Raw genomic sequence first — 69,978 nt, forward strand, 5'->3', positions numbered from 1 at the left:
ATTAAAGTAACGGAGAAACTAATGTTATCATGCTTGTATTGTTCGTGACCTATGGTTTTTTAATAGTTTATGACAGCGGTTGCTCTGATTCGGCCAGAGCGGATCAGCTCGTCAGAATTAAGCATGGAGCATTTGACAGATCTGCTACTATTTATCGTTCAATACCGTCTAAGCAAATTATATAGTGATCTTTAAAAACGATATGAATAAAAGATACAAAAAAATCGAGTGAGTTAGAAAATGTTAATTCCGCTTAAGTGTGGGCTTTTATTTTTTTACGTTCTGAAACTATAGTTGCCTGGCAAGCGAGACGGTAAAGGGCTCACGAAAATCGATAACAAACCCAAGCATCAATAAAGATTACTGGAAATTACCCAGCAATCCTGCAACGTCAAGGGCAGTTGTAAAGAAGTGAAACCAAATCATACACGGAAGACCAACGGAAGATCAGACTAATACAATAAAGATATGGCTTTTTTTAATGTCATCATAATGTTTTTAGAGCGGGTTAATTTCACATAATCATAAACGCTACCGACAATATTATTGTATATGTCCTAAAAAGTTAAGCGAACTTTTGAAACCGAGAGTAGGTCGCAGTGTGCAAGACTCCGGTATTCAGTAGAATTATCACAGCAGGACGCACAATTACAGACGTATTGACAATGTGTGTTACAAGTGTTTGGGTAATCTTTCGAGCTAGCGTTAACGTCGGTTACATCTTTTGAATTCTTAATGCATATCTACCGCCAGTTAACCGATCGGAAATGGTGGTAATATAGAATTGAACCTAAAGGATCTGTAGACGTGATGACAGTCGCACTCTATTCATTTAGGGAAACAACGTCCGTCTCGTAAACACAAAGAGGTCTCTCTCCATAGCTGACGACTCTCAGCTGTTCTTGTTATGGAAGTCCTTGGTGCAGCCTCTTTAGGATTGCCTTAAGGTCGTACCACGATTGGGAGCCCTATATAAGCAATCAGGAAGGACCGAGGAGAAAAAGAAGCCGTATCCAAAAACCAAATGGACCAATGCGATCACCTTACGCGATAATCTGCCCAATTTTAGGATTCAATCTCGTACTTGCCTAGTTCGTGCGAATTGATCATTCATCATTATTCAGGTACTATCTCTATAAGATAAACTTGATTTGGCGTCATGTTAAATTGATCGACGCTATATAGCCAACGTTTAAATTAATGTATGAGAAGAATCAGTGCAAGCTCGCATAGACCCGTACGTTTTGTATCTTTTCACTTAATTGTGCATCTGTATTCATGGGCAAACGATAATCTTAAAAGCGCACAGAATAGATACTTGAATCCAGACCCTTAAATATATATATGTATACTAGTGATAGCAAAACAGTTTACTGTCGTAGTCCGACATTTAGTCTATCGCACACAAAACGTATTGCACTTTGTTCCAGCCTAGATCACGACCTACACCTAGAAAGGTCGATAGATCCAGAGCAAACTGTGAACCTCCTACCGGTTTCTTGCGACGTATCAGTTTGGCTGCGACGCCTAAAGTGTCACTGCCATCGGGATGTCGCATGACACGCGCCAAAAACAATTGCCGCCAATAACCCGAAAATAGAGAGAGGGGCTAGTCAGCAGCTTCAAAAATTAGAAACATCCTTGTTCTTCCGTCATTGTCCTGGATAAGACTTTCCCGAAATGGTAAGATTTTCAAAAAAAAAAACGGTCCGAGTGGTTCTTGTGTTAAAGATCAATTAACTGGTAACTTAAGGTTTCAATTCTGCTAAAATATGTTTTCGAAACGATAAGAACTGTACTTTCGCATTAAATCGAACTCAAGCAACTGACCAGTATGTAACACGACTTAGTCCGTATCGCCGTGTTTCCTGAATTTGTACATAAAAACTATTCCTATTATTATCACACATATTTAGAACAGCCTAAAATATCACTGAGAGATATGAAACGAGAGAAGGCTATTAGTAAGGCAATGAGTAAAAGCAGCCGCATGTATGTACTTCAGTTTTCCCCTGGCCGTCCTTTGCTTGGGCCTAGTGGAGGCCGGTGTCCTTGCTTATAAGCAACCCTTCGAAACTCTAGAGAGCTGGTCACGGCCATTAGTTACGGCGCGGTACCGCTATATAGCTTGTAACCCAACAACACGCTTGGAGTAGACGGAACAATAAAGTACTAGCAATCGTAGTATAGAGAACAGCATGCGACCGAAGTAAGCCATTACTTGCTTTTACTAGCATAGAACGTTACTTCAAGAAGTGGTAGTTATTCGGTGGGGTGTTGTGGAGGTTGGCTTTAATCGATCATCACATTGGTTGGAAGGTATACAAAACGTATTCTGCACGATATACATCAAAACTAGTTCGCAACGTAATCGATCGGACAGACCTGCTCTCGTGAGCAGGCCAAGTACGTGCATCGACTAACACATAAAGAAAATCATTAGGAGACAAGTTGTTTTATTCTAGGACAACCAAAGAGGCATCGTCGGATATGGCGTGGTGCCAACGTTACCACTCCTTAGTACGGTAAACCATCATTAAAGTCATAGAGCATAGAACTCTGAACTTAAAAAATAGGTTAGTAACAAAGATAGGAAAATGAAAAACACATAAATATATGAAATAAGTTGCTTATTTCAGTTAATAAATAAATTGCCGAAACTGAGCCCGAGGCCGAACTTTTCATGTTCTGGAATTTTCTTCTACAGGTTAGAAGTTAGAGGTTTTTATCTATTTTTAATCACATATACTTCGCACGAACGCAGAGGGCTAAAAGCAAGTTATATTTAAAGGAACATACTCAACTAAATTCAAATAATATTGAGTATATATCTTTTCATTACTTAACAAGTGAATCTTTTAATAGAAATTCTACTTAATTTTGGTTTTTCATTTTTAGAAACACGTATATTTCAATTCATATTATACATACTGCTATATAAAGATTAATGTTTGGACAAATAGGCCATACATAATCTCTCTTATCACTTACCTATTACGATAAGAAATACAACATATTCAACTGATGACGTGAAAACTAACGAGGTACTCATAAATTAAACGAACTTAATTTGTTTCTGGTAGAATAGAACGAATATTGATTGCTACATTGTGGAAATATAGACGCTAATCAATGCGGTAAGTCAATCGGACGCTTCGCGATTGATCGCCACATGTAGATGTGGCACATGTAGATGATAGGTCTTCCGTGCGGTGCTGCTTGATCTGTTTCTTCTTTGCAGGACCTGAACTATTTCAGAGCCTATTTGTGGTTCTACATAAACACTTCCTTTCAGATTATTTGACAACAGTAAATGAATCCATCAACTTGGTTGTGTAAAGCCAGTCGTCTCTCTTTAGCTTCAGATGACTATATGTTACCTTCGTAAATACTGTACAGGTATTTAATTTTCTTTTAGATGTAGTGCTAGCGAGGGTCTTTTACTTGAAAAAAGATAATTGTTTTTAGCCTTAAATCAAATATCGGGCAAAACCCAGATGCATGTCCTGATAGATCTTGTTTTTGAACAAGGTAATGGCCTTCTTTTAAGAAAAGATCTAACTGCAACGTTATCCAAATAAAAATACTGCCAGTTTTTTCTTAGTATGTGTCTACATACAAGTCCGAAGCCATTGTTTACTTCACTCGTGTCTCGTCAGAAGGACTGTTCGTTCCTTTTAGAATCATTTGTTCTAAAGCTTAGCTAAAATACACACTTCCGTATTTAGTTGATATTCATACACATGATGCGCCTTATGCCTTTATGTCTAAATACACAGTGACGGCTTCATTTAGTTGACGATTGAGATCGTTGGCTTCCTTTATAAACAAAAACTTTCTTACTTTATACATGAAATGAAGCATATAGACCACGCCAAAGAAGTTTACAATGCTGACAACATAATCCACGCACCTACGCTGTGTCGGCACCCCAGTTACGCCTTTATGACTGCATCGAAGTAAATGTCATATGTATTCTTTCCTACGTCTGTCTCCTTTTCTGCCGCGCCTTGTTCATTCCTGTAGTAATAACAATAACATCGTTTGTAGCTAGAATGACCTTCGAAGAGTGTCAACCTTTTTTTAGCTATGAGGTGGTTTATCTCTCTTCTTCCATAACAACCACAATAGACGATCACTTCGAACTGATAAACTGATAATCTTGGATCTGTGTGTGGCAGAATCCTCTAACGCTTAGCGAACGCGCTAGACAGATAACTTATTCGTGCATGTCGACGTTCTGGCTTGTCCATCCACGGCACTGCCATCGTAACTGCAGTCGTCGCCGAAGCCCCGTCTTGTTCTATGGCAATGAGTCAAATGATGAGGACGAGAAACAGCTGTTTACAAACAAAGTACAGCGTCCCCGTCGGTTCACGACGCTATGACGCATCGTTCCATAAATGGATAAATAACGTTCAGAGCAAGGCGGACCAGTACGCGCAGTATTGAAAGTGTGCTACTAAGGCAGCACCAACACCGACGCTGCCAGAGGCAGACGACTCCGGATGCTTAGAAAGCACTTATTATGAGGCTTATTTTCACTGAGGGAAATTTCGATAGCAAATAGGGACAATCGATGAATTTATATGTTCCGAGCTCCAGGTCTGCTGCTATCGTTATAATTAGGCATTGCTTCGGACGACGATCCCAACACGAAGTAACGTGTGTCGACGCGCAGACGATCTCGTCTCAGGTTGATGAGTTTAGTTTTAATTAAACGGTTAATGCTGTTCCATACTGATAGGGACGGGACAATTTGATAGGGTTGAGGTAGTGACCTACTAATTTAAGGTAGCGATAAACTCCTCTTTATGGCCATTCAGTTTGTGAAATAGATCTATTAATGAAGGTTACTAGGCGAAGAAATGTAAAAATGCTCAAGAATACAAGGGCACGTAATAACAAGATAAATTAAACTTCAACGTTACTTTGAATAGGCTCTTTAACATGTAAAGGAAGTTCTTAATATTCTAACCGCAAACTGAGATTAGGGTACCGTGTTATTTTTAGGGACAAAATTGAATCGTAAGCTTTCAGTTGAAGTTTTCCTTCAATACTACTATTGTATACTAAAGTTGACAAAAAAAAAGCCCACACAAACACTTTTGATTTACCTAGTAATCATAGGAACTTCGTTCTAAGAAAACGGGTGTAATGTAGAGAGATTTATAGAACTTAGTAGCAGCAGCTAGCAATGTTTTGTCACATCCTGCCTTGTATCACCGTAGCCACATAAGACAACTTTGATTTCAGTGAATACGCAACGAACATAAACTCACCCAATTGCATTTTATTATTATTTAAGACATATTATATAATGTCATCACAATTGAAATATGAAGTAAATTTTGCCAATGTCGTACAGTGAAGTGTAGAGGTTTGAGGCGTCCTATGTAACATCCAAAAATGAGGGTATTGTAATACCATGGCTAGTGAGTCCTATTCTCCTAATAGTGCTAGTGTCACCGATATCTTTATAGGAAAAATGATCTATTTTTAGGTAGAGTTGACTGGTACTGCTCCGTGAAAATGATGTCCAACTCGGCCACTTCAATGGAACTCCTAGTAGGTTACCTTTATCGTCTGGAAATATAGGCTTCTCAGCAGAGAGGGCCTAATTGTGAAGAAAACAACACAGCTTATTATTATAGCATACGCATTTCTCGATGAGAGGCCCAAATTACAACAACTAAATACTGCGATAGACAAAGTTTTGAACGATATCAATTCGAATAAAGGTTTTGATGGCAATAAAAGGAATATGCTTCCATCCAAAACGTTACTCCATACCTGAGTCTGAGAATAATGATAATCGGCAAATTCTGTTAGACGCGATGCCCCGTTGATTGTTGGGTACTTCTTTTAGTATAAATCTTGAAAAAAATCATTCAGATAAAAAATACATTCGAAATTAACCTAAAAATGTTCCTTTTCCTTTTTGGTACCTTTTCGCCTTAATCGTATCAGTCTAAAATACGAAAACAAGCAACTGCAGTGTATGTATAAAGTGGTAACTATCCTTTCATCTCATCTGTTCTCCAAGCGAGGCCCCTCATAGAACCTACAGCAGCAAATACATCGAAACCGTACGCAACTGACGACATTCCGCCGCTTAACCATTGATATTTGCTTCGTACTCCTAGATGCGCCCCACCTAAGTCCCTTTGCTTTTGTAGCAGCTTAGGCAACAGAGCAGAGATCTGCGGGTCTGCATCATCAGCCCAGTCACTGTGACAGTTTGTGCCCACATTTACGGTGCAAGCTATCATGTTTGACAGTTCTCCCCCAATTCTACCGTAATGTAACCAGTTTACATCCTTCGAAAGAGAAGGCATGAAAATTGATTGTGCTAATTAGGCAGAACTTTGATGATGTGCCCGCTCACTGGATGACTTTGTTTCTATTTTCGAGCGTAACAGCAGGCTGCACATGTATAACTGTATGTAGCGGACAACACTGGCTCCGTAGTTTAAACATAGTCGTCATCATCATAGTTTATTTCTCTAAGCGAGGAACAGTCCAATAAGCGTCTTTTTTCTAATTTTGTGCAATACAGTCCAAAGCAAAGGCATTAAACCCATAAACAGTGTGTTTGGGCTAAAACCAACAGTTAATTCTGTTAAACAGATCGGTGTCGACCATGACTACGAGCGCTGGCAACATCCATTGAAAGTTGAGAGAGAGAGAGAGAGAGAGTAGAAAAACGTTGGCCACCTTATCGGTCCTACATTCGATGCAGCAATACGAAGAAATCACCTTTGACATGAGATATTGCACATGTAATCGTTGACTACCCTACCGAATCGTATCCATCAAGACGCGTTTCAATCAAGCATCAAGAAGGCATTTACTACAGCGGACGACACGCATTACAGTAGCATCTGTGTTTCGTGCGGTATCGCCGTTAGGTGTTCCATCAAACGGCTGATTCCCTGTGTGACAGGAATCGTGTATCTATGCCCGGGTTCGAACCCAGATGTTACGGTAGCTTGCGTGCCTTCAACTATACTTTTGACTCCGACGAAAAAACCTTGCTACATTGTACCTTCGTCTGATCACAAACGGCGTCTGATTTGATAAATAAAGTTTCGGCAAATTTTTAAATCTGATTAGTTATTATATTGCAGACGCTATTAGTTTTCTAATCGGAGACAAGAAAACCGTATCGCTTTACTGTTGCCCATGTATGAACTAACTATACGATACAATTTAAATCATGGCTTAGGGTCGTGGCGCTCTGAACTGTATCCGATACAATCGCGAAAAAATAATTATCGCTTAAGAAATTTTGCCTTTGCGGTGAAGAATAAATAGACGAATAGAAATTGAAGTAAATTTAATCTTCACTTCTAATAAAACAATAACATTTTTTTTGTGTCCAACAGGAACACAAATAATTTAATTTTTAGGTTTTTTTTTTTTAAAAATAAAATCAGCGATTTTTTTCTGAATGCAGATACGAATCAGTTTAGATAAGCCATATTTACAATATGGCTAGTTTATAGGCAATATTTTTAGTTTCGCTTTAGAATAAACGTGAAATATAGCTGAATATCAAGTGCCTTATAATCGAATGAGAAAACTAAACTTTTAAGTTCTAGTAGTAGATGCAAAAACATTTAATTGAACTCGCTACTTCTCAGAAATAGTACGCCAGGATGGTTACTATTTATAGAGATGCTTCGAGCAAATTTACGGATACGAAGAATTTACGAACCTTTGTGATAATTGATAGCAAAGGCTCCCTTCAATTTTAGCGAATTTTTGTGCCCAGTTAGGCACCGATCTTCGAGTATTAGGACTAAAAAGCTGATGACCTTTATCATCATAACAGTCACAGTGGCAAAACATTTATTTTAAAACAAATCTCTCTAGATTCTACTACTACCCCCCCCCCCCCCATGAGCGGCCGCTTATTTTATATACGAATGAAAAAGAAAATGTTGACCATTGAATCATTTTTCGTGCGTCCGGCCTTGAATATCATGATGGCCCCGACAAAAAATTTTGGAATGACCGGGTTCGCGCGTTTACGTAAATTAATCTCATATGTAGCCATATTAAAATCTTAATAAGGTTCAAACTTTTCTCTGTGATTTTTAGATGGCTCTAAAACATGCTATATTTCTACACATAGTCACCTGTCAGCGTTGAAAAAGCTAAAATACCATGTTCCACCTGAAAGGCCCAATGTTATCAGCTTTATCCATATATTAGTTTGGTAAAATGAAAGCGGTTCTTAATGAACTAGTCTCTTTCATAGTACCTCCGGCCTCTCTCTATTACCAGACTTCACTTAAATCGATCACGTTTTATGCACAACAGCTCACAGAACGATGGCCTTTGCTATGATATTCACAGGTCGTTCTTACTTTGCGATACTACTTACAGCGCCTCCTGGGCGGCCGTTAGTGTAGCAACCTTGCTTTACAAACTCATCAGAAGTCGGATCTCTTGATCGAAGGCAAATAACATTGAACCTGAACAGTACGACAAGCTATCGGCCATGAAAGAAAACGTTTTTTTCTTTTCGCCAGAGGTTTTGTCCAGCTGCTGGCCAGAGAACCCTACCACACCTGGGCCGGCTAGGAATGTAAAGGCTGCGGACGGTTACAATTGTTATTATTAGTGGTACTAGAAGTACTACTCATTCACTAGGCTTTCCCTATAATAAATATATTAGATAATAGCAATCAGTTTATTTTATGAGCGGAACTCGGTCGTCCGTATGTGTGTATACACGCGTGGTCTGGGCTTCGGCGATCCGTCACTCCGGACAAGTCAAATTGAATACTAGATCATAACCGCGATAATCATTGACGGGTTTTTACCCCTTGAAGCAACGAAAGAAAGTGACATATAGTAAAATTTCAGTTTTAATATTACCAAAAAGAACTTGGACCATTATATTCATATAGCATCATAAGTTCCTAATTTCTTAAAGACGTCACCGTATTTTATGTCTGTTACGCTATTTGAAGTGCACGAAAATGGTCATCTTAACAAAGATGTTAAGAGAAACTCATTAAAGATCATCAATTGAAGTTCGCGATTTGCTGGAAATTACTGGATGATCATTTTACTAAACGGTCAAACTATAATATAAATACGTCAAAAGAACTATATTTTTTAACGTTACTACGGCTAGTAAATATTTGCGTGAGAACTTTAAAAAAAAAACTCAAATAGATAAAATGGCGTCCCGACGGATTCACAGAGGCATCAAGCCACTTTTAGGACATGACTATTCCTCTGTGTGCAGATCCCATTGCGGCGAATTAGCTGTTACAGGGACTGATTTCAAATAAACCCGAGTGACCGTCATCCGTACACATCCGATGCATGGATAAAAGTGTTGTTAATTATTATAGGTTTTTTCATCTATCGGCAAGGTCGTCCGAACAACCTGTAAAAGTAACCTAAAATTGCCAATGTATCTAATAGTCTTATGCAGTGCTGCAGGACACCATATACTACGTGGGATTTTTGCGGTTGAAATTGTTGTTGATTTTTAATGTTCGATTTGGAATACCGATCTGTATTTTTTCAGATTATGTATTTTTGATACACCCTCGAGAAGATTCCTAGAGTATTTCTTCGAGTCTTGCTTGAATCGAAAGTAAGATGTCAAAATAAACGTTTAGGTACACATGACAAAATTTATTAATCTAATTAAAGTATAGGCACCGACATGGAACCGTTACCATGCAGAAAATCGTGTGTTATATTCTAATGCAGAACGATACAGTTAAGAACAACAGTCTTTTTTGCGTTTACATTACAATCTATATACTATATTACATTACGCAATCAAGCTGCTGCAACGCTCTGAGCTTTAATGATAAAATCGTGACTGTCTTTATACGACTCTGCCTGTGCACTGGCTTTCAACGGGACAAGCTAATCTAGAATTCTCCGTGACGGTTTTTATCTGCCGCAGTATTTTAGCTAACCGTTGCGATGATCCTGACGATAGGGTCCGTTTTTGATTCTTGGCCTGCTCGGATATCTTTTCGCCAATTCCTTCAAATTACCGGTGAAAAAGCGATAAGAGACATTCTGGTGAATTTTTTTTGAAGTAGTTTCGTCAAGCCTGACAGCTTCAGGCCGATCACTGATACTAAAAAGATCATTGCGTTACATTGTAGAACTATTTAGCAATAAAGAATAGGTCCAATTCGAAAGACGAGGCTGTTTCTGGTTTGCCACATGCTTACGCCTGTTGGACGTCATTTCGGTCAATTGGTGATTTGAACTACGTCGCCGAAACGTAGGCCGAGGGCCGATTCCATGCTGGCGAAGGAAAGAGCGGCTCGTTTGTTCAGAAGCAACACCTTATTATTAAATCAAACAGTCTATCAGACACACCGATTAGCCTATGCTGTGATTCAGCTATTTATAGTGTTACGCGTCTTTTCTGCAATCTGTTTTGCTTACAAAGCGCTTCGAAAACCTGTGTTGATTCATAAGTGTCCTGCACTAAATATTTCAGTAGAACATTGAAACGGTACGCTGGCAGGGAACTTGAAAATACTTTCTTATAATAAAAATATATGTTCGACAGCAATCAAGGACTCCTCATACTGTAGCTAAGATAAGCAATGATGTAAAGGAAATGTCCATCCGAAAATTGACTAGGAAGATTATCATTAACCTGTTAGGAGTCTGCTGAAGTATAGCCATGGTTTTGCCGGCCTTGTATTAGGAATATGTAGCTTGAACACATCTTTTTTCTTCGGCACCTTGACTAGCTGCGTCGGTTTATGACGGCACAACGATGCCTGCTCTCGACATAAGCCTAAAAAATATTGTATAGACATGCTATTCAATAGCAAATGCTGCTAAACATAGAATCTTGATTTTTAACTGAGTCAAATGTTAACCATCTGTGAGCGATGGGGTGTCTTTTTGAAGCTAACAAAGCTATTCTTAGTTGCGAATGTGGGCGACGCACGCGTTGTAAATACATTTTTGGCCACCTGCACACGCGAGCCAAATTAAAAAGATGCCATCACAAGAATCCAAATGACCAACTATATAAAAGTGTTTATGCCTAGGTTTTAGCTTTTGTTCAATAAGTTGAAGGTAATGAAAGGAAAGAATGTTAACTACGAACCTCCAAGATTTTATCGATTCTCTACGGTGGCTATACTTATAAATGAAGCTGAGACTATTTTCGCTTAGTTTACAAAAAGCATCAGCGTCTCTCCCTTCATTTTTCACCATTTACTGTTCTATTAGAGGCCTGTACATTATCTATCGGCGTCTATGTTTCATCGGCCCGCCGACAAGCTGCGACCTTGAAACTTCGTAGACCGAGGACCTAACCTACCAGTGGCTAAAGCCCTGGGTGTTTCCCTAGTGACGTTTGGCTAACGTAGCATAACCAATCACGGTAACTCGATATAGTGGTTGTTATTATGATTACTGTTATTAGCGTTTATATATACATGGCCAGGGGCGAATCGTCTGCGAAGAAGCTTAATTATAGGTATAGTACAATATTATAGTAATAAAATGTTTGGTTGTTCAACATAACTGTAATAAAATTAACAAAAAAAAAAAAAAAAAAAAGAACTAATTGATTGATTACATAATTTAGTAATTGACGGCATAATAACGTTAGCCTCTTATTGTCAATGAAAGAATGTGCCTGTAACACACTTCGATAGAGTATCACTTCAGAAAGGATATTCGGTCGAAGACTATGTATCTTACTAAAGAAAAAATCATTTCCAAGCGAATTAACCTTTGCTTTGAGTAAAACGCTATTATAGAAAAATATAAAACGACCTTACTTATTGAATACTATTACGAATCCTGTTTCTCTAGTTTAGTTAGTTTGCGGATTCAGCAACCCTTCCGATAACATTTTCCTTTTCAAGTAATAGCTCGTTAACAATAACACACACACTCTGACAAGGTTAAGCTAACACAATTCGCTCACTTATGTGTTTGGGAGAACCTGGCCGCAGTAACCTTTCTCTGTTTCGGCCTGAACCGACATAATTAAAACCTCTACGCAGGCTATCAACGTTGCTATTGGCCAGTGTCGAAAGTATCGAGCGGCCAGAATCAATTATTTGACGCTCGGAAAAGCGTAACCCCGGGTACGTAAATCACGTTATGTTCAGTTCAGGATGCTGCCAGCCAAGAATGAAGAGAACCTACAAATCTGAAGCGGTTACAGAATGCAAGGCAGATTCAACGTACACCTCAATCGTGCCTTGTGAATAATGAGGCCTCGAGATTCGACAAGACGTGTTACCGCTGCCTGAAATAAACACATGAGCCTGAACAAGCGCATGTCCTGATGTGTACTTCTAGGCCTATAATATTCTGCTCACCGAATAGTAACGAACAATTAATCAATAAACTAATATAAAATCAGAGAAAGAAAAATGTATAATGTTAGCTACTTTTGGAAAGTATAAGCCGAACTGTTTTTGCAATTATCTTGTCTAAACATTTGCATGCGTCGGCAAAATGTGTAGAACTACCAAATTAGGAGCATTTCATGCTCTTACCTACCCATTAAATCAGCAATTAATACGAAAGGCTTTCTCCGGAAATCGTAGGGAATAAGTTACCTAGGCATCGTCCCCCCGACAGTAAAAAAATTTTCCTATTATATAAATGATACCAAATGATATTGTTCTGTCGTACGTACGTTAAGCCCGTTTCGATCAATGATGAGACAGGCAGCCGGTCGCCCGATTTCATCAAAACTTACCATTTCGGCACATATATACGGATATAAAATTATCACTGGTCTAATTTCTAAAGTTGGTTTTAATTTTCCTCTTGCTGGACAGATTCGCATTGCTACGGTCGAGTTAGCGAATGTTTGCACTTTCTAGCTTGTTATTATTGTCAGGCCAGCTGTTGTCCTGTTGCTGCGTATAATTTGACGATTGCCCCTATTTTGTTTTTAGTTTTTTGTTGTTCGAGACAAGAAAGCGAATGTGCTGCCAAATAGTCTGGTGTCGCTGTGATTCTAGGGGCAACAGTTTAGCTCTCTGATGACTTTTTTTTTTCGGAGATAACTCTGTTGCGACACTGAAGGCAGTTCCCATTCGTGGACGTTATGCATTTATTTTCTCACATTTCCGATCTTTAGAACAATATAAATCGCTCAGCAAACACGCATCAGGCCAATGGGTTGTTATAAGAGATAAAAAGTATTTTCAGATAAGGATAAATAGGCGACACGTGCTCAGAAAAAAGAGCGCCATCAGTAACCTGCTGAGGTGGTTGACCGACACTTACAACGAGCAGCGGCATATAGGCTACATGTGAAGTTGCGGTAGGGCGTTTAGTCACCCATTCCACGTAGCAGAAGAAGGGAGACAACAGTTTATCGAAAATTTCGAAATTTAGTTAAGCTCAGAACTATGATTTACCAAGAGCTAATAGTATTGGTAGTACCAGGGTAGCATATTTGTTGCGCTCATGTGTGCCATTATCTTATTATAATTATCAACCTAATTGAAGGTTTGAATAAAAATGTATTTTACTACTATTTACTGTCTCGGAGCATTCTACAATTTTACTTGATAATGGGACCATTGTGCGACAGAGCGTGGTAGCCATGATTTTTGATCAGAGCTATCTTCGGTTTTGGAAAAAAGAGCCATTATGAAATAAATGTGTATTGTTCAAGATGACATGTGACTGCGGCCCTCTAGTCGTATATATGTAATGCAATCAGTACCAATCACAATGTTAGTCATTGATATTATAGAATACAACCAATTTTTGGGTACCACAATTGTTTATTGTCCAATACGCGAACTTATAACGTTCCTGAACACACGAGGACAGCTAAAAAGTTCCGAGCTTGATGAGAAAAATGAGTCATTTACTAAAAATATGGAATTTCTTTACTTAATTTATTATTTAATGACGTTCTTCTTACTTTTGAAAACATCTGATATATATGTAGGTTTGAACAAACTTCTGGAAAAAAATCGGGTTGCAGAGTAAAAATGACTTCACTACAACTCATAGAAACGTTAACTTTGTATTAGAATGATGCCGATCCCGACTGTTCAGGACGGGGAACTAACGCTTCCTGTTTGTATTTTACAATCTTCAACCAAATTTAGCGTTAAAACATTAGAATATATGTGAATCTTTAGCCCATTACATTTCAAAGAATATTAAATTTGCTCAGCAAGATATCTTTAGCTGACATCTATTTGCATCTTGAGCTGTTCCTTTAACTCAATCATTTTGAAATAAACGCTGAGCTTTGTAGGATCTTCGGTTCGTAAAACCATTCTGTCACCGGCGGACGGCTCGGAACCATTGCTTTCTTTGACAGAGGCGCAAAAAATTTGATCTCGATCAAATCAAGTGCTTATACCAAGCGTCTTATCGATCAGCGCGCCCTCGTGGAACATTAAAAGACATTTAATGTTGGTCGAAAATCTATTTTTCTGCCATAGACCACCGAAGAGAACTGTTTATATCGCAATGAACGAGGTGGGGACAAAGAATCATACGACCTATCGAAAAAATCGAATTTGTTCCGCGTCTTCGTGTAAGCCTTGTATTATAACAGAACTGCAGGGTTTCGAAAGTTCTTCATCAGATTAGCTATGTGATAACACTGTGTGATACTTCAATGAGAAAGACAATCATATCCAAAGCTTATACCATACTCTTTGCTATTGCCACACAAATCTACAACATACAGCTGTGGAAATTAGAACAATGTTTAATGTTTTGAATCTAAACCTTTGGCTTCGCCTGCTTACTATTCAGTGACCGTCTTTATACATAAATAAATCAAGCTCATGTAAGAATGCTTCAAGAAATATTTATAATGATTTCTATAATTAGACACGGGCCGAACTCTAAATAGAACGCACAAAAAGAAGTGTAAAAGGTGAGTAGCATATTGTCAGAACTACGGTTTTTAATAACCTATCCGGCTGTTAGCAACAATGGCAGAGGAACAACAGCCTGAACATATCTAGATTGGACCTTACGCTTTTATGAAAAACGTTTATTGGTGGTAGGAGTTTCTTCGTTTTGAAATAACTTCCAATGTGCCATTTTCTGTGGCAAAATTTATAGTTGTAACTAACACGAGATGACCAATTCGCATATTGACTTGGTCAATTGACGCTTGATTTTCTTCCAAGGATCTTCAGCGCCAGTCTCTACTAGATTGTCTCGTTCAAAGGTAAAAATGGCACAAGAGCCAAGAGAACTTGAAAATAGGCGATTTGGGCTTCATATCAGAATATTCTCGAGCTTACTTATGCTTAGGACCCAAAGCTAGGAGATCTAAGTCCAAGCAGTATGGAACCCAGAAAGATTTAATTGGCATTCAGTTAACACTGGTAGCTTTCGACTGCTGAGACTTCGACGCACTTCAGAACCTGCCGGGCCTATCAGTCTGACAGTTAAAATCAACCCAGACAATCGAACGTAAGGAATCTCTTCATCGTCTTTCCGTGTATCGACCAGACGCGTAAAGACGTTTTTGAACATCGGTCCGTTTTGGGGTAGAATACTGTCGAGGGAAGTCGGAAACTGCCCACAGTCATGACAACGACGGTCACTTACTGATATTTCAATCGAATCAGATATTCCGTATGAGCTCAATCAAAGCCCCTTAGAAAATTGATAACTGATGAAGAGTACACTGAATCTACAATTCAAGAAGCCTTTCTAAATGAATTTATGAATGCCTGAGTAACTTGTGAGGCCTTAAACAGGAATATGATTGTGACTCGGCGCGAACTAGCATCAGCTGTTTCGCTAACGTGTTTAAACAACTGTTGCAATTTTATGGCAAATAAGTCATATTTTATGCTTCCGAGCTTATTCTTTGCCTATTTGTAAACTACTGGACGCGTGGCAATACGGCAATGTGGATATGCCTAGCAGAGATTCAGCTAAGTTTGTCGGTCTCTAAGGTTATTCCTTAAGGATCTTCTCACTTTTTTTTTTGATTTATAATGGTTACGTCTATGGACATACAGGGCGTTTTAAAACTCGAGCTCAGTCCACACTAATGGCTGATGTATGGTAGAAAGCAAAACATATCTTAATGTGTAGCTTATATATTATGGTGCCGAAGATTGTAGTTCGTAAAAATCCCTGCTCAGTCATATCACTTAGGGAAGTAAACGACAATTATATGAGGAATACTACCTTGATGGAGCACGTAAAGATTTGCCCCTGTAAATTAGAATCTGCATACCGTTCAATGTCAATTTTAATCACTCATCTGCCTAAAAATAACTAGTTCTATTTTTTTTTTTTTTTGTAATTCTTCAACTTTAAAGTTGAATTACTTAGGAACTGTATCTGCGTAAAGCTGAGTGTTGTTCTGTCATTTGCTACCACGCAAATGTGAAATTAACGAAAACCTGGAACAAGTTTCGAGTGTAGAAGGCTGCAATGAACAATTTTATCGATACGACCAAGTGTTTTGGCAGACTTAAAGGAAAAGGCGAAATTTTTAACTAGTTCAATTTTCGGTAGGATAAGAAATGCTCGACATTATGACCGCTAATTATAATGCGCGTTTGCTATGGACAGGAAAAGATGTGTGCTTTCAAAAGTGCTGGGTATTTTCGGGAGTAATACCTCTATTGAATCTGCTATATTGAGCCCAAGCCCTAGGAAACCAACACGTTGCTGTACGTGCCCATATGAGCGCGATGATGATTGGGTTAGCCTAGAGTGGCCCATTTTTTGGTCACTGCGATTATCCGATCCAGAAAATGTGAATTTTTTTCATAAGGAAAAACGTAAAGACTTGCTACCCATGAAGCTCTTGGTTACTTTTTGTAAACCTCCGTTTGTAAATATGCCTATCATTGAGATGGTCTTCATCGATTGAGAATATCCGATACCCCCGAAAGTCGCTTACTTTTCGCCAGTGTCAGTGTCGAGCATTTGTGGTTATGGTCAATGGTTGCTGTTTCAACAACTTCTTGTAATGCTATCAGGAGTTAACAGCCTAATCAAACATCTTGGCGCCATTAAATGCAAGAATCTCTATTTAAGGCACACACTCTGTGGCCTATAGCCATTTGGAGAAACTGATTTTGTCGGGGAAATCGTGCTGAATTCAAGGTCTTCTTTATTTGATTCGTTGCTCTCACTTATTTTGCTTAAATGACTCAATACCTTGGACAGACGGCCCACTCTCTTTTGCGTACGCGTATCATAACGTTCTCACACATTTCCACATATACTGTCTAAGTAATACTTGCTAGATAACTTTTGTTTCATAAATTTTAATTTCTAACAATAAAATCATGCGTCATTGAAGCTTCAACGTGTCCAAAAGATTTCTTCTTCTTCTCGAAGAAATTATTTTTTTCTTTTCTATGTCGGCAGAGATATGCTGGAATAAAGAGAACAAAAGAGTCTTCCGTAAGGTGATATAGTTTATTGGACAGTCTCTATGTAACGAAAGCGAACTCAACGAACGTTCTATCGGCGATTGAGTACTGCTCGATTACTCCGTTATTTCATGTTTCATGTTTACAATTTAGTAACAAAAACCTGTGTCTTAATTGACGAATCCCGCACAGAAGGAAATGACCGCGTCAGTAGAGCATGCCACCGACGTCGCGCCCCGATGCGGGCGTGCTTCTATCAGATAGATGTTTTCTGACCATTCGTGAAAGCGTTCAGCGTTGCTGAAAGGCAAATCGTACCGAATATCTGACCTTCATGTTATTGGTTAGCCTCTGATCGATTCACACCAGCCTTGTCGCTAATTATAAATACAATAATATTATATAAATATACAATAATAACCATAACAAAAAAAGTTTTGAAGAGAATGCACGTACAAGATAAAACACCGAATATTTTTTTTGCATAAAAATGCCGACTTGAAAAATAATGGCGTTAAAAATGTCAACATATGAATGTCTAACGTTATATGATGAGCAAAAAAGCGTCAGCCGTTTTAGCTGTGACTTTTATTAAACAATTACATATAGATGACAACATACAATCTTTGTATTAGCATCGGTTCTTATCGATTTCGTAAACGATCAACCCAGGCTCGATTTCTATCAGGGCATCCAACCCTCGTCAACAAAATTTCGTTTGTAACGTTGCAGATTTCCTTTAAGCTTTCCTTTTTTTGTTTTCCTAGCTCGCTTGCATTCCTAGATATTTTTGTGTTAATTTCTATCAGACAGGTTTGAAAAAACGTTCGCGTCTAAGGTATGCCTTCCTTATCCCTTTCTTCCTTTTGAAATAAGATAGATCATTCCATAATTAATAATAATAATATTCATCATTAACATGGGGCATAGTAATTGCATCTAATCGTTCTCTCTTTTTATACACAAACTATTTACAATGTAAACAGGAGGGGGTGCGAGGGGCTATTGAGGGTTCAAGTGTAGAATGCAGTCTCTAAAAACTCGAGCTTCGTCGGCAATAAATGACGCCTTCAGATTAACGCACTCACGAGAAGTCACAATGCTGTGCATATCCGATACAGGTTGGAAAGGAGTAAGCTTGATGAAGAACCTCCATAAATGGCCGCTGATCAATTTGATGAATGCATCCGTTACGCTCGTCATCGCTATCAACTCATTCGTGCCACGAAAAATATTTTATAGCAGTATTACGTCTACTAGAAGGACATTCATGAGTTGTTTACGGATCTCCGGATCTACGTGTGTCTGTATATTTGTATCGTTTATATATATATATATGTATATGTATACGTGTGTGTATACGCCTACCTATATATATATATGCTATGCTAACATGTCTGATTTGTAAAAATCAGCGAGAGCTTCTGAACCTTCACCGTTCATAGTTCTCATTTGCTACGGAAAATAATCTTTATTTATAATATTTACTTATCAACTATATTCCAAATTAGTACTGTTCCATCCGCGATCAAGCGCAATAATAGATATATATATATATATATATATATATATATATATATACATATATGTGTATATATATACGTATATATACTCGTTAATTTTGGCAGCGCAATGTGGTGGCGGGGTGGTAACGGGAGACAGAAAATAATACAATGTTTCTAGTAAATTTCCAAATACGTTTTAGAAAGAAAAACGTCGGAAACAGGATACGCGCACAGAAATTCGTGCCGTCACCTTCCGTAAAGAAGGTTATTTCGACGAGACCTTTAGGTGGTTAGCCCTGGATGGAAAAAGGTCCCTGAAGACAACATCCTTTTCAAAGCGGTTTGGACACGAATACGGAGCTTTCATGGACCGGTGTGTAGATCCGCTTAGGCCAGCTGTATCGCCTCTATTACTACTAAATAATACTAATATTTTGAAGCTATGCACAAATGTCGTAGTTGTAGGAAATTTTTCACGTATTACGTATAGCTATGCAATGTTTCGAGTGTTACGTTCGGTACCGTCCTAGTTAAGCATGGCTTCAGACGATTGCCTCTTACTGCGAAACCAACTAGTCGTTTCGAATTGACTAAACCTACGGACACGAACCACGTGTCCGTAGGTTTAGTCATTAAACATGTCACTGTTGTGCCATCACAGGAATACAAAGCGGCAGGGAACAAACTCCGCCGCCGTATCCGTTAACTTACGTAAAACTACAACAGATAGTCGTTGCATATATGATTCATAAATGGCCATAGCAAATAGAAGTATCAGTAAACTTACTGATTTTTTGTTACACATGTAAAAAGTATATTAATATACTGACCATTTAAGGAGTACACAACTATTACACATTATTAGGTTGTGTTGGTGCGCACATTAAATACGAACGTCGTTGTTCTTCTTTAGCCTATTGTATAGGTTTATACCTCTGTTTATATATAAATTATGACAAAATGTATATTATCGTAGAGAGGTAAACGCCACGGATTGTTCGTTAGCATGATTTATCGTTTGATTAGTCAAACTTTAGATTTATCATTGTCATTACGAAGAATCGTCTGTCGTCGATACCTGCCAACGAAATCCACGCTCTGACTTGACAGTTACGTGACACGTCACATTCTGTGGATATCAACAGGTTCCCAAACTAGTACAATAGTAGCTTGCTGTTTCTCCATTTATCTCCACACATATGTCTTTCAGTCCCATTTACTCGTCCGTTTATTCCCTCTTGATTCCTGACTGGATCTTTCATCGTATACGGCACGCCTCTGCATAGAGTTTACATATGCTGTACGTTATTGTATTTTTCTAGCCAGGCTTGTGTACGCTTGTTTTGGTTGACCTGGCCAAGGGAAACAATAAATAGTCCGGACCGGGAGTCGTCCTTTGTCCTGGTCAGGGAGATCACAGGTGAAGTAATTGGCACTATGGGCATCATCATTAAACTGTTCTGTGCAAAAAGACGATTTCGGGGCGGCTAAGGTTGGTACTGACAATGCAAACTGTGAAAAGTCCTGCTTCACTTGTTTTTTTCTATTGCCCGTTTTCGCCTACGATATACGCGAATGTATTGTTTTGTTGGTTGTCGCTTTGTTGGGATCCTCGTGAAGATTTTGATTATCGAGCACTGAAAAGGGAAACGTATCGTTCGTGCAATCTGCCCACTTTGATCTGCTCATCCATATAAGCGTAGATGTAACGATATGAGACTGCGCTAAGATATGGGATCAAATATTGATACAACATAAACAAGACGACTCAACTGACTCTCGTTTCGTCCCGCTTTTGCTAGCGTCGTACTTGCTAAAAGCTAGGTTAGCATAGCTTTTTCGAAAAAACCAGCGGCACTGTTTTCAACAAGCAAAGCTCAATAGGCTGTTAAGGGGGGCTGTCACAGCTGAGGAACTCTAATGAGAAACTTTTTTTCTGAAGTAATGCTGAGGGCTCCGTTCTTTTCGTTCACAACTCATATCCGCTCCCTGTCACGAGACAGTCCCCGTGGACGGGATCGCACTTCGGGCAGCTGCATTTGAATCCACACGATGCACCAAAAAATCCATCCTCACAGGCTCGTTCACAATATTTGCCTTGAAAACCAGCGGGGCATTCGCAATACCCTGTTACTGGGTCGCATGTACCGGCATTTTTGCATTGACATAGCAATCCGCAATACGGACCAGCAGTTAGGGGTGGGCATTGATTCTCGCACCGTGGCCCGGTAAAACCTGCTAAACATCTACAGCCACCTGTAAATGCATCACATGGAGCATCATTCATGCAGCCGCATCGAAAGTTGCAGTTAGGCCCATAATAACCATTGCGGCAAGGGGTATCACAACGAGAGCCCTCGAAGCCAGTTGGACACTGACATCTTCCGCTGACATGATCGCACGCGCCTATAAGATAACAAAACAGCACACGATGCTTTAGATAATATATAGTTGGCCTATAAAAAAAATGATGTATCTTTATAGTGCAACCCATTTATGCTGTAAACGGCCTAGTAAATCTGTTGGTAACCAAATCTATTTACTGCAGTGATCAGGCTAATTCGTTCGAGCTAGTTTAGATCAATACTCACTATTTCGACTGCAGTTGCATTTGTGTTCGCACCGATGTCCAAAGAATCCCTTTGAGCAGGGCTGTTCACAACGCGCGCCAGTATACCCCGGTGGGCAGATACAACGACCGTCTGCAGGATGACATCTGCCCTTCGTACAGCGACAGGTGTGGCGGCAATTTTGACCGTACTTGCCTTCGGGACATTTTTCATCACACCTCCAGCCCTGCCAGCCAGGTTTACAGATACAGCGTCCCATACTACAAGAGCCATGCTCACAATCACACGTCTGCAACGACGATCGACAAGCATCTCCACGACAATTAAATCGGAAATGAGATAAGCACACGCCCGTCTCGGGATGGCACACCTCACAGCCGCTGCATCGCCGTCTGCAATCATGCCCATAATAGCCTTCGGGACACGAAGCCTCGCAAAACTGACCCCGAAAACCGGGACCGCATTGGCATTCCCCGGTGACGTTGTGGCATCGGGCAACGTTCATACAGCGACAAGAACTCAGACAGTCCGGTCCAAAATAGCCATCAGGACACCCCGAGATCGAGCAGTCCGACCCACTATAGCCTTTCTTGCAATAGCACCTACCTGTGCTCTTATGGCAGCCCTCCGAGTTTGGCCCACAGTTACATTGATGTTTACAGTTGGGCCCAAAAAATCCGACTTCGCATCGGTGGTGGCAGTGCCGCCCGTGGAAGCCAGCCTTACATTTGCAATGCCCCGTACGCTGGTGACACTTTCCATGCTGGGGGTGACAATGACATTTGTGCTCACAGTTGCGTCCATATTTGTTGAATGGACACTGCCTCAAAAATCGCGATAGCGCTACAAAATGCGTTCGGTTTGAACGTGCCGCAGATGCGTCTACTTCCATTCGACGCAGATTTGTGCTCTGCATAAGCACGCACCTTCGATTGTCCTGGTGTAGCTCATGACCTCGGTAGCACGCACAACGATATCCACCTGGCTCATTCTTACAGATCTGTTCACAGCCACCATTGTTGCGAGAGCATTCGTTGACGTCCTTGCACTCCTTACCGTCCTTCGCTAATCGGTACCCTTTTCGGCACGAGCATTTGACAAAGTTTGTCTGCGAATTATTGTCTGGCAAGCAATGGTGAGCGCATCCTCCATTATTGATCCGGCAGTAATACGAAGTGTATTTGGTGTTTCTTAGAAATGAAGTGTCAAATTGGGACGATGAAGTCGGCAACGACGGTGACGATGATGAGTCGTTTGTTGAAGTCTTGGCAGTGGACTCGGATGAAAGACACGTTCGGAGATCGTAAGGTGATAGGGTGAATGAGTCGTTGCAGACGCAGCGATATGAGCCTGGTAGATTGATACAACGGTGATCGCAGGGCGGCGGACTGAGAAGTTGACACTCATTAATATCGAGACAATCCTTGCCGTTGAAACCTAGACGAAATCCGGTGTCACAATAGCATTCGGCTGTACCGTTCTCAGACCGGCAGTGTTGTTCACAGCCCCCATTGTCCACGTCGCACGGTCCGCTCACAACTGATATCGAGTGAAACTGAACCAACCGAGCGACGGAGTGGCAATCAGACCCAAAGCAAGGACTCGTGATGCGAGCTTCTACCGTAAAAAACTGGTTCGCCGCTATCTGCAATAGAAGTAATAGCTCAATGAGCAATGGCAGATTGTTGAGCCGCAGGCCAAACGTCTTCATTGCGGCTTTAACTCAGCGAGGACGCAGAGGCCGTTGGCGAGAGAAGGGAGAACCGTTGCTGCTGCTGCTGCTGTTGTTGTTGATGATGATGATGATAGCAATAAGGATCGGCTCTGTGCTGTAGGCCTGTGTTGAAAACTGAGTGGGTAGGTGCTGCTTTCACGACAAAGTTAAGGAGAACTCCCGATCGATACTGCCTGTTCTCTGCTTGACGGTTGTGGACCGTAACAAAGGTAACGGAGCATCGCGAGTATCTGAAATTTACGAAGAACATGACAAAGAAGAAGATAATAGATAAGATATAAGAGGTCTGGTGGCGAGCAACTGGTGCTTTCATTTATCTGATCTATTGTCGCGAACGCATTGATTTGACAAAACTGGATTATATCAAAGGTTGTCGATAATTCTTTTTGTTCATGTACAAAATATCAGTGTACACGGACTCCTACCATAAGTTGAAATCAGTACCTCAAATTCAAAAGTAATATTCAACTCTGCCAATTGCAATGGCACAAATAAAAAATCGACAAACCCCATTTTCATCACGCCTAATCTAAAACATGCAAAGGATGCGGAGTGAACCCATTTGTCACGTAGCTGATCCCTTCAGTTATCGTCCTACACCCGATGTTTATAAAATAATGCCTTCTTTGCACTCAGGCCATGAACAATTAGCATGAAGACGCAAACCATCACTGTACAATAAGATCACCGTAAGTGGCACTAACATTACCAGCATTTTCTGTACTGTCAGCTATGATGGCATGTCGATACCCTGCCATAAACCTATTTTCGTGTCAGAAAGCCATAAATTTGTTGCGCTGATATCGTTTATCGTTCCATAGTTTTATTCTCTGCGCTGCCACCGCTTTAGTTATCCGTCCACCGTGACGGATGAAATCGTACGTGGGGCCAGCAAGTCACTCTTTTCTACAGAGTTCGCAGGAGTGATGGAAGAGCATGAACAAAGTTTGATTAGTCACAATGGTACTACCTAGTCGCTATTCAGCCATTAATTGTGGCGAAAAGCACGCATGTATGTTACTTGCCAGTCATTCAGCCGTTACGATGAAATATTACGTGCATCCACCCTCTCAGCATATACAGTCGCTGTCTGTTCCTCTCACTGCTGAACAGAGAGGTAATTCTGGCTTGCCCCCACGTACACGTGTTTCTTGCGGTGGCATAGATCGGGCTGTGTAGGCCCAGGCGGGTGGTCGGTCGTTGGACCTAGCATGCGAGTGGCCATAGCCTCCACGGGTTGCGTTGTCGATGAATCCCGGCAACGGCAGCGGACAATTCCACTTTGACGCTTTCGCGCTTTTTTAGACTCGAGTTGTTCGAACAATCTTCGCTCAGCTTCAGCTAACAGCGGCGGCAAGAGGAAGTGCCTTAAGCAAGTGTTAAGTAACAAACGAGCTATTAAGCGACACCGCTCTCGGCCTGTCAGTTCAAACCGTAATCCATCACATATAGATTCCGTGCGACGATTCGTTCTAGGAAACGGCGGCCACAACAGCAGCACTAACGCCAATAGAAATCGTTATGTTATCGGTCAGAATGCACTGTATATGTGAGCCTTCCATTACAATAACTCAGAAAGGAGGACGCGCCTGATCACACGTTATGAATATGTCAAAGAGAAAACACATTCAGCTTTCGTGCATTTATTTAGGTGTACGTATGACGGCCTGTTGCGGGCCCGTAATTACGGTCCAAAAATGAAGGAAAAAAATGAATGGTTCTGTTTAAAGAAATCGTATTGGGAGCTCTGGCCAAGGTTTACTCGCATTGAGCTGCGCATAGGATCTGGCGCTGACAAGGAGACTCTGAACACTCTGACCTGGCTAATGATTTTTCTTTATAGAGCTTGCATCCACAATGTTCCTAGCAAAGAGGTTTAATTCTAAAAGTTGCATATCTTTGTGTAGATCGCATAAGCGCTATAGAGGAAACCTATGTAGATTACTACGTATGAGAGTATCTGGAACAGGCAGTAGAGATATTTACGTCGAGCCCGTATAATACTGTTTATTTGCTTCCATTTGTCTTCCATTAAACTTCTCATTAGGAAAGCGTAACAGCATCGTTTTTAGTAAAATAGCTAAACACGATTAAACCCTGAGTGTATCTGCATATATGAGATCCTAATAAAAATCGTTTCTTTCTGCACTTTAGTATCAATTAATAGCATTACAAAAAATACATTGATTTCATATATATCTAGCTTCAAGATCAATATTTCCCTCGCTAGGGCTTTGTTACGCTAATTTTTCTACTGTGATACAATAAAAAATGTCAGCTATCCAAACGCGACAAGAATCGGTCATATCGGAGAGGCAAAATTGCCGTGTAGAAAGTAAATGATTGAGATCAATTTCCCTATTAAGACTTAGGTATCAGTCTATTCTCAGAGAATGTAAGCACAGGGTGCCATTAATATGTACATATGCAATGGGCTAGATTAAGCCCATTGCCATGTAATATGTCCAGAACTACGAGAATCTCTCCTTCGTTGAAAAAAGCTAATAAGTATCGAAGTGATTATCGATCACTTATGAGCTCCCTTCGCGGTACTTTTGTTTCCACTGGCTTCGGCGAAGCATGAAATTGTCCTCAGCTGTTTCGCTTGTTTCGTACGGTGCGAATCAGTCAGAAATCGTCAGTTTGAAATCGTGCATAGTCTTTAGGTCTTCACAAAAATGGCGTATGCCATCCTTCGTCAAATGTTTACTTTGCCGGCCCTGTGTTCTATTGAAACGCTAACCAGCAATGTCACATCTCGGATGATATAACTCCGTGCTTCTTAAAAAGGCCACGGCGAATGCCTGTTTGTCAAGGCTTTAAATGCTGGTATTGTATATGTCTTGTTTCGTATCATGCTGTAGATGGCGCTGCATCGTGCACTTATCGTGTTCTATTTTAAGGACGCATAACATCGTTCTATATTTGCTCATGTTTTCCCTTGTGTCGCTGTACCCTATTCTCGTCTACCCGTGTTATTTTACCATCTTGAAGCTTTTATAAATGCCAATATTGTCAATGTGTAGTGATGGTCGGAGAGGGATAACTCCGTAATTCTCCGCGAACTGAAATTGCTTTTTGTTTTTGATAGACTTCCACAGATTGGGGCTACCGAGAAAAAACATAGCGCCCATATAAAACAAGACATATTTTGATTCGGGAAAGTGTTACGTGCATCCATAAGCTGATGAATCCGACAAACATCTCATAGCAACGCTATCAGCGTGATGTAATTAGTTTAAAGGGAGACATGTTAGTATAAGCCAGCCGGTTCGTAGCCCGTGGGTTTAGGTTAGCCTCGTACCGACTGGTAGCCTACGAAGCCAATGCGCGGTTAACCCTAGTAATCAAAGGGGCATATGTCGATCGTTAGTAATGGTGTCACTGGTAGGCGTCGGCTTTGAAGGCCTCTAACTAAGCCAAAAATAATAAATAAGAGCTCAATTGGACTTCCGCGTTCGTAGTCAATGAGTTATAGCTGTCCATGGATTGCCCTAAATGTTCCCTCTTTGCCTCCTCCTTTTCCTAATTAGATTAATCTCAATGACTGTAAAAAGATTATAGATACGCAAGAAAATCAATCGCGCATCTTCTGCGACATTCACTACTTTCTTTTAGACTACTAGTCTATTTCGTTTGTTTATTTGAGTTCCTTCGGGATGGCTCCTGAACCGCAATCAATTCTATGGAAGAAATTACATTTCACTGTAGTACTGGCTTTATTAAACGTCGTCTCAGCTGGTTGCTAATCTCTTCCAGCAGAAAACAGACTGTGTATCCAAGGCCGGATCCAGACCTAGGCATCCTTACGTGGTTCTAAGTTTAGCAGGCGACCACGTTCGCGGGGACCCTATCTTACTGTCACTAAATTCGCATATTGCAAAAGACATTTTCGCCCTACGGGTATCTATCCCACAGACGAGGAATATATACCCATAAAAGTCTACATTTTACTAAAGCTCAAAATTACAAAATAAATACCTTCTATATAGTAAATATGACATTAGAATTCTGCGTTTCCTACAGAACTTTCTACTGGATAGGGCTTACGAAGGGTGTACATATATGTCGTGTAAAATAACCGAAAAACCATTTGCTTAACTCGCTTTGGGCGCTCGTGCCTGCGTGTCGGCATAAATAAATGCACGCCTTTCCTTGGATAATGGATTCCGGCCGTTCACGGATCTAGTTATTACCGCAGCTCGAATAAACGAAACTACTACCTGAAGCGTGTCGAGACACGCAGGGTTGGCTAAGCAACAAATGTCAATCGATTGAACATAACCGTACCAATATGAGTCTCTTTGTTACGTTATTTTAAGACTGGATATGGCCGACCGAACAGGAATGAGCTTCAGACCAGTTGGCGAGATATACAGCAAAATTATACCCTGAAAACGCATCCGACATTTAAATAAAGCTTGTATAATCGATTTAACAAATCAAAAGCAATTTCTAAGCGGCAAACAAGGCTTCGGTACGAGCTTATCTGTTCAACGGAAGAAATATATGTCTTTGTTTCTAACTTATTTTGCAAAAAGTTTCCTTCGAAACGAACTTGTTGGCCCATATTAGACATCTGGAAACCTAGACACTGCGGATTACTGTGATGCCAGGCGCATCTGCGGCAAGGGCGCTCGCCCCATGATTGACGGCGATCAAAACGTACCGCCCTTCGGCGTCGCCCGTTAACATATACGCAGTCGATATGAAATTATGTTTGTTACCAGACAGTTTTTACCAATGATTTTTTATTCAGTAAAAATAAACCACATGTCAATCAGTGCTACCACGCTCCAGCGATCTGGCAGTGAACACTGCAGCCCACAAAACCCGATCATTTCGCTCTAGTAACTGGATTTCTATCTATATAATGATTCTACCCTATATGAAGTCTCTCTTTTTCCAAAGAACAGATATTGTTCTTATATCGTGATCCTGCTACTTTATTGAGCGGTACCGCTCATCTCTCTAATCTATCCCTACCATACGTACTTTCGATATCGTTGTCGCCGCGTTTGGTCAGACCACGTTTTTATGAGTTGACGTAAGAACAATAGTTCTATAACGTCACGGTTGCGCTATAGAATTTTTACGCCCTACAATCCATCCAATTCATTCGCACAACGGCACAAAGGTGTTAAATCGCGCGCTCCAGATAAATCAGACGAAGGAATGCATTATATTGTAAGGGGGGAACTATACGCTAAAAGTCCGACCATACCTATAGCTCATAGCTGTTTGATAACAGGCCTTTCCGTGCTATTGTACTAATGCTACGGTTGTAAAGAAAAAAAACTCGTCTGGTACCAGACCGGCTCGAATGTAGATGCGCATACAAACAATCGCAGACGGTCGCGCGTGTATCTGCATTGAAATAACGATGAATTGAAAATCGAGTACTATTTTGATCGTTGTTGTTTAAAATGAACATGCCTGTCGGTAATAATCGTGGATTTAACAGGGATTACATGTTTCACCGTGAGTCTTAACGGGAGAGTGGGTCTGAATCTAAATGCAGATACGGACGTTTATCAGAGCTAATCGGCTGTGGCAAAATCACTCATTCAGGGTATAGTTGAAGACGCGGGAAGATAAGGCCAAGTGAGACAAAGTGTCTAGCATAAAAATGAACACCGAAGAAGAAATGTAAGAAGCGTTACCTACTGTTAACTAAAAAGTACGACATAGAAACTTATCTTAACACTTCGTTGTTGTCAATGTTAATCCAGGTTCAATTTTTTCAAATTCGTCCATGCGTAAGGAAAGCACATGCGTCACGTTAGGTTTCAATGAAGCCTATTCGTGGCTATGTTGGTTAGTCACGTCATTCGTTTGTGAAGCTAAAGTGGCCATGTTACAACTTGCTTGTAGAGTAGGCAGATATTGAAGATTAATTTTCATAAGACACTTCACCGACTGTATCAGCTTATGGTGTCGCACAAGCCGAGCTTCAAGGGACGCTTGACTTTTGTCTGTTACACCCCCTCGTTATAACTCAACCTCTCATGAACGTCACCGAAGACCACCACCGAAGATAGTGGATCCAGTCAATTGTCAGCGGCTGCCCCTGAGAATTTTCAGTTTAACCAGCCCGATTTGGCAGGGAAGTATTTTAGGGAAATGTTTTTTATTGGTTGGCTAAAATCCATTGAAAATCCACAGGTTTTCACTCCGTAGCGCGAGTCTTTTCTACATTGCAGATTTTTGCCGGTTTCGACGTAGACTTTCGTCTTCTGCTTAGAATAGACAAGTTGACGAAGTAAGGTGCAGGAAAGAAGTATTGTCAACAGCTGTATTCGAAGGTAATAGTGGGCGTGAAATTTGTTTCTGTGCGGGGAAGGAGGCAGTAGTTTCGTACAAATGTAATGTCTCTGTAATAGAAATGTTGGCGACCAGAGTTAGATGCAACAGTATGTGAATGCAAACGTTCGGGCAAACGCAGTAAGATTGGGTCGATCACGCATGGGGCAATGTGATTGCTATCGAATATATTTTTTGAGATACCAAATTCGCTGACGAAACAAGCGCCGAGACACAATAAGACTCATATAAATTTTTGCTGTTCTACAATCGCGTCCTTGTTGGTTTTCCTTGGCCACCTATCCGGTAAAGGTAACAGGTAAATGACATGGGATACGAGAGCGCACTTTAAATATAGTTATATACATGATGTTTACTTTATGATCCTCACAAACTAATGAGTCGATAATTTATTCTATCGGTGAGGCTCTCAGTTTAATAATACGTACTCCAATAGGTATTAACAGTTTGACCATGAGGTTCAAAACTCTTCTAGCGTTACAGACAGTAACGCGTTATACTGTTATTTGTAGCTACTCAATTGCGAAATTGTTCTACTATCTTGACCAGACTACGGGTCTTGAGGCGTGGCGTGGAAATGCAGATACAAATTTTGGTTGTCTCCAAAAAAAAACAGGCCTTCTGTAATGACTTTGACTAGGTATATAGCTGAAAAAGAGAAAGAAATCCATTTAGCTAGCTATTAGTCCGGTAGCGAGTTTGACGATAAGGTGTTCCTTTTTGACCAACACTCTTAAACATGGCGGAATCCCGCTGTCAGAACTTCCTGTCGTTTTCGTTGTTCTTTTCTTTTTAACTTCAAATGAATGCCTATCTGCTGTTTCATCTGGGCGTCGCTGAGCGAAGTCGTCGACTGAACAAAGCGCACACGGAAATCGCGTTTGGTGCATACCTCTAACTATTCATTTACACCTCACGTCAGCTGCGTACGTCCGTTTGCGTATCTCTAGTCAGTGTTCATGACTTACGTCCCGTTGCGCAAGCAGCAACGGAATCGTCAGCCGCGGCACTGGTAACTGCTACAATCATTACCGCATGTCGCGGTGGCGCGTTACGATGTAGCGTAGCGTGGCGCAAAGGCCCAGAGTCATTTTTAAAGCGCGCACCCGGCCCCAGATAAAGCTGACTTTACTGGATTGATGACAGATCATCACTCAAACTGTCCTAACACAGATGTACAAATATAAGTACAAGCATATACCGCTGACGAAAGAGGCCAAGCGGCAACGAATTCCGGACACAGATCGATTAGAACCGGCGCGGTTAAATGAGGCGACGCCTTGTCTACCAAAAAAAAAATGAAAATTAGCAGAACAGATCAGCAGAACCTAACGAAAATTAACAATAGAAAAGCGATAGAGAAAGAGCGGTAACTAATTGGCCGGTCGCCATAGACCAGCAGATACTAGTGTACGTATTTAAGGCGTAACTTTTCACATAGAATCATACCTTAAAATGCTAACGTCTTGGCGAAATGAGATTGCTAATTTATAATGAAAGGGGAACCTAAGGTCGGAAAATAACTGCTAGCTGAATCTTGATAAAACCGAAAGAAAAATAACCCTTAGGATCGAGCTTATGGGTCGCGAGCTAAGCCGACAGGACTTGTCAAATATGTATAGAGAAAGCAGGCACCCGATTTTGGCTAGAACTTATTGTCATGCCTGTTGGCGTCGTCCTTTTCAGTAGTAATAATCCGTAACGGTGTTTTGAGGTTACAATGCAAGGAATAGTTGGAGGCAAATGTTGGTTAGAGTGAAACACGCCGTTTGAGGAACAGAAAGAACATAGCTGAAATCATGTCCGGCAGTCGCCGTTCGTAAAGATGCAGATGGGCTGCAATAAAGCATGCACAGTGGAATGATTAAGATATGCTTTAAATACGGTAAAATATACTAGTAGTGGTGGGTTTTAGAGCGGTTTTGAAAAAAAAAATAGACGTGTATTTCTGAACAATAGGTATATCTGCCTAGTGAGAGATAATTAATGTCAAAACAGGTAAAAGCCAACTCAAAATTTTTTAGGATATTGTCATATAAAATAGGCGAAAGTAATATGGCTGCTACTGAGATAAATTCAGTCATTCCTCTTTACTTTTAATTGCCGGGCAGTGTTAAGATGGCTTAGTGGGTAACGTGTTTGAATGCTAATCTTTGGAACACGTTGTTGTGTGAACCCGGGCATCGATAGGCTTCGTTTCGTACTCAAAGCCAGCCGTCTGACCGAATCGATCGGCGACACCGGACATGAAACTTCAAACACAGATGATAGCCTCAAGAAGTATTTTGCTCTGTATGTTAAGCACTCTTAGAGACTGTAGAGTAAACTTAACAGAGGTGTCCTTCGTTCATATTTAAGTACACACCATTCGTACAAGGTTAATGTAATTGCCACGAAGTATGAAAGCTAAATTGGCACCTTAAGCTCCATTATACAAGGCGTAGTCCCGGTCCAGCTTCAATTTATCGTCCTTTCACTGCAGTATTAATATATCATGAATAAAGTTTTCCAGTAATTTCAGCAAGTCCAGCGCCTGCACACATGCGACATGATTTTAAAACTATAGCGTTTAAAATAACGATAAAGAAAAACGATAGTAATGGGACCGATAGATTATGACTGTATCGCAGGGGTAAGTCCTGTTCCTTTGATCCTATTATGATGAACCCTTAAATGATAATATTGCATCATAGAATAGAATAGAATAATCTGTATGATCCGAGTCTTTGGCATTGAAACCATAACCTACATCTTTTTGGTTAGAACGAAAAATCAATGCAGATGCGTTACGACTTCTCTATGTTTTTTAGCTACCATACATAGAACCGAGACAAACGAAAAGTGCGTCTTTTTTGTCGATCTGTCGATCTGCCCACTTGTTAACCATCCTACGGGATACACTGCTCTGGCTGGCCTAAATCGATGCTTATGAAGCATCTCAACGCATTTCCAGATAAGGATGGCCTAAATTATATCCAATGTGATTCCGTTCAGCTGATTTATTTTAATTCAATCTGTGGCCATTATCTTTGCTAGTCTAAATGAGCAATCCCATCAGTTTTTTATACACTGTACATGGGACAACGGAATGATAATTTTTAGTAGTGAAAGATCTACTTAATACCACTATAGAAATATATCGCCTAAGCATCTGTTAATATCCGGAACTTATGTTTACAGTTATGGTGTGTGGCAGTAATTTTCTGCCCTAAGTTGTGGAGCTAAGGAGTCTATTGCTTACCGCAAAGGAGAAAAAATCTTGTTTTACAGCGGTTCGCTAACAAGGTAGTCGCTGATGTCGTCAGAAGGATCAATAACCGATGACCAAGACGAAAATCTTAGGACTAGAAGAATCAGGATATAAGGTGGTAAGTTAGTTATTATCAGCATTAAGGCAAATAATAAAAATAGCAAAGTCCAGATTACTATTATCTTTCAAGTAAGTTACACCGTTAAGGATAGTAATCGATGCGGCACTTGAGCATATCGTTTTAACGTGAAAACGTCCTACATTGGTTATCATGATCTGCGATAATTTTTATTTAAAAATAATTTTCAGCCAATAATTTGACGTTAAATCCAGATCGACATATTCGTAAATATTCGATAAGTGCAGTTAAGTTGGAAGTTGAAAATAGCGGTCCAAATGACAGGATCTCAACTAATGCAGACGTGATAATTCTATATATTTAATTACACGAAACAACTCCCTTTTAAAATTCAAACGAGGCGAAGAAGACAATACTATGTTTTATCTTGGGCTTCGTGGATCCATTGTAAGTGCACAATTGGGCGGTCTTTTTCTGCAAGTGCCTATGGCAAAACCCATGCCACGTAATAACATAATACGTTGCCAAATAAATCGCAACGAGCGCGATAATTCAGTAAATTTCATTTATGGTGACGATGTTCCCCTCAGAGTGCACAAAGGGTTTTTCTAGAGCTTAGTTATTTGTCTAAGCAGTAGCCAGGCATGTTTGCCGAAACCGCGTAAAAAAGCAAATTTTGGGCAGTTAAAGCAGGACAGTTTTTAACATAATTTTCTTTACAATCATGTTGCTCTTCTCGGGATTTTTGCAATGCTGTAAATTTAGCGAGCTTTAGGAATAAAAAGCTACTTAAAGGGGGGGGGGGGTGAATGCCTAGTCGATACAATGAGTCTCGTTGACGGGTCGGCCTTGAAGGGTTCACTTTGTCCATCTGGCGTTTAACATGGGTCTAAAACAGTTCTATTCTCTATCAATGAAGCCTTCTTTTTCATATTGACCCCTGGGAGTATGCCTACATGTTTGCTGCTTAGGCCAATTGTCTCAATTTCTATATAAAATTTGTTCGCATGCACTGATCCTAACGGGTGTTTGTCAAACCGCTAAACTAGCAGCAACAAGACTGAGCAGTTCATGTCCACAGTCCGCGATGACTCAACTCCGGCTGTCACAACTGTGAAACTTTCCACCCCGACAGAGCTTGCATTGAAAACGCTGCCAGACATATTTGTACCCGGTTTAATTAGAATCACACTGGGTCGGAGATAGAAAGGTTACTCCAATCAAACGCTACGCTATATCTGTTTTAAGAGCTTCTGACGAGTCCTTGGACTTGTTCTACACTATTGAGTAGTCCGTGCCGCTTTCTCGCACCGTTCAAATAGCGAAGTTCTTGAACAATCGAGCTTGAGTGCCCCGCAAAACCAAGATTAGTTTCACCATTGAACAGTGTCGGACATTGCTGAATTTGCAGTTATAAATTCGTTACCGCATTTGTCAAGAGGTAACTGATGTTACTTTCTCGACAACTTCGAAACTAGGAGTTGAATCACAACTTATTCCTATGCATTTGAGTTGTGCTTTATTTTTGTTTGCAGCGCTTTCCAGTAGTTGCCATCTCGTATTACTTACAATTTCGACATGTCATCTAGGTACACATGAAGGCTAGGCTTGAGCGAAGACCAGTAGGAAACTTTAAGCTTTAACTATTGCGTACATGAAGCTTTCGTCCTGTAATCACTAAAATCTCCTAGGGCACAGCTGTGTGGTCTTCGTTTGAGCTCATGCGTATCGGTGCGTGCACTGCTTACAAGTTAGTCACCCAATACCACGTTATAACCTTACATAAAACAAGTAAAAGAAAAGGGTCACTGGTGCCGCCCCTTCGCGTGTGTTCATCATCCATGGTTTCCCACTGACCTGACACAAATCTCGTCCTACAATGTCCTGACTCGGAATGTCGCTATCGATATTCCGATTTGTACGGAGAGTATGTTAAATGGGGTGGCATCTATTAGCTGTAAGAAGTCAGTTGTGAACCCAAAAAGCAGAGACGACAGGAGAAAGAATAGTTACTGTAGAATTGTACCTAGACAAAGATATAGCGTCCTTATGATTCTTCGCCTTAACACGAACGCACGAGCATCCGTTAGAAAGAACTGAGAATAAGTAAAGACAATGAAGAAAAGCAACGATTTGACTCTACATAGCCGCTAAACCGCGACAGGATTTTCCAAGAAAAAGATAGTAAGTGTCAAGTCGGCACAACGCCTTGCTGCTGGCATCGTCGGTAGCCCGGCACGGTACTTACTCGTTCTAGTTAAGCCTAGTGAAGAGACCTAGCTGATGGAAACCATTTTTGAAAAAAATGCTCTGTAGGTCTACTACCGTGTATGTCTGGGTAGAACGTTTCCAAGTTCCCTTAGCCATGCCGAACTATTGCACTTGCTAAATGCATATATTGACTTCATGCATTGCATGACGCAAATGTAAATATCTTTTAATGTGATCCTCAGCTGTCTCTTCTGCAGGTGGGTAGTTGGACTCTTTCTTTATTTATTTGCGGGATGGGGGTACGTATTTAGATTTACATTAAGTACTTCGCTTAGGGCAGACTGTACTTTCAATGAACGAGTTATGAAGATCAGTCACTGCCTGAATATAAACTTAAGAATATTAAGGCGGTAAGTGCCTGTCGTTACTGAGTGCATGGTCGAACACATCGGGTTAGCTGAAGAAAGTACGAGATGCAGTGACGTTGCTACTAACGCTAGGTGCTATATTGCCATAACAAGAGCGTTTAAACAGGGACGAAAAAATAGTGTTTTTAAAATAGTGACCTGCTTTATAACATAACTCTTTCGAACGAGTACTTCATTATTGCTTATTATATAGTTTGGAATGATCTTGCTGGCTATAGATTGTGTGTAATTTCAAACAGACGTTCGCAAACGTTACCTGCTCCTATTCTGACTATATAAATAAACTTTACAATTGTATTTGGTCGACTACCGGTTCGATGCCATCGATGTGCAAGAAGGCCATTAAGGCTCTGTTTTGTTAAAGCATAAGATGTACTATAATCATTCAATTTGACGGTATCGGAAATAAGGTCGCGGCTTAACTTCAAATACTAACACAACTTGTACATAATTAATCCGTTTTAACACATAGTAATCGCTTCCGTATATCATATCATAGAATCAACTTACTTTATGCGTATATCTAGTAAGCACGTGTCGGTCAAACGATAGTAGCGTGCGACGGGGGCAGACGACCTTCTATCGCATTGAACAAAAGTCCAACGCAAATCATACAACAACAAATGGCAAAGTATAGGTCAGAGTTATGATCAAGTAAAAAAAATGCGTTTTCTCCCTCTGTACATCCGCCGCCGCATAAACAACTGTCCCTTGTAACAATGCAGACAACCGCTGAAGTTTGCCATGAAGTATTCTTTACGGTTGAAATGATTTTCATTCGCGTTTGCTTGGTGGTAGCCAGGCCGTCCTCGAGAGGTAACTACATCAGGATTAGCTATCGACTATATGCACCTATCAAGTCATGAGAATATAATTTAGGAAGATTGCTATTCCCATAGTATCCTATTCTCGCTAATGTTTTTCTGTTCCCGCGAAAAATCAAATTATTTTTATAAAAAACCAGCGACAAGACGAATAGCTGGCTCATCCTGCGGTTTTCCTGGCCACATCAGCCATGATGTTCACTCGCGACTGTGCTTACCAAAAAAGCAAAAATGATCATAATCGTAGTCGCCACCGCCACTGACATCTGTCCAAAACGATTATCGCTAATACGTGTGCCTTTAAGGGCACACGAGGGATACAGGCATAGATTTTCTCCTCGCGACACCGAAAAGCACCGGTACCCGCACAAGTAATGGCGGCGGTCATAGCGACAGCATCAACAATAACCATCGTCATTTCCAGCCACTGGCCTCTCTCTGCAAAGGGCAGTAAATTTCAAATAATCACACCTGTTAGCGGTAAGCGTCTCATCTTTAGGATACTATCGTCCAAAGGAAATCGGGACTCTACGTTTTCTGTCCCTATTTCGCTATAATTCGCTTGATTTACTTCTTGATTCTTTATGGCGCTGCATCCGAACAGGGTTTGATTCCGCTCTAGGAATGGCTGTTAATGTCGTCCATTTTGTTCGGCGTTAATGCTGTAGCTGTCATTTGTATCTTAGCCCATAATTTCGTACGTACGCTGCACGTACAAGAACTGCACGACTAGAAGAGAACGAAAGAAATACCGGAAAGGACCTGAGAGAATAAAAGAACTAACAGCCCGAGATAAAAATACGAGGAGAAAGCAAAATAGGAAAGATGACTGAAAACTGAATTGTTTCCTGAAAAGAGTTAACGACACCTATCCATGTGAGCTTTGCGAGAAGTTTGCACCGAAGGTATACACGGGCAGGATTATTTATTTGTCGGCGTACCTGTCCAGCGGCCGAGCAGAATACGGGGTGTCATTGCTGCTCAAAGGCCTTGCTTTTCTATTAACCTTTTTTTAGTATTCTGTGCTTTTACGGTTGACGTTCCTGCCGTCGAGTGAAGTGAATACAGGCACAGCATCTGTGATTCCGGTATTATGCGGACGACTAGGTGTCCTCTATAAAATAGTTGACCCGTGTGAATTAGTTAAAGCTTTTTGACACAAAATGGGAAAATGCGGTTGGTCCGCATTTAAATTCGTTTCTGAGCTAACAGTTGTTCGAAAGATACATGTATAAAATAGTTCTATGTAAAGAGTACTATGTTATTGGAGAGGACACAAATCAATATCACTAGTTTCAGCAGTACACCTGTTTAAGATAGATGACCCTTTTTTTTACTGACAGCGTTTTGCCATTGACTGTAGAAGACTGTTAGTGAAAATGCTTCGTTTAAAAATAGTTTAGCTCATTAAACTTGACAAATGCAATAGTTCATGAAGGAATTGCTTTATTATTATTTATTAGCTGTTATCATATACAAGCGCACCATTTCTGCAAGGATCCTGTCGGTGATCTTGCACTGTCCCCACTGATTAACAAAATAGGCTGCAGTGGTCCGAGGGTCCAAAAAAAATGAATACCTTTTGGCCATATGTCAATCCGTTGCTGAACAGTGCAATCCATTGTGGAGAAGCTGCTTATTGTTTATTAGGTGGATCAGATGCCCTGCAAGACATGCTCCCACAGAAGCCATTCTATAGAAAAGAAGGCAACATCATCGTTTTCGTACGAAGGAATTGTTTTTTCTTTTCACTCGGGTGTCTTCTTGTAGCGCATTGTGACGACTTCTCGCAGACTGCAGACCGCCAAATGGTTTCGTCAAGTCGAAGAACGTCAGGCTGGCGTACGTGACAGTGCCATAAAAAACGATGCTCTCTCACTACCAAAGAAAAATTCTAACTAATCCATTGGCAAACCAGAAAAGTAGATCTTCTGGTACTACTTCTTTCGAACTTAAGCTTGATTTCATAAAAAGCCCATACGTTTAGACAAAACTTCTCAGTCTGCTTTATGTTTGCTTAATTCTTCCACTTGAAAAATACGTGGCGCAAAGACAAGCGTGATAGTATGAAAACGAAGCTTTTCGTTGAAGAACTTATTCTACCTAAATGAATACATTTGCCATACGCATCAGATTATAAATGAATTCTGTACGAGGCGACCAAAATCCTAATCGGATTTCCGAGTTCCACAACTGTGACCCCGTATACCATTTCTATGATTCTATAGCGTAATTGCATCATGGCTATACTGTACGTATATAATGTACGTACGCTGCTGTTAATGCATGAATTATGAAGGCTACGTTTGATCTCGCAGTGCTCCGTCTACCAGTAACGACGCCCCGGTATCATCGACATTACATTAACTTTCCTTTTTTCCTGTTTCTATGCCGCGTAAAATATAGCGCCGAACAGAAAAAAACCAGTATCTGACACACCTCTGTGCTTTATACGATCAGATTCGTGAGTGACCCATAACGTTACTGTTGATTGAGCCGGGAAGATAGAGCTAGTAGGGGATCTTTTTTGCATTGTTGATTTGCGTACGAGAAACAAGAAAGGGTAGGCCACATCGTTACGTAGTGCGCTCCATGTTATATCTCGTACGGTGCTTGTCTATGGGGCAATATTACAAACGAGAACGGAATAAAGTGTTTTTCTGGGAATTTTGAATTCGGTCAACAGTTTACTCCAAACATTGGACGCACTTCGATACGCTGACTTTAATAACGGCTTTATAAGTTAACCTAGAAAAATGTCTGATTTTTACCAACAGTGCGTTCTAATGAGTTGTTAAGGCTTACCTAAGTGCCTTTCTTCTCGGTGAGTTTTCTAGCAAACGTTCCGTCTTTTTTTCATCAAATGTCCGCTATGGAAAACTGCACAAGATTGTGAACAGCGTATACTATATATGCGTGCTTCATTAGTAACGCCGGGCACAGTGTCCTATCCGCTAAATACACTAGTAAGTATCGGAGTAAAAATATGCCAGCGTTGAGCACACACAGAACTTTGCGGTGTCTTCCAATAAATGGTAACTCCTAAATTTAGCAACGTTGGCTGGACAAACGGTTATACTTGTAATAATAAAAGGAACAGCTGAAAATAAAATGATAAGATAATGCGATTTGCGCCTGGCTATCTACGTATCTGAGACTTCTATTTTACTCTATGGTTTTTTTTTTTTGACAAGGACGGTAATGAGCAGCCCGCGGTTTTTTTTAGCTATACAACGCCCTGCAGCTTCGTCCTGTATAAATCACTGCGAAATTGATCAATTTCACTATACGTCGTCGTTTGAAATCTGTGCCAAACGAAAGATCATTTAAAACGAAAAGCTATTTAGCGCAATTTAAAGCAAAGCTAACTCCAGCTTATCCAAGCCTACACGCCAAGTGTTAGTTTCCTGCTACTCAAGAGATGATCAGTTTTGTTACTGTGATGTATTAACGGATGTCGTTTATAAATGGTATATATAGGCATGAACATCTAAGTTCTTCGCTAAAGGAGTTGCCTAAACTTGTAATATTGGCATCCAATTAAGCGAGATTATTGTTTTTTTTCTAGTACTGAAGGGGGTCTCAGCTTAGATAAGATCAGGATTTTACCGAATGATTGAGTTGGAATATTTCTAGTTTCGTCCAGTCTAAGGCATGATCCAAAATTTGTTATTATATTATAATTAAACGACACTTAAGCAATATGCAGGCGTCGTCACATTACCTTACATGTAGTAGTAATTGGAGCAGCACACACTTAATAGTCGTTAGCAAAAATAGAGAAAATTTACGTAGCATCAGAGTTACTCTTAATGAAAAAGGCGCGTCATTTTCATGCGTTTCCTATGGCTGAAACAGGGAAAAGCCATTCGTCGACAAAAGCGTAATATTTAATATGATCTTCACAATAAAAATTCATGCAGAATTATCGTCCCCTATCACAGCAGATTTACCATCGCTGAAATATTTCCTAAGCACAACTTGTTTTTCAGCTAGGACAAGCCTGGCCAACTGAGATAGTGTCCGGAGAGGATGGTCTGTAGCATAGGAAAGCTAGACGTCTAAACGTACGAGCTTGTTCACTTTGCTGGCGGCGGGTGTTTCCTCCAGAATCGTAAAACCGTCACATTAGGTCTTCATTTGGTTAAAAAAAAAACCGTGGCGCCGGTGGCCAGAATATTTGCCAGCATCTACCTTTGACATACAGACGGAAACAGATTTTACGGCTAAGATCACGGTGCCTATCCAAGAAAAGCGAGTCAACCGGACTGCGAGAGTATCCAAAAGATTTCTCCACCCGATCATTCGTATGTCACTGACTCTGGCTAAAGTTCTTGGTTAATAGCTATCGGTTGCTTGTGCACTGGGCGGATCCCGAGCGGCCGTTAATATTGATAACTGCTCAGACGTCTGATCGGCAGTGATAGATATTACGGTGCCTACGCTTTTCTACACATACACTACACAAATAGCCAATGAAGAGATACATTTTAGCAGTATTATGCTTATTTCGGCTGGATAGTTCATCGCCGAGTAATTAAATCGTGTCAAAAATTCTTTAAATATCATCATAGTCTAATCTTTCCCTTCATCAAGGAGGACGTAAACGGATTGAAGAGCATAGAGACGTGCCGTTTATTAATTAAGGCTTAATTCGCAGCTAATTCTCAACCCTTACTTCGTTTATTTGAATCGCCACGAACATCATCTATTATTTTATTAGACCTTTGTCAGGTTAGTTTATTCACTAACTCATAGGAAGACACTTATTAAAAGGCCCAATCATGAAGAAGCAGCATTAGATTACCGACATATATATATATATGTCGGTAGATATATATATTATTAACCGTTTTTCCAGCAATATGGCTTTACAACTAGGAATTGAATCGGACTGGCGTTGGCATCATCTAAAGCCTGAAATTTGGAAATAGTAGGTATGCGAAAATTGCTAGAATACGTTTGTTCAGACTTTAAAGTGTGAAGATTTTGTAAAATATGAGTGTGAAAATAAAAATTCCCTATATTTCACAGTATTATTAGTGGATGTGTTACCTTCGTTTCGGGAATTTCGAGTTGAGAAAGACACGTTGTCGACAAGTTACGGAAAAAAAAGTTGTTGATTCATTACATAATACGCGAGTAACTACGGTACCTCCAAGAAACAAAGGCTTTTTAAACGATTTAGGGAAGCGGACTATAAGAAAGCACACTGTTTGGGAACTATATGTAATTTACCTGATTGTATTTTCATCTGGGAAACCCAATGCGACCGATCACGGGAAATGAAAAATGGGTCACATATGAAAAAAATGTGCGCATTAAAAGAAAATACACCATAAAAGGTTAACGTCAAAGTAGGTAGAGCCTGGATTGAAAAGAAATGGTACTTAACGGCCTGCTGACGCATAGTAAAATTAGTAATGCGGATCTCAATGAACAAAATTATAATAACGCACTGAAAGTACGCTGTCTTCCCCCGTAGACAATGCCAGACCACGTACGTCTTTAACTTTATCACTTGACAATTTCTCACTCAGAAACCACAGAGATTTTGCAGTGAGGCCTTTATAATGTTATTAGAGATATGGCAAAACTTGAGTCAATACGTTTTTTAAATTATAAAAAAAAATAAGTACCTAAATTATAAAAAAAGTCGAAAGGGTCAATACTTTTCCGACAACGGTTGAATGATTGAAAGAAAACGAGATGTCTATATGCATTTTATTCCTTCGATCACACGACTTCGTGGTACGTAAATAACGGATTTTACGTTATTCGTGATACAGCCATATCCGTACATCTGTATGGGGCAGATACTGAATTTTGTTTGTATAATAAAACGAGCGTGGTATCTCCTTAAAAGGGTCTTAAGTCCTTTGCTGATCCAAAGATAAGGTAACGATAAGCCATAAAATCTCTTTGTAACGAATAGCACAGTTGTCAACGCACTGATGCATCTTTGCCACTGCATAGGATGAGCGGGTTCAGGCCGGAATAAAAAAAAGTAAATATTATCGGAAAAGCATTGCTTACTTATTCTTTTCCATCTTTGAAATCTTCCATAAAACATGTTATTAGAGTGTCAAAATGTCATCGATTAAATTAGTGGGAAATAGGTACAATATTTGACACTTAGACATCATAAATTAGAAGCTGGAAGTAAACTTTATGGCCAAATGTTACGTAATAGATAGCTCTATAGAGGATTTATCTTAGAATTAAGATAAATTTTACCTTACGAAAATACGATCGTTTGCTTGGCCCAAATTAAATTTCTTCCCAAGTTAAATTTTCTGATGAAAGCGAGGTGAACTGACCACATTTACCATGTCATTGCAAGTAGCATGTGGAAATGCCCGTTCAGTAACTTTCATTTCAATAAGTTACGTGTCACTTTCTACCTGGCCGTATTCGTACGTATACAATGTGAGAACTTCACGGTCGAGGCAAGGTAATCGTAAATTTTTTCACCATTGTATCATGATCAAAAGAACAGGTCCACAGAATCAGCCCATAGGACCGATAGGAACATAATGCAGCCTACAATAGCGTATTCGTCACCCACCAGTTTACCTTGACAGCAGACCCATACCGCAGTTGGTTGGTGTCGAGAGCTCTATTTTTGTTGGCTGCTCCATAGGCTGAATAACGACCTTGTAAATTTTCAAATTTGCTCTTCCCGAATCTCTCGCACTGCTTACATTCTAAGCCGGCCGTTCAGGCCGCTCGCCAAGCGAACAGAAACAGCTCAGGCGTGAGTAGGGAATGGCTTTTTATTACAATTAATGGTCTGCTTCCAACACAATAATTACACCAAAGACATCGTCGTGGTTTTCTTAATCCGAGAGCAGTCGATAAGGCATTGCCGTAGGGAAGCGAGATGTTACAGTTTTAAGGAGCAAAGATTCTGAAAAAATTTCTGTTGAATTCACCAAGGTGCCGCTATCCTGTGCCTCGTACAAATAAGTTCAAATGATTCATGTATTTCTCGAATACACTGACCCTGTTTAGATAGGTGAAGCAACCTTACACCTTTTGTCCAGGAACACTTTTTTAGTGCCAACTGAACTTTTTTGGCGTTTTCATTAGGTCCGTCCTCGTGGCCAGAACTGGTAGGATAGCAAAGATGCTGCTAGGAAATATACTAAAGAGTGTTTCAATACAACCCTAATGGGACCCGTTTGAATATCGACATCGCGGAAAAGTCGTTGGATATCATGATTCTCGCCTTAAGAACAAACACCTTAACTTAAATTTAGCGCGATTTATTACTCAGAGATATCGATTTGTTAGAGATATGGGCGCATCAGCCCTTGAGACAGGGAATTAGTCTAATTGTACTGTAATTGGGCTCCGGCACAACAAAAAAAAAAGTGCTTCTGAGCAATAATATGTTTTTTGAAGATCTGTTTGCGAATTTCCGTAGCGTCCATTGAGATTTTCCGATCGACGTAACAAGTTCACTAGTACGCCAAGGACGCCACCTCGATAGCTATGGCCCGTAGCCAAGCAGTTAGCGACCAGACTCGGCCTATCCAGTTAATATTGCGCAGCGACGTAAACATGTGTTGCTCATGGTCGTTCACCGATGTCGGTACAGCTTCAATAGAAAGGCTAAAATAGTTTTGTCTATGAATCCTGAGAATTCCACGGGGTGTTCCCCTGCACGTAGTAATTTCGCTTTTTCTCAAGTTTATTTTTCTAGGCAGTCGCATTGATTATGGCCGTAATAAACGATAGTGCTTTACCGTAATTACATATAGTGTGTTCGGTACGTATCTAGCTCTTTTTAATCGTTAGGTGACAGGACATGCTCGCATCATTTATCAGGTGATTCCAAAAGAAAACGTCTGGGGGTGTTCGTCGTATGGATGCTGGTTTAAGCCAGGATAAAGAAGCTTGATACGGCAAATTGCATACTCATCATCCAGGTAAAACGACTCGATACGGCATTATTCGATGCGTTGACTGAGACGTCTTTCAAGAACACGATCCAAACGCAAGACGTATCGTTTGGTATCTGGGCTGTCAGCCCGAGTGCAATCTTTTTCAACACTTCAGATACTTCGAAGGCCCGACGATTCTACCCGCGTTCAGTGAAGCCCTTAATGCGATTAACAATTCATTACGAGCATAGTGGGAAAGCAATTGTTCACGCAGCAAATTACGTTCAGCCAATGAAATGTGGGCATGTAATTTTGCTATATAATTGTGCATGCTGATTAAGGATTATGTAAAAAGTTGTTCCGGTCAGCGTACCTTTGCGCTTATGAATTTTAGCTTAATTACGCAGAATAGCCGAAAGATCCTTCAAAAAGGAGATTTATTCCGGACCATTCATTATTCTCTGTTTCGGAAATGGTACGTTGGCCGAGCTGATAGAAAAAAACCTCGATGATACGTTACGCTTGAGGCTAATTGTCTTCAATTTGTACGGAGAACGACAGCAGCGTATCGCTAATAATTATGTCATAAAAAGAAAGTAAATATTTCGAACAAGTTATCGATATACCGACCGCCTATAGGTCAAAGCTTAACATCTCATATCTATAAATTGTCGTTTCTAGTTTCAATCGTAGCCGGAATCCCATAATTAGTTTCTTATGTCGTCCTGATCGTTCTGTCAGTGTAACAAATCGCACAATGCGCCGCTTCGCAATTTAAGGACATTGGCTTTCCTAATGCAGTCGACAAAAGGTGTGATCTTACCATCTCTATAGATAAACCAATTACTGCTTAAGTTAATCACACCTGTATACAAATTGAAAGTTACGTCATCAACACGGCAGGAAAAATCGTCTCCTGCCTGTCTTCGAACTAACGCAGTACTTCGAATTCGTTTTCAAAACGGTCTGGAAGATCGCTATGTGTCCGACTGCTTAGTTGGTTAAATTTACACGATATTGAGATCAGCACTACGTAAACATAACTGAGTTTCTGCGAAATCCATCAAACTTTCCGTCGGAGTCTATCAAATCCAAATGAGTGTCAGACCACAATGATACAACTATAGGTAGTTAATTAGGTCAATTCTGTTTAGTTTAGCTTTCACCGTTAATTAAATAGTAATGGCCTGAGCTTACACCACGTCAGCCCTCGTCAGACCCCGAGTATTTCACTCTGAAAGGCGATATTTCATGCTTGAACTTTCATCTGATGACCAATTCGTTTTGAAGCGCTTTCGTTTTCGGCCCTTAGCACCTACACGTAGATTAGTTAGGCAGCTTTTTACGCCTCGGTCGATGATTCTGGGCGAAGATGCGTTCTAGGGCGGACGTGCATGAAAGCTGCGGGTATCTGACGACGGCGGCGACGACGACGACGACGACGACGGAGGATCATGTTGGCTCGCGTACACAAAGAGTACAGCAGTTATTCTAAGTTAGGCCCCTCCCCAAGTTATTCGGCTTGCACGTAGTGTTACTGAATAGTCAAGTGCTTGTATATGGAATCATTTGTTTCGTAACAGCCTTCAGTAAAATCGAACCTATGTATTGGCCTTAGTGCAAGTCTACTTGAGGTAAATAAGTAATCATATAGAAAGTCAATGGATAACGATCCCTTATCAAGCGCTGAGAGCAAGCGGACAGTTTATTAAGTGACGAAATGACCACGACGCCGCTCATGAAAATAAAACATATCGAGGTCCTAAAATGAGGTGAAGATTTCAAAAACCTGTTGCCGATAAGCATAAAAAAATAGAGAAGATCCCGCTTGCACTTCGAACGATGTTTTCGATTACTTGTGCTATAAACGTGTCACGGAGCGTGCATTGTTGGAACGTTTATTTATATGCCTGAGAAGTTTTTATAGTGGACCCAGAATAAAAATGTCTGAAGAGTATTCCGATTGCCATACACTCTGTTACCTCTTGACCCGCTCCTCATTTTTTGATACCTAGATTAAAAAATAATCTCTACGTTTAAAAAGGCTAGGCCAGAGTAATCAGTCTCGAATGGACATACCATTTAAGCGTCTAACTTGTATGAATTCGGTAACTTTGGCCACTTTGATTCGCTAGACCAACTTAGGCAGTTCCACGCAGCTTACGGTGTCAGACCGATTCAAACTTGTCATCGAATTATCGACCCTCTACTGCTAAAATTTAGCCATTTCGCCGGCTCAAGCAGCTCGGAAAAACAACCTCACATTCCGTACGAACGAGTTTATGGTCTGATTAACAAAACCGTTAACAGTAAATGCGTACTTTTATCTCAGTAATATTTTGCGTCATTTAGTCAACATGGAATTCGCAAAAAAGGTCACCCAAAACGACTCAAGCCTTTGGTTCTATATATAATAATACGAATAGCGTCAGGATAATCATTCAGGCCGCTAGCTTAGCGTAGGCACATAATCGAGTGCTATTAATAAACTAATGTATCAAGCGTATAACATACTTTTTTCCATCTGTTCTATCTAGAGCATTTCTTTCTTCACAAAGTTCAGACCAATTTCCGCTACAGCTTACGGCAACAGCGGCTTATCAAATCGTACGCGTTACATCATCGTCAGATATATTCGTGAGCCTATGTTTTTGTTGGGTGCCACCGGCAGTGGGTAGCCTTTATGTTCTGTACCGCCGCCGGACCTGTCGTTATCGAAACCTGATTTCGTATGAATCGTGTGACGTCGATCTCTGTTCTTCCACGCAGTCCCACGAACTTTTTTCCTCACTCTAGACTCAGGAAACCGGAAATGTATGTGAAAACCAACTACGGCTAAGCGGGGACCTGTTATATAACTGGCAATGGTTTGCGATATTAGACCATCTTTCTCTTTTTCTTAATGTCTCTAGATTTCGGCTGACTGATTTTGCCGCATTCGTTCGTTCCGTCCGTTGCCGGTGTCTTCGGTAGTGTTGCTTTCTCTATGGTCATCGATCGTGTTCATTGTTTTTAGCAGTGCAAAGAAATCGCAACTCCATAACATCTGCAGCGACACTGACGACAAATGCAACGACGCGACAATTCTCTGCCACCACCGCTGACCTTTACTACGAAGATCGCCAGCTGCAGCTAGTACGCGCGGTAAGATAAGTAGGCTGGGCGATAGAAACGCAGGTGACCAAAGCGGAATCCCGCGTCGGCGAAGACAACACTAGAACTAGTCGTAATTGTCTCCTCAACTCTTGCCAAATAGAGGTGATGTTTTTGACACAAGTGTATAATCTGGACGACGATGATATAGACAGCATAGACTAGCCAGCCAAACAGTCTAGTCGGCTACGGTGGATTAACGACCAATCGCGGCAAGCCTAAAAGCCTAGGCAGATACATTGGTAACCGTAAACAAAGCCTTGCTGATCGCCGTCAGCGCGCTAGAAAACATTTCAATTTGTTGACCATCAAGCTTTCGGGACGGAACGGCTGCAGCGGCATCCGGCAACACGGTACAACACCTGCTTCCATCGATAATCGTCGTCCGATCGCGTGAACGTTTTGCTACTGTTGAACGCAGACTACCAATTTGATGTTTCATTACTATACGTCGTTCTCTTTTCCCTCGTTACCGTATAAGTGATACCTGTTACGGACAGCAGCAACAATAGCAAAAAAAAAAGTCTCAATGCGGAATAGAAGAAACGAGTCGTTCCTTTCTAGGCTATCGAGATTTCGCACGGGTGTCGACTAGCGGAGGAGAAAGGTCCATTGATTGGTTCAGCTCAATACAGGACATTGGCGTCTGCAGGGTTGATCAATAGTTGATTTTTCTTATCATCATCATACACTGAGGACGCGGGTGCTGTGTCAATAGGCAGTGGTGAGTACAGAGAACAAACGAATATGTATATATGCAAGCTAACGCAAAAGTCTCTTGATACATACGGACACATATATCTATATATATATACAATGTTTACTGTAATACATTTGTAGCTACCCAGTAAGTCAGCAGTTTCACACTCGGTCATGTCATTAATCAAACATCCGACGCAAGCTAGTCATTCAGCGATAATTTGTGGATGACCAGCCCGGGCAGCACCATTGGCGTGAGCGTTCCATCCCCTCTCCAGTAGTTCAGATGCGTCAGCCATTTTACGAGATTTCGATAAGGGGGATGTAGAGAATGGCAGAACGTCAAATAGCCTGCGCATTAGTACGCTCAAGCCAGCTCCACGTTTGAACCACCGTTTATGACACTTGTGACACTGTCACTCGGAGAGATGGGGCACAGACACTCATCATACGGCAAGAAAACCGCACGCGGGTGGTCCTCGCGCTGCAGCGTGAGCAGCCGACACGTCGTCTGCAGCGGGGCGTCAACACTCGTCTATACCGTGAGCGGCAATCGCAGTACTGGAAAAAAAGCCTTCTTCAATCGCTCAATTACCGGTCAACTGTCGCCTAGATCTGAAAGACGAGCAAGAATGATTCTCCGTTCGGCAAGCGACGACGGCAATGGTAATTATTCGAGGGTGTTTTGCCTCTACTTTCTTCTATTTTAGCAGGAAACTGAGCAAAAGAGAATGAGAGAAATTAGAGGAGTCTCGTTTGGTAGTGGCCAGTAACCTGCCGGCATGTTAGGATGGTTGGCAAAACTTGTCAAGGGCTGTAGTGATCCACATTTGTATGTCATCTAAACACTAGGATATAGGCAAAAGCCAGAAAAAACTAAAAACAACTGATAAAAAGAGACCAAAAGGGTCATTTTCAACGCGTGGGTGGGTGGCTACAGTGCGAAAAAAGACGGTCCTTTGAAGAACATGTTCACATTTCGCTAATATTATAGCATAAATCCATTTTACCTTTATGTTCAGTATTTGTAGCTTACCTTACTTGCCATAATGACTGAGCGTCTACGCCCTGTTGACTCTAGTCTTTTGCGGATCGTGCGTTATCATACGAACGTTGATCCTCTCCTAACCTACAATAACATATCTGAAACTTTTCATAAGGCTGGTCGCTTTTAAATCTCGACCTTCGTGGCAACGTGTATTGCCCAGTACCCCACGAATAGACAAAGGCTATCAGCTAATAATGTATATGCAGCGACCAAACAGTGTCATCTACTAATCGCTCCTTTAGAAAGGTGCTCATCAAATTACGCCGCGTGCCTGTTCTTAGTGACTGACGTGCCATTCGATGCTAGCGTCAGTGGGGTTCCGCTATTGTCTGCACCCACCGGTCGGCCGCCTACACGTCAGATAATACGTCTATACGATACATCAAACTAAGGCCTGTGTCGTCTCCGATTTTTGGTGGTCTCGCGGTTGTAGCGCCATTACCAGCGGTGGTTGTCGTTCATTCCTAGTCTTAAGCTCTTATCCTTTTTCGTGTTCTTTATTATGGTTCCGATTCTCAGCAGAGCTCGTAAACTCTTGTTGTTCTAATACCAACGCAAAACGAGGGTGGTAGGAAATGCTCTGAAGCGAGATGGCCGGGGGAAAGGCCATCAAGGAGGAACTGCTCGCGACGTCGTTGCGGCAAATACACACCGCTACTGCGGTCGCTGCTGGCGGCGATCACAAACAGAAGCAGCCGTTGTCTTTTACAAGATTGTCTATTTCTCCCTGTCGTTTTTATAGCAATGAACAGATCTGCAGCAAGTGGCAACCAGTTCAGTGCCAGCAGTCGCTCAGATAGCCTTTCGCCAAGCTGCAGTAAAGGGGTCATTCAATAAATTCACATAAAGAGTAAGAAAATGCGAGACTCCAAAGGGAATCCGGATGGATCTGACATGTACGGTTCTAAGATGGGCATGGACAAAGCCTCCCGTCTCCAAACATATCCCACACGACAACATCTTCTAGTGCCAGGCAGACAAGGCTTGCCTCAAGCCTTTACAGTAAATTTCTGCGACTGTTGACACGAGAAGACCAAACGCAAAAGAGCGAAAAGGTGGCGTTCGTATGTTCTATCCGAGCACTAGAGGAACTAAGAGGACTAGTAGAACAATAGACTCGAGATGAAAACCAGGGGGCAGCACAGATGTAGAGTGACTGTAAACGCTAGGATTGGCCACGAATCACTTTCATCGGTCCGTCTTCCCATTTTCGCTGTAGTTTGTTCCGTAATACGGCATCGCCCATTGAAGCAGCTGTAGAAGCAACAGTTAGACTCAACAGAGATGAGAAGGAAACAAGGCAAATCAACTGGGACAGACTGTTACATAGTCTGACTGAGCTGAACCAGGCGAATACTGATTGTAGCTATGGCACGGAGTGGAGAGAAGGACAGGAAATGGAGAGAGGCAAAAGAAAAAGCAAAAGCCCGCGCGACTAAGGTAGGGCACAGTAATTTGTTATCGATGACTAGATAGCCGAGCCGCGTTTTGCGTCTGCGGGGCAAAGGCTCATCCCCACACGAGGTCACGAGCCGATGAGGCTTTAAGGGTCTGACGACAATAGCAGCAGTAACATGCGGCTATTTCAAAGTATTTTCCTGCAGCGTCATAGACCAATATACACAGCACACAGCCATACACGAACAAATAAAGGTACATCTCGAAAAACATGTACTAACATCACAGTGCGTATGCCCAAAGCGAAAGAAAGCCTAAAGTTCTTTGCCGTGGCATGAACTCCTCTCTCGAACATCGATCGATGATGCGTCTGATGATCGACCTGGCAAAAATCAGGGGACCCAGGCAGGCAAAACAACGGACAAACTGATAGACTTGGATGTCGGCCGTATTAGCAGCAGGACCGGCATCGTCGCTTGCGTGCGCGTTTTATCTAGTTCTTCTCCACTGTCTGCCGCGGCAAAAACAGCAAGGGTACCAATAACAGCTGCGGCCATAACACGCTCTCGTCACGGGTTTTCTCCCTTCCGATCTCCTTTAGCATTTCGCAGCTCTCTCTGTTGAGCTTTGCGAATTCATCACCTTATATCTCCAGGTCGAACTCCAGACTCTAATAGGCGGTGGCGACGCGCCAACAGACATTCGTTAACAAATCTAAGAGAAAAACAGACCTGACGGGGCCATTTGCTGCACCACTAAGCGTCTTGGTGGCTTAATGAAGACAACGGTCTATCTATTACCGGTAGCAGCAGTATCGGCGCCAGAAGCGGTCGGCGTAATACTAGCCGGCCTGTGATACGGCACGTTGGCCAATGTTTACTATTAAAAGAAAAAAAAGACGAAAAAAATGCTACGCATCCTGGAAGAATTTATCAACTGCATGAGACTGGTGTGCTATGGGTACTGTCTCTATGGTAGAGTGCTATATGTACATTATATCATAATAACGATATTCGTAAGAGCGAAAAAAAAAATACCGTAACAGCTTCACGCACACGTAACTCATCACGATTGTTTGCACGTGCTAATCGTAGGTCGACGGAACGAAAAATTGAATTCCTCTACCTTGATGTGCCTATCTATCTGCCGAAATAGACTATGGTAGTCAGTTGTCCGGCACATTGAATTATGCGAATCGGCCTTGCAGGAACGGACGTTTGTTTGTTTTCAAGATAGCGTCGCTTTTGTCTAGGACCCGTAGCTCCGTTGGCAAAGTACGGACGCTGGTGTGGAATCGTCAACAAGGTGAAGATGAACGTTTTGGCCTGACCTAACCGTACCAACTGACGACAAAGCCTGAACCGCTGTAAGTGCCAACATCACTTGCCCCCCTGCCCAACGACCCCCAATAGGAAGCACCGAATAGGTCTGAGAGCTTGAAAAGTGTTACTAAAAGAAAAACAAGTAAGCTATGTCTATTTAATTGTAAACGAAAGGTACAATTTTCGCCGAGTAGCGCAATGCCCACGACAAAAAAACTGTTTGCATATTATAGTACAGATATATAGATGCATGTTTAAAAGCAACAAACACCGTTCCGATGTCGAACCTTTTTTGAGTGTTGATTTATGGGAAAATTTAACTTTTTATTATCGACCAGTATGCTCTATAGTGAAATTAGGACTGTATCATACTTTTTTTTTGTGAATTTCAAGCTGTCCGAGTGTAGTTTTTTACGTTTTTTTTTAGATGAAAGTGACTGAAAGCTATCAGAAAAAAAAATAGTAAAAGGAAACGAAGCTCACCTTGAATAAACGCTCTGATCAAAGTTATTCTTGATTAGTAGAAGTAATTTACGTATATATTGCCTTTATAGCGTGTGGCGCTTTATAGAGAAAGCACTGTATCTCATTAACGAGCACTATATGAATAGGTATTTGTATATATCCGAGAAGGCACACACAATCCTTGGCAGTATCACAGCATAATTCTGCTCTAAGTTATTATCGCCGCTCCCATCTAAATTATTAGAGTGGATAGGAAGCTTGTTATCATTACGAGTTTAGTGGAACTAGCTGGATTTTGTACACATCTTAAATGCGCTTCTCGCCTTTATAGACGTTGGAAAAGCTTCCGATGGAACACACATACCGTACAGATACAGACACGCCAACCCAAATCGTAAAATCACACCAGCCTTTTCCTTACAGCTGTTTCCTAGGTTCCTAAGACGTATTTCGCTTGTTGAAAATGTTACGAATCTTTGTAATTTTGCCTGGATACAGACGATTGCCGTATGCTCGACGCTACAACAGCTGTTGCCTTTTTTTCGTGCGTTTCGATCCCTTTGCGTATTGTTCCTAAATCGTCGATCTGGCAGCCCGTTCCAGGAGTTACGTTTCCGCGCAAACGGCGCTACGCGCGGTTCTCTTCTTACGAAAAGCGACAACCGCGATGACAGCCGATAGCGGCGTGCTCGGCCTGACCGTTACCACTATGTCGGCGGCTAAACTCTTCCTAAGTAAGTAGTTCCTTGATTTTAAGTTTGGCACATGTATCCCTTAACCTAAGATAAAGTAAGGTAGCTGTGGGGCAGTGTAGGTGACAGCGCAAGCCGGCGGACTTGATCCTTTGTTGTTGTTGCTGCTGCTGCTGCTGCTGCTGCTGTTATCGGCACGTGGCATTTTGACGTTACAGCCGACAGCCGCCTCTGGAACCACGAATGACTGCTCCTTGTATCAATAAATTAACGAACCTTGCTGTTTTTACCAATGGATACAGTAAAGGTAGTTGAGCTTTTCTGTCTGTACACGCCCGTTCGTCTGGTTCTAGCTAAACCAGTTAAACTAGCACTCGTTTGGATGGCGATAATCGTGGCGGGACCGTGGTTGCCGTCAGTGGGCGGTCAGCCGGACGCTCGCTGACAGTCAGTCGTCTCGTTGGCTGGCTGGTCTGTTGGTTTGCGGCGGGTCTCTGCGGCGGGGAGCCCGCAACTCGGCCCTCAACGATCGACGCTGCGCGCTGAGGCTGGCTGGGAAGAGACGGATGCCGAGTGAACGGTCCCTGCTCGCGATGCCACCAGAGTGATGCCTCGGGACGGCGGCGAGGGGATCAACGAATTGCCCTTTCCCTCGGCTTACTACTGCTTCTGCGGTGCTTGGCGCCCGGCGCCCAGACAGCTAGAGATGGCCACAGACAGGCAAACGCCAAGCAACTGGCCACGACGGCCAGTGGGCACAGGATGAGACCAGTCGAGGACAGCCGACCCACGTTATCCGGTATTCAGCATAGAACGAAGATGTACAGACATCCAACGGTGGCTGGTACCGACCGACTGTCGCGTCTCTTGGCTCTGTCTTGCTCTCTCTCTCTCGCGGGTGTATCTCGGCCCTAATACTTGTAGTATAACAGTGCCCTACGATCGCCCCCATACCTGCAGACCGACGAACCTACCAACGGCTTAGAAGCAATGCTTGACATCAATCTGTACGTGCCAAACTCTAATTTGAACAGTGAGTTTCCATAGCAAGGCAATAACTGGTTTTCTCTCTAGCTTTCTCTCTCTTCAAGGGCTTGATTAGAGCGGAAACAAAAGCGATGACAATGGCAATTGAATTATAGACACTTTTTCCTAACTAGATCAAATGTAAATTAATTAAATTTTTTGGGTATTGCTAAATTTGATTGTGAACATCGTACTCTTGCTCATTACAGGAGTCATCATGAATGGTGACGTTAAAAGTGATAATATAGCAGCATCCCACATATATATAGCTCGTCATAGGTCTTCGGTCGAGTGGCTATAGTCAGCCATTATGGGATAGATATTCAGTGTGCAGGAAAGACACGCTGCTCTTTATAACAGGACTCTCCTGTCATCTGTATGACGTGGCAGATGACTTGTTACGGGTACTTATCAGTAAGTGATAGTATTTTAATGGCGAAATACTTCCATACACGGGTGGACCACATGCCTATCGCTTGCTGACCTGCGAGTACAATTTGTTTGCCAGAAACCGCTATCCTATCCCAACAAATAGCCGTGATAACCATGTTTACTGATTGAGGTTTAATCATCCTATTACGCAAGAATCTAGAAACTCACACGGAAATAGAACATTTATCAAGGTGGTTTAAATAGAAAGGTTATCCGGCCGTGTATGACCTTCTACTCGTACCGTGTTTCTCTTTAGTACGCCCAATTTGCATTTCGGACATATCCCAGGTGATTAACCGCGCATTGCTTGGGTAGCTTTTCGATTTTCTTAGGAAGAATTAGATTTAATATCAGCTCGGCAGGCGTGCCGTAAACTTTCTGCATAGAGTTTTGATCTCAAAATGCTATAAACTTGTAACTGAAGGGGCGCTTGTTGCGGATGTTTGAATATCCATATTGGATAATACATTTTCTTAAAGTGGAACGCGAACGAATGTGCGGCGGAACCTTCATATTTCTTACGTAATACGAGACGTAATATGGCCATAGGTAACGTAAGTGACTTTACCTTAACAAGTGTCTGCTGGTCAGGCGAAAAATTCAACAAAAATTTTGCAAATTGCCAGTGAAGCCTGTGAAGGACACGCGGGATCTTTTTCACTTATCCGGCCATTGGCCTGCAGAAACACAGCTTTACAACGAAAAACTCTGCAGAGTTTTTACGGTTAATATCGATTCGGCACCTTTGCTGCACGTACAAGTCATGGAACAACCCGTATCTATATGTTCCATATGAAATAACAGTGCTGACCCAATGACACCATCCAGTTCACTGCTTCAGTCAGTCGCGTGCTTCCTGGTATTGCCATAACAACGAATAGCAAGACGTTCGATCGAGATCTAGAGAAGACGCCATCTTGAAGTTCATGTATAAAATGCCCCAAATCTCAGCCGCTTCCTGCGAGTGCGCAATGCACTCGTGCTATGTTAGCAGCCAATTTCCAGTCATAGATTGTGTCGATTTCGTGAAACGTTTCGTATATGTGATACATACTAGTTTTGAAACTTTCCATGTTCGCCTATTTCAAGGGAGACGCTTCGAAAAAACACAAGGATCCTGAACACGCACGATCATCATTAGTATATGTAACTTTTAATTTACTAATCGTATTTTAATTATAAAATGGCACAATTTGCGCAGAGATGTTTTCGCAGGTTGCGCTGACAGGCTTTCCCTATTTGTCTGCGGCTCTTACGGCTCACTCCGTACGTAACCTGCATCAATATAGTCAGCGATATTTAAGGTACACTGCCCGATGAGATGTAAATATATATACACTTGCTAGATATATCACACATCCTAATGTAAAAATATTAGAATTCAAAGATGGCTAAGTTGTCGCGCGCATGAAGATATATACGTAACTACTAAAGCCGTTCAATGAATAGCGTACAGTGCTAACTTATCATAGTTATGAATCAGAACTTGCTAGCCATTGTTGCGGTACCAACAAAGAATCAGCAACGTACAAACGATAGTTTTTATAACAAAAAAATATTATAGGATAATTTCGAATCGAAAAGCGACATCTGACGGTGATATCGCTTCTAGCACCAGACTGGGCTTCAAGGTCTGCTGCATAAATTATGACACCTATAATCTGTGTAAGTGATCGATTAAATTTCCTCCTAAGATAGCAGCGAAAAACGCCGATGAGCCAGCGATAGGCCCGCGTAGGTTGCCTCGGTTTTGCCAATTGAGCAATCGAAAACAGCTCTCGGCGGTACCGGATCGCTTGTTTTTCTAGCCAAATATATATACGACGACATAATACACAACAACGTTATCTATAGCGATTTCCGTATTACTGCATATATATATATATATATATTTCTGCTTAACTATCAACTCGTCAGAAAAATATCCGTACCTACAGATTTGTATCTCAAACAATGATCCGTAAAAGGCCTTCTGTGCAACACGTGTTGATAAAATATTATAATTTGGTTATCGTGTTCGTGGCATTGTTTCATTGTTCGATCGAACAGCGCAGGAAAACGCATCATTTTCAGTTACCATCCAGTGTGAAAACTATAAAACTATCCCATGTTTGCTTTTTTTTTTTTTTTTTGCCATCGATACGAAGCTCGTATACATGGAAGGAATCCTATGAAAGTTGATTCGTACGTTCAGTTTGATTAATAATATAGCGTTACTTTCAGATACAGAATGAACGGGCAGAATGAATGATGCAGAGACTTCATCGAGAGGTTGTTACAGAGGCGTGAACAAACCAATGCCTTTTTCAACTGTGCCGTCGAAAACTGATAAGTGCCGGCGGCATTTCTGTTCTGTGCAATCGTAACATGAAGTTAGGCACTACTCAAGGAAACGAGCCGGCCAGTCGTGACCTGATAACGTGGACGTGGCATCAATCTCTCACTGGTACTCATTTAGAAAGTGCGAAACAGAACTCGTTTCATTAGGTTGAATTGTGTGTACAGGTGGCAATCATGTGCGTACATATAACGTTTCAGTGTCGCATCTATACGTGACTCTCTACGATACAGTGTAGGCACGCTTCGCAGCACCTTGATGTTGAGCAAAATGTGTCATATTTCGAAACGGGGGTGAGTGAAGTCTGCCCTCTAACAAATTCACAGGCTGACAGCCGCATATCGTATTGAATTTGGCCAGCGGTCTCCCGCAGGGAACATTCGTTCGTCCGCTATTATTATTAATACTGAAAGGAAACTGTTCCTTGATTTAGGGCACAATGGCGCCCCATGACGGCAAACGCGGAAGGCTCGTCGTTAGGATATCATGTATCAGCTATTGTCCGAAGTGTTCGCGGGAGTCGAAGCACGACCGAAATCGAAAATGCCCGATAATTTACCGTAGTGCGACTAAGCATAGAACTGGTAAGGAGACGGAAGCACGTTCTTGTATTGCAGAACAAGGAATACGCAATAGGATAACCGCTACACGAGCTTCACTTCTGAACAAGGCACAAAGATACATTCCTGACGATACGCTGTTCTCAACACGTGTCGTAGCGGCTTAACTTAGCGCTTAGGCTGATTAGTGCTTGAACTGAAAAAAGAAAAATAGAAGCTTTTTGCGGACGATATAGCCAAAACACTCGATTTGTCTTAGCTGCCTTTGAACTGTTCGAGGAGCAAACGTTCATTACGAATGCGGAACGAATGGTAGAAACTTCCGCTCCGGGAGACGTCCCGGTTTAGATTTAACTGCGCTGGATTTCTATTCCATAGACGTGCTGTGATCGAGCGAGGATCTAACAGCTGTTGAGAGAACAACGCTGACCCGTCTAACGTCGTTACTAAAAAGGCGTTCAAAAATATGAATGGGAATATTTGGACATGGGGTCTGCGGATGGTTGAAGCCCCGTAATCGACGTGAGTAGTAGTCTCATTAAATAAATACGTCACTCACCGATGCCCTTTCGAAACGTGCGGGAGATGCCACTCATGCATCTGATTCGATTTATGCACAGCTCATAAATGAAGTTGTATCAGAAATGTAACGTTACAATCCAGTTTAAGGCTTGCTTTGAAAATGGCCCGGTTAAACTTACCTTATCAAATCGTCCCTAGGTTAGTTTAGCAGAGGCATATGTTGAACTGGACGTGTGATAAATTTAGAGTGAAACTAGTATCTCAGCCGGCCCACTGCTTCCAGTTGATATAATTGTGGCGATGCAAAATTTTTTTAGAATACGATAAATTAATCACGGATACGCAAAATGAAAATCTGATAGCTCGAGGCCAAACTTTTAGCGACAATTCAAGTGTCCCTGATTCGTCCTTTGCCAGTACATCGCAACAAAAACTGGCCGATCGTGACTCCTTCAGCCCAGATAGGTTTAATCCTCATTTTAACATAAACAGTAAAAATATGTTTTTGTCAAGAAGGGGCGTTGTAAACAATGAACAGACATAATGACCGTCAATCATCGTCTGCATCGATACGCGGCAGTTCCTTCTGTTACTTTTTCTCAATAAAACAATCGTTTTAAAAATGGCGCCCACCGCTTACTGCTGCTGTTGCTATGATGGCCATATCATTTTAACAATGGACTCGTTCAGCATTCGGAATCATTGCAACTATTTCTCGGTGGAGTGTTTTCGTCCCTCGTTGATACGCGCCCTGCTGGTCTGTAGATCAATCGTTTTTGTCAGCAACATGTTGGCAGAGATGAACGGCGGCATATATATAGGATACGAGAGACACGCCGACACGAGGCGGCGTTGTCACAAATGAGTCTTGACTTTATCAGGGAAAGCGTACTGTCATAGGAAGTACGGATGACTATGTAATCACTCCATTAATCGTATGGCATAGATATCACATGAAACCACATGGGGGAGAAACTGACTTTCGGATGGATATAGACATAAGATGACCGGTGCGTATAACAAACGTACGCAGAAAATTACAGAAAATATTCGCTGCAACGGTGTCTGGATATGTAAGGAGTCTGTAGTACCCTGTAGAATCGCAGTGTGTCCGTATTGAATGCATGTATCAGCAAGGTGTTTACATTGCAGCAATGGACCGCGATGTTCTTCGAATAGATTTCCACGATCTGGTCATGTTCTCTGTAAAAAAAACGCTCGCTGTTTTAGGAATCGTACGCAAAGTTAGAGAATACGAGGTCTTGTGCGCCACGTACTATAGCCATTTCGTATGCGCTTGGAAGAAACACGCCACACCGTATAGTTCATGCGAACGGAAGATAAAGGCCACTTGTTGACAGATGATCAGTGTATTATTAAGAATGGAAGAGAATGAAGCTTCATCTGCAATGTTTAATTCATTTGGACAGATGCTGAACATGCAATCCGCTCACAGACTAACCATGGAACACTGGCGTCCTTTCAGTGATAATGTTCTAATACAACAAAGCACACTGTCCACAAAAATGAACCTATCGTGCTTACGTCGTAATTTTACGTCGCTACTCACGTGCACGATCCACTGCCTCGGATCCTTTCCGTTACGCTAGGCGGTATTTTACGTTTTTGTTGGTTTATTTTTCTGTTCTGCTTGAGTCATAACTGATGAGATAATCGCTCTATATAATATGATAGCAGCACTGAACTAACCGCGTAGTGGTCGTCGATATTACTTCCAGCTAGCTCCTTACTTCTCAATAGTAAAATAGCCATATTTGTGAAATCGCAACATTGATTAATTAACTAATTGTAATTATAATTAACTACATACCAGACAAACAACGAGAAAGATTTGAATTTAGTAGAGATGTGCCAGGAATTCGATGTTAGTTTTGTTTCACGTAATTTTTAAGAGGGGAGCAGATACCTACGCATGTTCATGCTCGGCGATAGGCTGGACGCAGAGTACATATCGCCTATTTGAACGATGCCTAAAACTTGAAAAACCCAAACTCGGTTAGAAAAATTACTGGTTTCTGTTAGAGTTTTGAACCGTCAAGGGCTTTTTGCCCACATTATATATATTAGACTAAGTAGCAGTATAGCTTGACTGTGATGAGTATGAATTGAGTTTATCAATTTTGTAAACGTTTCTTCGTACTCAACAATGAACAATCAACACAGATCAACTATTAGTACATCTTTCGTTGTTAAATAAATATTAATACTCTATTTTGCGAATAGATCCTAAACAAAGTATATTGTGTTTATAGTTTATTTATTAGAGTTTATGAAAATTAAATTTATGGAAGAAACATGTGCGCCCACATCGGCTACGCGAGGCCAACTCGAATGTATCGAACCCGCGTGAATGGTCCCTACTATGCTATATTTCCGCAATTGTCGAACTGTGCGACTTTCCTAGAAGATGCGCACGCTTCTTATTCGGGACTTTCGAAGGTGTTGTCTTGGGGTCAACAAGTGATCCATGCTGTACTATTTTCATGTCTATTCGATTTTACCATGCCTGTAGCAACAATGATTACCGATGACGTCGCGGAAAGCGTTATTCCAGGGCCGTTACTTCTCTCCCTAGGTAACTGTTTGTCGCCTTCGTGGCAATTACTTTTTATCAGCGGCTTCTGCTACGCTGCCGTAATTAGACTACTCTTGTGTTGGGCTTCGTGGAGGCAATGGTTGCAGATCTGCAAAAAAAAAAAAAAAAAAGATGGAGTATGCACTCCTTTATTTTAAAACCGAAAGCTTAGTGTAACGGTTGAGGAATCATTTAAACCAAAATTGAACGTTTTGTGAAATCACTTCCGACGCTCGATCTATTATATAATATCTAGAAAGAACGATCGCGTCCAAGATTCTATCTCAGGTATATTTTACGTGCTCTGTTCCAATTACTGAATTATATATTATATGAGAGTAGTCATTAAATGGCAAACGAAACCTAGGACTGTATAAATACGGGCCTCTTTTATTCTATCAGGATAATAATTGTATTCGAGCACAATTCGGGCCAATTATAGATAACAACGCGTACGACGGTTCGACAGATCCTAAGTCAGGTGACTCGGAACTGTCGTATGGACAGATAAACACGTTATGTTAATAAAACTTCTACTACTTTTGTTTGAGGTCAAAGGCTGGACTTGCGTCCTCGAAAAGTCTCGCCATTTTAAAGCACGGGAACCATGCCCGAGACACGGTCAAATTTTATTGGATCTAGAACTTTGTCTCTAAACTCGTGCCACACTCGTTTATCAGGTCTAACATCTAAATAAGTTTAGATTTCCCTTTCATATAAATTTCTTCAAGATAGTTAAGAACGTATATCCGCCATAAGCAGGCATCATCTTCAATGCTTTATAGACAGCGAGAAAAAGCTGGCTTGTTAAGTTCCCAACTAGCTTGCTACTAATCCCTGTCAGGAAAAGGATATCTATAATAGCTGCTATGTTGCGACTTATTCAGAAGCTCTATATATACAATATACATTGTATATAAGTCATTATCAAGATGTTATTGCAGTCAATTAATATTTGTTCTGTGGAATGGTGCAAAGCTCTCTACACAGTCTGCTCAAATTTATAGTCGATTCCATAAAGCCGTCACATCTAAAGCAGCCGACAAATTGAATTTTCGCAAGAGGATGATTGAGTGCCCATGAATCATCAAATACTATACTTATAGCCCTGCTGGTCCTCTAAGTGCCCCAGAAATATTGGCTTTTTATCTCGAGCAGCTGCTACGGTAAGAAAACACATGGCAGAATTGTTTTCTTTATCATTACTAATATGCCGTCTCATTGTGGTGATTATTGTTATTACCCCCCCAGTGGCCCGTCCCATTCCATCTTAATTTTTTTCTCACCGCAAGTAGAACAACTCGTAGGGAAACGCACACAAGCAAAGCCACTATAAATTGCTCGTCCAATCCCGATATTGTGTGTTATTCGGATACACAACGTAATCAGCAGTAGAAGATGGCGTTATAAAGTATTAACTTTGTATGGCGCAATCCAAGAACATGTCAAAGATGTCTCTATAATATGTATGTAATGCTCGTATAGAGCTTATAATAAAAAACCGTGTGAATAAGTTCTATGGCTTATTGTTAGATGCTGTTCAGCGGAGTCCTGCGTCGAGTAGAGCTAAAGTATGGGGCGTTTAGAAAGTGACGCTATCCTATAAAGTTGAAAGGGGCTACAGGATGGGGGACAGTCTCCAATCTGTATTTGAGGCACTCCGCAGCGCCACAGGCTATGTGCCATTTGCACACTTTGCGACCTCTGCAGATGAATTTTTTAAATGGACATTTGCGGACGTACTGCACATCTAATATGTACAAGTATGTAAAAGCGTTGTCATCTACAATATATCAATATTTCTGACGGGAATCGGCTTCTTGATTCTGCAGTTGATCGAGCTTACATTCCTAGTATCATTACGGATACGGGACACATAGGAAACCGTGTGGACTTCCACTCGTGTTGGAAGAATGCTGTTATATATATATATGTAAAGTTTCGTAGTAATCCAAGTGAGGTACTCCATAATAAATACGCCAGTATTGCACTTCACCTGTCTTATATAAGTTCAGTTTATCATAGTGATACCCCCATTACTGCTGTCTGCCACAGTCCAATTTTCGATTCGTCCTTATATTTATATCTATTATTACACACTTTTGACTGAGTTGTCTACGAATGGAAAAAAAAAAAGCATCACACATATGTTTAAGGGATACAAGTCCACAAGCGAGAGTACCAGATTTTTCCTTTAACAATTAGCTAAGACTCGAAATTATCTCTGATGTAGATTATACGCAAGTAATTGGCGAAGCAGAGATTGTATAAGTCGTACGTAAAACATACGTCTGTCAACAACTTCATGCAGAACAAAATGATCTAAGCGTCTGCAGTCGTATGGATATTCTGAATAAGAAGAAAATAATTTTTGCCAGGACCTGCTAAAGCAAACACGCTTGTGCAGGCACTACAGACCGTACGTAGTTTTTTAGGTTCGTGCCAACGAATAATAAATAGGTTTATGATGTAAGAGCTGCCCCAGACCGAAATGCAAAATGGCGTCACCATTTATCTCAGCAGAGGCAAGCAAATATGTTTGCATTGAGCTAATCGAGGGATGTCGGTTATAACATGCGATTCCTCAATCGATGAATTGTGCCTCCGCTATAATTATAAGCAGCTCGACTAAATGAAGCCAATGGTTGTTACATCTTACTATGTGATGCAGTGAAATAGATAGATATAACGGTATAATTAGATAGTATTTCTCTTCTATTATGCTTAGACAATGCCTTAATTGCGGTCAATAGGAGAGGGATGCAAGACGTAAAGAGGTAAGTTGCCTGTCCTTCGGAAGAAGACACCCAATGAATGAAACTACATAAATCCTATATAAAAATTACTTAGATTAACATCTATGACATTCATAATGTTGGGTGCGATCGTGGCTGTTGGCACGCGTGGCATGGTGCCAGCGGTTCCCTGAGAGTTGCCGCGCATAAATACGATTCATTTGAGAAACATCTAATTGTCTACGTCTCTGGACCGGAGGGTTCGGCGTAAGATGCCGGCCCATTTAGTAGCCTTTGCCAGTTATAAGAGAATCTCTTCCCTAGAAATATAGATAATAGGCTTTGTATGTAAGTTGTTCGATTCCTTCACAAAATCGTCGTTCTTCGCAATTTTCTGAACGCTAATATTGATCTTCCAAACGTCGAAGAATATGTGCATATATATCAAATCGATTAATCGCGCGGTTATGTCATTCTAATGATTCCCGTCAGTGTTTTTGCTTTTTTTTTTTGCCATTATCGAAAACTATGTCAAAATACTCTTGTGTATCCTCCGAGGTAAACTAAGCGCTTCAAGGGAGTATTATGCTGTCGTCCTGTTCAACGGCAGGCAAACGAAGACGCGTTTCGTTGTTTCGGGCAAGACTGCATAATTCGATTGACCTGGCTGCACAAGGCACTTGTAGTGCGGAGCAGAACGAGTATCTTCCTACACAAACTGTGTAACTGACCAGTTGAACGTTCTGGGCTTCTCACGCGGACCAGTTTCCGCACGTACTTTGATGCTTAGCAAAAATACAGCTGTGCAATGAGCGGCTGTTATTGACCCATCCGAAGATTCAATGCCTTCGCGAATCTTCAGGCAAAACGAAATGTGTTAGTTCGAAACTGGAGCCCGGACTACTCACACTGAGCTCCATCACCAGCAGCAGCAGCATCAGAAAAGATCCATGAAACAGCAACCTAAATAAGTAACACTAATAACCGGTAAAACGTGCCATGCTCTATCTTTGGACCAGCTGACTGATAAAGAATGAGCAAAATTTTCCACCCAAATAGATAACGAACTAAACTCTACGATGATCGGGAATAAATAACTATGTAACTAAGAACTAATTCGTAGGCTTTATTTAACTTGCAATAGTGATGCGAAAGCATGACATTCACTCTTTTCCTTTGTCGTCAATCTCATGGTATTGTGCACACATTTCCTCTTATACATATACATACACATGATTGTTGTGAAACAGAAAAGAATATTAGGCCATTTTGATCAAGATCTCGTTTTATCTGCTCCATCGTCCGCTTGAGTTGATGTCTCACCTGCATCTATACCAATATTCGTCGTCGTAGGCAACAAGAGGATAGGACATGCGTGACTGGCGCAATTGCGGGCTCCCTACAAACTGCTTATACGTGTGTTGCTTTAAGTGCCTTTTCTTTTTCTGTTCGTACCTGCTCGTCTTGTTATCAATGCCACCACCCCTTTTCAATGAACCCTCGCCTTGATTCATCAAACAGTAAAGCAGCCTCAATGGAGTCTGCTTGTCGCCTCTGGTTAGCGGGGCGATCCAGTATTTCCTATTGCAGCCGTATGCTAGCGTTCGGAGTTTCACACGCGGTTCTCGGCAGATCCATAACGCTTTTTAATAGAAGCGCTACGGATCTGTCTGGGCGGAACGTCCCCAGCAACCGTAACATTCGCCTGACGGCCGCCGCGCGTCCGTGGGAATTTGAGGAAAAAATTACAATATGATAATCATAACCGCCCGCGCATGTTACCTGGCGACGTCTAGTGTTAACGGCGGTGACGATGGTGACCATGGTGATTGCGACAAGTGTAGTAATTTGTGTTCACGCTTATCGTTAATCTTCATGTCAGTATTGCGTATGACAGTCATTTTTTTTTTTTCGATCTTGGGCTAGATTTTCGGCGTTCTTGCTCGAAACATGCGTGACGATATCCAAGACTGAACGGACGTTGCGGACCAACAGAAAATCGTGGAAAAAACTTCTATATGAGGTCAACAGTCTTTCATTGTCATTTTTCCAGGTCGTACTTTGATTTACGTACATCCGTATATAATTCTCTCTCCATACGTATACTGACCCGTAAAGAACATGTCAAGATATGGGATCAAATAATACCTGGACAAAAATCTTCAGAACTAGTTCAAAACGCGGAGGGTTCGAGCAGACAAAAGATGTGATACCACCACTGGATCTATTAAATAGGTGACGTATCGTAGTTAGCCCCTATCGGTCGAATGTCGCTCAATACGAGTGTTACACATATTCACATATATGGATGGATATACGGTGTTCGGATACGTCTTGACGTCTGCTAAAATAACATCAAATATAGCTACTCTATGAAATATATATAGATATAATACAAACAAAAAGAATATAAAATACTCGTACTGCGTTCAGTACTAATTGCCGCAACTATAGAATCACTCCAAGGACTGATTTTGGATTAAACACTTCAGCGTTCAGACAACGAGACACGCGATCGCATGACTAGCCAACTTAAATTTATAACATCTAAAATAAAACAAAACCCACAGATACAAAATGAAATCGAATCATCTTTTATTAGCGTACGAAAAATCAAATCTACTGACGCCTTATACTGCGCAACATACAGCGGTCATTTAGCCCCATATCAGCCTGGACTAGCCGTGCCCATATTTTCAAATCCCCTAATTCACCCCTTGCGCTCATCTTCTCTAAGAGAGTTAGAAAAGGAGCGAGCTAACAAACACCGTGAAGTTGTCAATAGATGGTTGGCTTCTGTCCCTACATATGCACGTATACGGAAGCACCATATCGCCTTCACTATTAATTCATGTTTCTGCCTCTTTTGTGCTTTTGCGAGGGTACACCTTCGTGAACATCATGAGCGCCACTCTGGTAATGTGCTTTCAAAAGCACGTAGTACCCCCTATGATCTCGTCTATGTTAGTTGGCCCCCTGATATCTGGCACCGTTCAGCCGGACAAGACCTGAAAAGCAATGAACAGCCCAGCCCAGCCCAGCCCAGCCCAGCCCGGTCCGATATGGTGGCATCTTTGCCTCTGGACGAGGGATCGGGCTGTCAGTTTTACCGACCGTGTGTCAACAACAAAGACGCAACCATATACCTGTAACACACATCATTCATGGTAGTCGCATTGCAATACAATGTTATTCGAACGTTCTACTAAGCGTAATTGTTATTTTACTTGAGATGGAAAACGGTAGCGGGCATGTAGTGTAACCGCACGAGTAGACGTAATAATATGGCGTCGTTCTTTTTGATCGGGTAGTCTGGTGGAATCACATATGGAACGGTGATTAAGTGAACAGCGTCTGAATAGTTCCAAGACAGGCACAGGTGAATCCACTGTCTGACGTCTATAGACTGTTCTATTTCTATATTTTTAGGGTCAGCCATGATTGAACAGGACGAATTTCCCAAGAGAAAAGTCCGCGTAGTCGAACTGCTACCTTATAACATATTGAACGGGATATATTTATATGCTTATACGTTGTGATCGATTGCGTCACGAATGCAGCTAAGGAGCACAAAGATTACGTTTGCTTTGTGAAAACAAATCTACAAAGTTCAGGTGTTTTCAGCGCTCATTGGCAGGCGAATTGTTTAAGGCGCAAGTGGTGAGTAAGCACTGCGAAATCGATTCTATTTGATCTGAGCCACTAGGCAGCGAACGATGTCACCGTTATAGAATCATGGGTACAAAGTCTACTGTAAGTGTGTTAATAAAAGCCTTCCTAAAGTTTGTAGTCGCTTTCAAGTAACGCCTAAGTTCTTCTAGCAGTTCACGATATTCCCTCCTCTATACCCAATACTATACAAAAGAAAATGTCAAATTTTTTACTATCAATGGGGGGCGACCGTAGGGGCGCTTGAATTCATCGTCTAGAAGGAATATGTTGATTCAAACACAGCCCTCCCAAGGTTCTAAAGGCTGCTAGTTGCAAAATTTTGCAGTTCACATCTGGAACTCCAGACTGCACAAAGTTCTGTGACGGGATTTGCTATGCTGGAATTAAGTTACGCCTTTCATACTGTTTTATTTACCGGAATCGCTCTGATTTACTGAAGAATAGGATTCAACCAGTAGATTGTCGTTGAGCCCAGCATGGAGAGAACTTGCCACAGAAAGCAATCACGAAACCTACCAAGACACCGAAAAGAAAAAAAAAACATTGTGAATATCTGGCAATGTAGATCGACGGCCATACTACTTCGAGCTTTCTCGAATATGTCATTTAACAAATACAGTTATCTTTTAAATGATTCTAATAGATATATGTGCTTCCAATTAGTAACAGGCATCTGTCAACACTTATATCAGACTATGCTTTCGCACAGCTTCTTCAAAGGAAGAACCGAGCAAATTAAAAGCTTGAGCACTTCATTCATGCATTATCATGTTCTGCACTCTCATGCATAAAAGGGATCTCTTCATTCACATTATCACATATACTGATGTGATCGTAGTACTTGTCGACTCGCAGAATCTCAGTAAGTTGAATACTGTAACTGTTATAGCGAACAAGGAAATTATTTCTCTCAAGTTAACGCCCTTGCACAACTAATAAGGTTGTGAAATTTTTATTTTCTAGTTAGTGCAATTGGCAAGAAAGGAAAGTTACCAGTATAGAACAATGTTAGTGCATAGGTTATAGTAGACTGCATAGCTGCTATAAACCTTATCACATGACGGATTAGCATAGATGGAATCGATTGTACGATAAATCGTCTGGTTATGGCCTCACAGTTATCTAAACCTGTCGCTGTACCACAATAAACCCGATTTCACTGCCTTTTATTTCGAAATTCCAACTGACACGGGGTGCTGGCTCTTGCTAACACAATAAGACCCACATCCAAATGTTCGTTTGACAGGCGAAATAAACAAGCAAACACACGCGCTCCAGGAAGTAGAAAATTGTGTAGAAAAACTATTGCAAGGCGGTTCTCGGTAATCAAAAGCAGGCGTATTTTACCGCCGATTCGACTCCTAGTTAACGTTATAGGGGGGTGAGGCTTGTAATTTGTGTTACGTTAATAGACCTTTTATTCTATCTATCTTCGCTCATAGGATTCAACGCGCGCGTGTGCGTGTTCCTTCTTCTACTAAACAGTTCCAAACCTATTTGTTAGGAACTAAGTCATATTTCATGTGGAGTCCTTCCTACACCTAAGAGCGTTACATTATCAGTGTAGATTCCCTATCTAAGCAAACGCGGTACGATTTTCAACGTCATTGGCAATACAAAATACAAAATGAGCTGTCATATTCCATAGGTAACTACCTTATATTGAAAACCTTTGACCCGCTGTGTGCTTTTGACCAATTGTTTACAGTTGGTAACGAACGATCTTTATGGTTTAATCGCCGACCACCCGAATTCCATAAACGTCACTATATAAGCCCCACAGCAAGCGCTGACAAATGCAGGTCGACGAACGAATCTGTCAGTTTTTTAATTGTGTTTTTCTACAAATTGGAGCCTAGCCCTGACCTTGCCTCCTTTTAAGGACTGCTAAACTTCTTTACGCTGAGAAGCTTGGCCTTTTCTATCTAGCTCATCATTGGTCTCACAATTTCTAGGTCGACAATTTTTCATTTGATCCACTAAATAGCTTGTAACGTACAGGTTAGCAGTGGGATACCGACGTCCTGCAACTTGTCCTGTGCTGAGGATTGATATGTGCAATCCGAAATTATCATCATCATCATCAGGCAAAATGAGCGCAGCTGATGCGAGATTGAATTCCTCCGGCGATCGCTGTTCAGATTTAGCTATAAGCTTCACGAAGTGTCGCTGTTATGAACCCTGATTGGGTACCTAGTTCCCGCTCAGAGAATAACTATATTTCGATGTGTAAACAATCCACAAATTGAACCAAATTATCAATCGGGACACACAGCACTCACGTACGCAGGGGATGGCGCACTTTTGTATGATATTGTATAAAGTTTGGCTGAATTTAGCTATCATTTCCGCGCTGCACTTTTATAACTGTTCAAAAAGATCGAATAATAAAAACACTATTGACAAATGATTTTATGTGATACTGACTTGCCATAGGCTCAACACTACATTTACTGGACTCTAATTGTCAGTCCAGCTGTTTATACAATAGAGCCTAACCGTTATATGTCCATGCGAAGGACGTCGCTCGTGCAGGAATTTATTCGCCGGCGATCCTCGGCCTACTACAGAGGTTCGTGCTTTGGGTTAATCAAATTTTTGCGCGCTGACGGTATATACATGTGTTTATTAATCAGCTGTTTGACTTCTGACAAGACGGCTTTACCTTTTCCGAATGGTGTCTTACATCTTACACTTTCATGACGAGTTACTCGACGCAACTGGTCTTAGGCTTGGCCCTGATACACTTCAATTTGAAGATTACAGCAACCTGTACCTAATAGGACTCTCCATATATTATGCAAGTCTCCCTCGCTCACTGTTCTGGTCATAGGCCGAATAGGAACGGCATTCATACTGTCTAATCACATAACGCTCAAGAACACCTAAAGCTGTGTATCTGTTTTGTGTGCAAACGTGTAGATATTTGTTTCTATGAGATCAAGTTTGGGCTTAAGCGTTCATACCGGTACGTCACTACACAGAATGGGGCAAGAGTTTCTCGACAATCTGAGGGTCTTCATTGTAGTTTAAGTAGCTAGACAGTAAACTTTAGTAAAAATGAAAAAGGTCAAGACTTAAGTTTTCTGAATTTTTTCCCCACCCTGAACGCGTAGTATCACATGCACGC

The 69,978-nt window shown here is 41.2% G+C and overlaps 2 protein-coding genes and 4 long non-coding RNA genes across 16 annotated transcripts in view; 2 read left to right on the forward strand and 4 right to left on the reverse strand.

Annotated features, from left to right (window-relative positions):
• Nucleotides 1–142, reverse strand: part of LOC111244363 (glycogen synthase kinase-3-like) — a 5,446-nt gene extending 5,304 nt beyond the window's left edge. For all 3 annotated transcript variants that reach the window (XM_086979011.1, XM_086979012.1, XM_022791388.2), the window contains exon 1: nt 1–142. This exon is cut by the window's left edge and continues 128 nt beyond it. The gene's annotated coding sequence lies outside the window, so the exon portion shown is untranslated.
• Nucleotides 143–553: 411 nt separating this feature from the next.
• LOC111245012 (uncharacterized) lies at nt 554–7,314 on the forward strand. Of its 2 annotated transcripts, XR_002671168.2 has the most exons (3): nt 555–1,124; nt 1,431–1,683; nt 6,631–7,314. It is a non-coding gene; the product is annotated as an uncharacterized LOC111245012 (long non-coding RNA). The 2 variants fall into 2 exon arrangements; XR_015320202.1 differs by lacking the exon at nt 6,631–7,314 and having other exon boundaries at nt 554–1,124; nt 1,431–2,677.
• LOC147757383 (uncharacterized) lies at nt 5,274–6,636 on the reverse strand. The gene is made up of 2 exons (XR_015320203.1): nt 5,794–6,636; nt 5,274–5,617 (listed from the first exon to the last, which is right to left on the reverse strand). It is a non-coding gene; the product is annotated as an uncharacterized LOC147757383 (long non-coding RNA).
• Nucleotides 7,315–17,400: 10,086 nt separating the features above from the next.
• LOC111244999 (uncharacterized) lies at nt 17,401–52,875 on the reverse strand. 4 transcript variants are annotated; one of them, XR_015322122.1, is made up of 4 exons: nt 52,294–52,875; nt 21,472–23,415; nt 19,519–21,286; nt 17,401–19,476 (listed from the first exon to the last, which is right to left on the reverse strand). XR_015322122.1 is itself a non-coding variant. In XM_022792674.2 (3 exons), exons 2-3 carry the CDS (start codon nt 23,159–23,161, stop codon nt 20,850–20,852), a joined length of 2,127 nt encoding a protein of 708 aa, XP_022648409.1. In that variant the 5' UTR covers nt 23,162–23,415; nt 52,294–52,875; the 3' UTR covers nt 17,401–20,849. The 4 variants fall into 4 exon arrangements, 3 of the variants coding, with proteins under 3 accessions (XP_022648409.1, XP_086837472.1, XP_086837471.1); XM_022792674.2 differs by having other exon boundaries at nt 17,401–21,286; XM_086981346.1 differs by lacking the exon at nt 52,294–52,875 and adding an exon at nt 48,188–51,179 and having other exon boundaries at nt 17,401–21,286.
• Nucleotides 46,904–60,104, forward strand: LOC147757384 (uncharacterized). Of its 5 annotated transcripts, none has more exons than XR_015322131.1 (4): nt 46,904–48,067; nt 51,696–51,854; nt 52,869–54,000; nt 56,649–60,104. It is a non-coding gene; the product is annotated as an uncharacterized LOC147757384 (long non-coding RNA). The 5 variants fall into 5 exon arrangements; XR_015322133.1 differs by lacking the exon at nt 46,904–48,067 and adding an exon at nt 51,120–51,448; XR_015322129.1 differs by lacking the exon at nt 46,904–48,067 and having other exon boundaries at nt 51,120–51,854.
• Nucleotides 60,105–65,745: 5,641 nt separating this feature from the next.
• Nucleotides 65,746–69,957, reverse strand: LOC147757385 (uncharacterized). The gene is made up of 3 exons (XR_015322134.1): nt 69,514–69,957; nt 67,264–67,360; nt 65,746–66,322 (listed from the first exon to the last, which is right to left on the reverse strand). It is a non-coding gene; the product is annotated as an uncharacterized LOC147757385 (long non-coding RNA).
• Between the last annotated feature and the right edge of the window lie 21 nt (nt 69,958–69,978).

This window comes from Varroa destructor, unplaced genomic scaffold, assembly GCF_002443255.2.
Source record: "Varroa destructor unplaced genomic scaffold, Vdes_3.0 BEIS01000002.1, whole genome shotgun sequence".
In the NCBI taxonomy this organism is placed as follows: Eukaryota; Metazoa; Arthropoda; class Arachnida; order Mesostigmata; family Varroidae; genus Varroa; species Varroa destructor.

Bases quoted from the DNA above. Each gene is read 5' to 3' on its own strand.
- LOC111244999 (XM_022792674.2), bottom strand. From the start codon at position 23,161: ATGAAGACGTTTGGCCTGCGGCTCAACAATCTGCCATTGCTCATTGAG. The intron at 21,287-21,471 runs GTGAGTATTGAT...GTTATCTTATAG, and splicing joins ATGCAACTGCAGTCGAAATA to GCGCGTGCGATCATGTCAGC.